The 72,089-nt window shown below is 38.9% G+C and overlaps 1 protein-coding gene and 1 pseudogene across 1 annotated transcript; both read right to left on the bottom strand.

The window, feature by feature from the left end:
- Positions 1-10,291: 10,291 nt before the first annotated feature.
- On the bottom strand, positions 10,292-13,753 carry twist2. Its single transcript, XM_089133393.1, has 2 exons — positions 13,022-13,753; positions 10,292-10,799 (listed from the first exon to the last, which is right to left on the bottom strand). Exon 1 carries the CDS (start codon positions 13,543-13,545, stop codon positions 13,051-13,053), a length of 495 nt encoding a protein of 164 aa, XP_088989519.1. The 5' UTR covers positions 13,546-13,753; the 3' UTR covers positions 10,292-10,799; positions 13,022-13,050.
- A 32,211-nt stretch (positions 13,754-45,964) lies between these two features.
- LOC120495011 (SCAN domain-containing protein 3 pseudogene) lies at positions 45,965-47,866 on the bottom strand (annotated as a pseudogene).
- Between the last annotated feature and the right edge of the window lie 24,223 nt (positions 47,867-72,089).

Below are 72,089 nucleotides of genomic sequence, written 5' to 3'. Positions count from 1 at the left end.
TTTATTATATCACATATTTTAGTAGTTATCATAAATTAGGTATCATTTGAAAGCTTATAAACTCAGAATTCATCCTGTGAAAACCATTTTATAATTGAATGTTGCGTTACCATAGAAACGGTACTTATTTTATGAGGCTCCTCCCCTTTTGGGCATCCTTATATTTCATAATTTATGATCAAAACCTTTTCTAATCTTGACAAAACACATATTGTCAGAAAGGTCTGAGTCTCAAGGTTCCAAATTTTGTGACAAAATTGATATTTGGACAGAAATGTATTAATTTGTTAAGGCAGAATGTACACAACTAAATTCAATGGAATTCAATGGCACCCGGTGGCTATTTTTGGTACTACGCCTAAACAAAATCTCATGGGAACTTCAATTTTTGTGATATCAACTTCAAATTTGGAACATAACTTGGTTAGACTTATGGCTTTGATTTTATAGTAATTTTAGAGTAAAAATATTTTGTAAAATATATATTTTATATAAAATAAAAAAATATATAGTACAGTATATTTGATTTACTGTGAATTAAAACTTCCATAACTTTTTCATACTTTCATTTTTTGAAGTGTTTTCACTTCAGCAATAATCTGCTGAGTGTTTTCTTTAAAACAAGACCAAACTTGGGAATATATTCCAAGGCATTCTTGAATTACAACCATTTAAGTGTGAATAGAGCATTTAACCCCCATTCTCAAAAAGGGGGGGGGGGTGACAGTTAAGGGGTTAATATTTAAAATATTCTTATATTTATTTAGTTTTTTAAATTCATGTAAATTTATTTTCATTCACATTTTTGTGCAAATCTTTTTTATTATTGAATTTATATATTAGTATTTTCTAATCAATTTATAAAATAATGTAATACTTTTATTCAGCAAAAGTTAAATTAATCAAAAAGTGAAGGTAAAGACTTTCAAAATGTCTTTTGAACTTTCTGTTCATCAAAGAATCCTGGAAAATTCATAACCATTTCCACAAAAATATTAAGCAGCACAACAGTGTTCAACTGTGAGCAGCAAATCAACAAATTAAATTGATTTGGATTTGCCATCAAAACAGTTATTTAAAATGTCACAATATTACTTTTGCTGTATTCTTAATCAAATAAATAGAGCCTTGGTGAAGAGATTTTTCAAAAACATTTAAAAAATCATACCTAAACTTTGTAAATACAGTAATAGGGAATAGAAGACATAATCTGTCAGTATCACACAAAATGTTGAGTAGGACATGAATGGATTTGATTGCATTGTTAAAAGCCGGCCTCTGAATCATGCACAAGGAACATGAATTAATGAGGCATATTTTGTTTATTATTTATTCATTTAAATAAGTATTGATAGATGTAGCAAAAATTATGATTATGAATATATTTTTAAATTACTGCTAAAAAAATGTGCCATGACATTACTGTTTTTTAATTCCTTTGGAGATCCATGTAAGTATCATGTTACATGAATACAGTGTGAGCTAGCCAGGTCTTGTGTTTGGAGCACTGCCCCCTCTGTCCAGGGGAGGGCAACAGCTTACAGTAGTCACGACAAGGATTAGCAGCTCATTTACAGGAGACAAGGGTCAGACGTCTGTCCAAATATACAGGGGCATGTTAGAGCGAGAGAAATCCAGCGGATTGACCAAAGCAAAGAAAAACATCACCCTGCTGCTTGCTAAGCGTCAGTCAAATAAACAACCGGCTAATTCCAGTCCAGCGCTGCAGAAGTGACTCTTTAAGGTCATGAAGTAGAAAATAAGTCAACAATCTAACACATCACAAAGCAGGCATTTGAATATTCATAAATCTGAATATTCACCCTGGGACGTGTGGCACGGCTAAGCTAATAGTGTGAAAGGAGACGCGAGAGACAATATTTACCGTCTCGCAGCTCGACAAAAGATCGTCTCCGAACAACATCGCGAGCACAAAGGTGACGGGATCCCCAGGAATGTGTTCACATATCGAGGTGAAACGTTTAGAGACTGTCAGCAGAACTAATGTTGATCAGGTCGCTGAACCCCGTGACCTTTGCCCTGTAGCTCGGGGTCGGGTAAACCCAGTGCGGTCTCCACATTTGATCCCAATCGGGGTTTCTACATGCTCTCCGTTCCCACAATAAACGCGTCTCGGAGAACACAAGCCTGACACATCAGACGAAAGACCTCTAGCTAGTTCATAACTATTTGGTGTGCGGTCACACAATTCAATGTTGTTGTTCTCTCTCTATCTCTCTTTTTCTCCCCTCCATCCCTCTGCTCATCCTCATTGTGGTGGCTCAGTCTGTCATTAGGGTGTCTTATATTAGAGAAGGTCCTCCTTCCAGAGCGTCGCTCGCCACTTCTCTGCAGTTTTTAATTGTGGCTCTGAGGTGGTGGATGAAGCCAGCTGCATCTCAGAGCCAAATTACAGATCAGCCTTACAGAGCCCGAGTGATACGACACAAGGCGGAAGACCTGCGCTTCACCCAATGGGTGTGGACATCATCCCGACCAGCGTTACTCAAGAGCTTCTCCTCAATTTAGACTGTAAATCACATATTATGAGGCAGATAGTGCAGACTGTAAATTCAGATTGGATGAGCCACTTTTTAAGGGATAGTTCGCCCAAAACAAATTTAAATTGTCATCATTTACTCACCCTCAAGTTGTTCCAAACCTGTATGAGTTTCTATCTTCTGTTGAACACGGGATCTTTTGAAGAATGTTGGTACCACACAGTTGATGAAACATTGACTTCCATATATATGGAAGTCAATTGGGCACATCGACTTTCTGGTTACCAACAATCTTTAAAAGATCTTATTTTGTGTTCAGCTGAAGAAAGAAATGCATACAGGCTTGGAACAACTAGAGAAATTTTCATTTTAAAGGTGAACTCCCTTTAAAGACACTGTATAATAGTGAGTAAGCACATTAAAAACCGTGCTATTTAATAATCAGCGTAAAACAGCGTATACGAGAAAAAAAGTTTATCCATTGAGAATTGATTGGAAAAATGAAAAAGTCAGACGAATCGGGGTGAAATGAGTTGAATTTTGAAACAGTTCAAGTAATCTATTTTGAACAAACACAAATCAACAAAAAAAGTAGGTTTAAAAAATTAAACTAGATTAATAAATGCAGTTTATTATTTACCAATGGTAATAAATTGAACCTTGTTGTACTTTTTTTTACTGTATTTAAATAATATTCAACAATGAATTGTGCACAATAAGGCCTGGAACATCCATAGCATCAGTTTTGAATTCATGGTTTACTAGCTAATAATTATCATATTTTAATAATAGGCTACATAACATACTAGGCATACTGTTCATTTCGGTTTTTGTTTTTAATTTCTGTTTGTTTGTCCATTCAATGAAAGTCAATTGGTAAAACAGTTTGGTCCAAAATTGTTTGGTTACCAACATCTTTGTGTTCTGCAGAAGAAAGGCAATCATACATGTTTGGAATCCCATTTTCTATTTTATTTTTTCTATTTAGTGAATATTGGTGTTTATTTTTTGTCATATTGACCGTTTTTCTGAAAAAAAAAAAAGAATTAATAAGCCATTTGAGGGCATCACAGTTGAGGTGATTTGGGCAGCTTTTTGACGTGTGCTGTAACACATGGCTTCTCGAGGCACATTGTTTTATTTTATCATCTGTTCAGCTATTTGATAATATTTTGTCTGAAGACGAAGATGTTGATTGCACTTGTAATGTGCCGAGTTAGTTTAATGCTCAAATACTGGACGCTTGTCCTCCGCGTCGACTGTCATCTCCAGTCTCGCGTGTGCTTTGTTTTGAGAGCTGTGTGCTGTTTGCTTGTCTTTGCCGTGTTTAGTCTAAAACCCGGTGCCCGTCCCGAGAGGCTACATACAGGGAGGAGATATCTGTGTACTGACCCGTCACTGCACTGCAGGTGCTGCTGCTGAGCTGCCCTGAGAGGAAACAAACGCCGGTGGGTTCACACTCTCCGTTTTCCTACTTGATCATTTCCAATATTGACATAAAGCACCTCACTGTTTGATTCTACTTTGCATGCGAAGACAGGACTGTCATAAATGTTTACCGTCACAGAAAAGAGAGCGGGGGAAAGGTGGCTCTCGAGGGCCGTGACATATTTTTCTCATTAAGAGCTCACACAACTTTTTAAGAGAGCACACAAACACAACCCACACCAATTTATGCCTGTTGTGTTAGTCCAAATTACACAGGTGACCTATCCCCTTCCGGCTCTATGAGATCAAAAATGGAGCTGGACGGAATCTACCCCCTCGGAGCAAGTTTAATTTCAGCCCCCCCTTAAAATCGTTCACACCGCAATTCCCCCGCGGCTGCGCTAACCGTGTAAAGGGGACTGTGTGTGTTATCCCGCTGGCTTCACATGAGGAAGTCATTAACATCTCCGTGCATCTCTGCTCTGTAATCTCCCGCAGTGTTTCTTCCACCAGCACAACAACAAAAATATAGAGAAATATATCTGCAAGCTGCGATACGGGGTCAAGAAGAGCAAAACCAGCATATCGAAATGCAAAAACATAATTTAGCACACAATTTTATAACACGAGAATCGAACTCACAATCTATGGGTCAGGTGCCTTTCACTCAACTCGTTGCACACCTTTAGGCCTACCTAAAGACACGTGTTCACTCAGATACTGAAGTTCAGTAGTTTTAGAAGTAGCACTCAATTAAGAATTTGAACAGAAATGCACTGCTTTTTTGTATTTAGATGAGATTATTCTTGCAAAGGACCAATGTTTGGAACAGAAGCAACTTTTACACCATTTCTTTCGACGGTACCTGTTGCGGTCTGGGAATGTGCCACACTTGATTTAAATGAATGAATGACAAAAATACTTCCCGAACCAACGGCGCCGAGTCTGAGTTTTTGTCTTCATAACCAGCCTAGTGCGGTGCTTGGTTAGGATACGGCGTAACGCTGGTTTGTTTCATAATTGGTTTGGTGAAATGGAGAGAATAACAGCTCCTCACCTCAGTGGCCTGGTGTGACCTTTCTTCTAATGAAGAGGAAAGTGGTCTGGTGTGCGAGTGTGCCGCAGTATGAACCCACAGACGAGACGGGATCAGGTTTCTGCTGCCGAGCGCACCTTTGTTTAACCACTGAACGTTTTTGCAAGTAGCCTGATCCAGTTAAGGTGATGAATTTCTGCTCTTTTAGCTCTTGAAAGTCCTGTATAAGGTCATTATTTTTGTTTCACAGCTTGCCTATGTTATACATCTCTCAAACACTTGGAGCAAAGCGGCCTGAATAGAGATGCTGGTGAAATCATAATACAGAATTATGTAAAAACATTGATGAACACCGAGTACGAGTGCCACATCAGTCCAGAGGTAATTTCCATAGCCTGGTCTGCATGTGTTCTCCACTCCAGCGTTTACAGCCACTTTAGTGTTTTAAGCCATTTTCTTGTCCAGTTCGATTCTTTCTCCCAGAGCAGCGGAAATCTCTCCAGCGGTTGAAAGACTGGAGGAATTTTAGGGAGGGGGGGGGGGGGGGGGGTGATGTGTTTTTGGAATAATTGTGGCTGAGAAGTGTTCTTGGTGCTTCCCAGGATGAGGGGAGAGGTGGTGTTGCTGGCAGTGGAAGACTGAAAGTCTGTTCCTTCTCATGGTTAATGGATGATAATAATAATAAGTATAATTTGTAAAGAGCTTTTTCCCTCAAAGCTCAAGGTCATTTCAAAGTGAAACTACATGCACATTCATTCAAGAAATTCAGAAATTACATTCAGAAATGAAAATGAATGAATTTTTCAAACTTTAAATAAGGGCTGGACAACCCTTCTCTGAAAGTTTAAAAGAGTGCAGTGTCTATATGTTTGAAGATTCTTTAGGTTATGTGTACTTTGGGTGGTTGCTAAGGTGTTGCTATGCAGTTGCTAGGGTATGCTATGAGTTTGGGTAACACTTTACAGTGTCCTTGTAACATATGTTACACGCACTTGCCATAGTAATAACAGTAAATGATGCATAATTACATGCAACCAAACCCTAACCCTATAGTACGTACATTTAGCTAAATATTATTACTCAGTACTTAAATATATAATTATGCTGTAACAATGTCACCTTAAAATAAACTGTTACCCTTTAATATGTCATTGTTACAGAATATTTAAGTACTGAGTAATGTTACACTACATGTACTTACTATAGAGTTATGGTAGGATTAGGGTTTGGTTGAGGGTTAGTTGCATGCAATTATGCATCATTTATGTTATTACGTGGTAAGCACATGTGACATGATGTAACAAAGACACTGTACAGTAAACTGTTACTAACATCCATTAGGGTCTTTGACATTTTCATCAGTTAGTTAGTTAGTTAGTTAGTTAGTTAGTTAGTTAGTTAGTTAGTTAGTTAGTTAGTTAGTTAGTTAGTTAGTTAGTTAGTTAGTTAGTTAGTTTTGTTTGTTTGTTAGTTAGTTAGTTAGGAAACATCCATTTGGGTCTTTGATATTTTCAGCAGTATAGTTAGTTAGTTAGGAAACATCCATTTGGGTCTTTGATATTTTCAGCAGTATAGTTAGTTAGTTAGGAAACATCCATTTGGGTCTTTGATATTTTCAGCAGTTAGTTGGTTAGTTAGTTAGTTAGTTAGTTAGTTAGTTAGTTAGTTAGTTAGTTAGTTAGTTAGTTAGTTAGTTAGTTAGTTAGTTAGTTAGTTAGTTAGTTAGTTAGTTAGGAAACACTCATTAGGGCCTTTGATATTTTCAGCAGTTAGAATAATCCATTAGAGTCTTTGACAAGTTAGTGTTAGCTAGATAGAAAACCTCCATTATGGTCTTTGGAAAGTTAGTTAGTTAGTTAGTCAGTCAGTCAGTCATCCAGGGCTTCTGAAAATGCCCCTGTATGTCCTGATCTTACCTCCCAGTACTTTCTTAGTGTCTTCTTTCTTTGAAGGTCGGGAGCGTTCCAGAACTATTCTTGTCCACCCTGAACTATTCTAATCCCTCCCCTTCATGGCTTTTAGATTGTTTATACTAAATGTAAGCATCTCCATCTGTTGTTCCCAGATGAAACGCTCTCAGTATACAGCACTCCACCTGTGCAGGAGCAACACACCTGCGCTGTAGATGTCTTGTCCCAGAACGCATGTTCGTTTCATTGTCTGAATCCACCATCCTTCAACCATGTCCTGATTTGATCTGCTGGTCGGTGATTCAGCACAGACGTTTGTATGCGATCTAAGGCCAAACATGTGCTGCATTGCCACGTCATCTACCCTTGAGCACGGATCCGGTCCTGCGGGTTCGTATATTGTACACGTGGAGCTGTTTTAGGGTAAGAAGTCCAGAATCAGCCTCTTATGAGTGTTATATCAAATTGTTACTCATCTCGATTCCACTTATTGTCACCCGGAGAGATCATTTGAGTTCCATCACAAGAATGTACTTTATTATATATTCTAGCTACAAATGGCCAACTTTTGTAAAGCTGCACATAATATTATGAAATCTTAAATATTAATCCAATAAGCCAGTCAAAGTCATGGGTAATTATAGAATTTTGGTGTCTAAACATCACTGGACCCTATTGAATTGTATTGTATGGACACTGGGGCATATCTTATTTTATGATTCACGGAAGGAAGAAAGTCATACAATGTTGGAATTCCACAAGTGTGAGTAAATTGACAGAATTTTCTTTTTTGGGTAAACTATATTAAAGTTTAATTGTAGACATTAATGATTTAACAAAAAAAAAATCTTCTGCCAAGAATGCTAATATAATTCATTAGGCTTACCGTAAACTGCTTACAGTGTAATTTACTATGTTAATATCAATTTGAGGTCACAGGTGTGTTTTGTTTAGCAGCATTTTACAACAGTTTTAGCATGGCTCATCAAGTTAGCCTAAAGTTAGAGTTAGCTGTGGTCTTTTAGTTGCTCTAGTTTAGGCCTCTACTATCAACACAGAAGGTAAAAGTAAGCCACTAGGGTGGTAGCCTACAAATCTGATTCTAGGTTTAGCAGAAGGAAATGTGTGTCCTGCCAGGGCCCACCCCCACGGTGTAATGTAACCTTGGCATTAGCTTGAACATGAAATCCTTTCTGCGGCGCATACAGCGTAAACCTTTACTTTATCCGTTTTACTGCAAATTAAAATTTTGTTGCTTTTTCCGTCTCATTTTACGGGAAACATCTGGGGCTTGCACCACTCCGTAACTGTGGCCCGAGGCATTCTGGCTCAGAAGGAGGGCGGGAATAATGAGACATTATCAAACACGCTGCTGATGGATACGCACTTTCCCTCAAACACACAACCTTTTATTTGATTTATTTTTAAATCTATGTGCCTCTCACATCGTTTTAAAACGTTTATCAATAATTACTCTTTTACGTGAATCGGCTCTTTAGAATCAGTAAAAAAAAAAAAAAGATTCAGTGATTTTTTTTACGTCATTATATAATTATTTAATCACACCTCCATGATATTACTGCATTGCATGTGCATGCCTAATAAAGCCTTATGTAGGAATACGTTGCTGTTTATTTCATTTTTTTATGGAGAAAAGTTTATTAATAAGATTGTTTATTTATTGTAATTTCATTCCTGGCAGACTTAGCCTCGTATTTTGAACCTAAATATAATTTGCGTTTCACATTAAACATTAGGCTACTTAAAATAATTTACATCACTCTACTGAATAGTTGCATGATTTAATTAAATGGCATTTATTAAAACCAACGTTTCGAATTGATGTGTAAACATTTTTCATCAGTCAAATCGATCCACTCAAGCTCTGTAGGCTCACTCATTTCTCAGATTGACTCGGATTCGAGAACTGTCCTTACTGATTCAGGCCGATTCGTTAAATTCAATTGGTGAATGATAAACGGATTTTCACCCAAAAAAATTAATTCTGTCATCATAGCCACATTATAGTGTTCCAAACCTCTATGAGATTCTTTCTTCTTTTGAACACGGAAGTCACCCATTAACATCCGGTTTGTTTGTTTTCCTATTTGGAAGTCAAAGCTATTGTCAACTTGAATAGGCTAATTCTCAGTTGTCAATTATTCAACCGAAGAAAGAAACTCATGCAGGTTTGGAACAACATGAGGGTGAGTAAATGATGGTATACAACTTTTAATTTTGGGTCAACTATCCCTTAAGTTTACATTTCATCAAAGAATCGTTTTGTGAACAAGTTTGACCTGTTCCATAAAAGATTCGATCCATAAGTTCGAGCCCGCCACGAATCGGACATCGCTAACTGAGATTTTAAAAATGTAGGCGTCCAAGATATATGTTTGTTGAGAGTGGGCGATTGAAATACGTGTAAACTTGTTTTTATTTTATTTTAGCCTAGCCTACCTACGGACTGTAAACGTGCTTCCCGTATAGCTAGGTCTACGCTAATTATTTTGGTCTGCCTACGAGTTTGAACGTCTTTCTCAGTTGCGTCGCGTCTCAACGTCAAGCTCAGCTACAAGGTTTTCAGCCGAGGTTTTCACCTCGGGTGAGGTTTCGAGTCAAGTGGCTCTTCATACTCTGGCACAATCTCTTATTGTTATTCCCTTAAAAAAGGCAGTGAAGCAATGTTAATACACTGACATTTTTAAATATAGCCACTCTTGTCTGGGAAAACAAAGTAAGTGTTGCATAACCAGCTAAAGGAAATGATTTGTTTAGTCATGTGATAAGAAAACCATAAACACCCCCACTTTGTTGGAGTCATAAAATCATTTGTGATTGTTGTTGTTGAATATGGAACAAATGCTTATCAAAAATCTATGAAACCTAAATAACTATTTTAACTCTCATTTTAAAAAATAGATGTATCTTTTAACCCATATCCAGACATATGCCTATCTGATGTAAAGGTTCTTGCCTTTATTATTTAAAGCTCCAAAGAGCAGAGTTGAATTAGTGTTGAACAGGCCAACAGAACAACTGAGCTTTTATCAAACATTAATGCCTCAGCAGTGGAGTGGTTTCTTTTAGATTTGATCAAGCTTAGCCTGGGAAAATAAGATGTAAACAATTAAATGCTTTGCGAGTGTTGGTGTAGATTTAGAGGAGAAATGAAAAGGTCTGGTAGGGGTCCGGTATTTAAATGCTGCGGTTATCTGCAGTTGTTAAAGTATTTGCCTCCAGCCGTCTGGATTCAGTGATTTCTTCTTATTAGAGCGGACGGGCTTTCTTTTATAAGCTTTGGGGTAAAACTGGCTGGACTTTCTTTTCGGTTAATGAACCTGCACAAAAGAAGGGGAAAATCTGAACGCTCTTTTTCTGCAGTGATGATTTGGACGTACATGCAAATCAATGTGTTTATGTTCAAAAATATGTTTTAATAAATAAGCAAAATGTACAATGGATGGAAATCGAAAATGTTGCATAGAAAAAAAATCAAATGTATGCATTCACCCATGCAGCATTCAAGAAAGTATTGCTCTAAATTGCATTGGTCCCTTTAAAAAAAAGCTGACAACACTCAAAGGTAGCCTATGTACAATAGTTTTTTTTTTGTTCATATATATATATAAACTCTTCTGTTTAGAGACAAACACGAAATATAGTTTCCATACAGATAACAGATGGCCTTCCTGTACTATCACCACAGCGACATTTAAGAATAACTTGTGAAAAAGAATAAATGTATTTGACGACACAGGAGACGTCATCTACGTTTTCTCTAAGTATATAAAAAGTCCCTTTTGTTGTGTCCTTCATGAGGATGTAGGTGTATCCACTGAATGTCCCTTGGCCACGTCTTTGAGGTTTAGAGGTTCATCAATAAATCCTTTGGTGTCTTCAAAATTAGTGGAAGTAAACAGTCTGTGGAAGTAGAAGAAAAAAAGATTTGTGATAAACATTTAGGTTAAAAAATGTCTCAAACTTCTATGCAGGGATTTTCAATGAAGACCTTCAAGGATTGTCTGTGGTTGAAGAAAGGAAAATGGGAAGCTATTAATGATCCCATTTTTTTAATTCTGAGTGGGAGCACATGCTTACACAGGAAAAGGCTTGGTTCAATCATGTTACACGAATCCCAGGTGGAATTACGTCACTGGAAAATAACTGTTTTAAGAGGTCATTTGGTTTGAATTTCGAAGCCGTACACCTGCCTTCCTTTGGAATTTCTCAGTAGCACATATTACTTTATTCAAATAAATTGATAAGAATCACTTAGACAAACAACTAATATTGTTACAAGTGTTGAGTTAAACATTTTTGTGTGTTGTCTTGGTTGATATGTCTAATCGAGCGCATAAAAAGAGAGATTCATCCAACTAGTTAATGCATTGTGATATCTTCTATTTGTGTTAGCCAATTAGTTATTTAAACTAGGACCGTATTCATTTATAGATGTGCAGGTTCATATAGGAAATCTTTCTTTTCACCACAGGATTTTACTTTATTTTGTTGTCAAGGAAAGAGAACGCATGCTAGCTTGTTAAATAAAAATAAAAATTCTTGAAGGTAATCTTGTTAATGAACGAACACATATTTAGCCTGAAAGAGTGTTTTTGTGCAGCATTAGCATAGTTTTTGTTGCAGCTCACCTTAAAAATAAAGGTTCCTGCAGGACGAAAAAAGCTAGGACTTCACATCCTGATGTCATGTAGCAGAATATGTTCGTTTCTTACTGTAGTTTCACACACAGGTGTTTTCATTTCTTTATTATGAAAACTTTCAAATGCTCACCGTTTTTTACCTCAGTCAGGGTCATTATGATTATTTTTTTTTAGCTTAACGTGTTTGAATGTGCGTTGTAACTTCATAACCAGTTTAAATCGCATCTGAAATGTGAGTTTTATTCACGAGAAGGAAAATGTTTCTTCTCACGGTTGTGTCGTTATTAATATGCGAATGTTGGTTTGTTGTTTGTCGTAAATGCTTTAAACTGAGAAAACTATAATTCAGCGTTTGTTTCCCATGTCATTTCTGACTATTGTAGTCTGCATACCACAGCTTTTCGGACTAGCAACAGTTTTCACCATGATGTCTCTACTTTGATTTAACTAGAAATATTTGGCTTTAGCAGAGCGAGGAATCAGCCGATTCTCATTGTATTGTGCTGCACGTTCATTTTCTTAGTATAGCCTAAATGCGCGAGCTTCTATTGTGTTTTTAAAGGGCTTTACGATTTTATCTTTACCTATAATTTAGCCTAATAATTCGAACACATGTGTTTCCATATTAATTTCCTCAAAATGGGACATCCTCGTGACGCCTTGCATTTTGTCCACTGTATAGCCTAGTGAACATTTCTGTAATAATCTGTGAGATGCCATTGGTTTATGTCCTGATGTTTCTTAAACGAGAACTTTCTGGCCTTTTCGGTGACACGACACCAGATTTCGGGGGGTGTGGCCATAATAATAACTTTATAATAATAATAATTTGAATATCCTCGTGATTTTGTCGCCTAGTGAAAATTTCTGTTAAAATAATCTAATGGAGACATTTTAACGATGAAAAAATAGGGCATAGTATATAGCAGAAAGTATTTGTAATAGCCTAGGTATCTTATTAAAATAATGTAAAATAATCAATAAAAAAGCTTTTTTTGTGTGTGTGTGGGTGTGCTTGGCCTCAGTTGAGGCAAAAAAGTTACTGCCTTATCTTTAAGTAGGCTACAATCAACTTGGATTTTTAAGTATAAGTATTAAACTGACTCAAAAATGAGTTGAATCTTGTAAAACATAAAAAAGTTGAAAATTAACTTTTTCTTATGAGTTAAAGCAATGAAAAAACATGCTGTCATAACTTTTACAGTGTTATAGCAGGTTACATCAATAATAATAATATGATAAAACTATGAATTATTGCACGTGTAAGCATGTATATAGAATAACGTTTTAAAAAATTATAATACTTTATCTATCCAAACAAATCTAAAAGGCAGTGTCACGAGGATATAGTGTTGCAATCCTGCAACGAACTGTCAGTGTCAGTTGTCCAGAACAGCTGGGGTTTCTCTAAAAGCAGGTTACTGCCGTCACACACGTCCACTTATCTGGACACTATAGTAATGTTTTGGCATCTCTACCCACCCGTTTGGCATTGTATGGACGAGCCTCTGCTAGTGGGACGCAGACATCGACCACGCGCCCTCCATCCTCCACACAGAAAACGCGTAACTGAGTCTCTCGTGCGCGACGTAACTGCAGCTCGACATCTTGTTGTCCATCTCGTCGCTCTGCAACACTTGATAGAGGAAATCAATGTACCTGGAGGCGAGCTTGAGCGTCTGTATCTTGCTGAGTTTATCCGAGGGGAGCGTGGGGATGATTTTGCGCAAAGACGCGAACGCTTCGTTCAGCGACTGAGTCCGTTGCCTCTCCCTGACGTTCGCCAGAACGCGCTGGTTCTGCAGCTCCTCGAACGACTGAGTGCTGCTCGGGCTCGGCTTTTTGTTCCGTTTATTCACGGAGCTCGGGCTGCAGCTGCTGTCCTCGCTCGACTTTTTACTGTGTCTCCTCTTCTTCCCGAACCTTTTCTGTTGTCTGTCCAACTCCTCCTCGCTGGTCACCAGGCTGTCCACTGGGGAGACGGGAGAGCTTGAACTCTCTTCCATTTCTTTTTTAAAGAAACGTGAAGGTCGAGGACAAAACGCGCTCTCCACCTTTGAATCCGTGGTTAGACCGTTATATCCGTGCGTTTTTTTCCGGGGGGGTTCGTGTGTCCTCCTAAAGTTCCGAGACTGCGCCTCTACGTCCAGAAGTAGAGCTTGGCTGAGTTTTCCTCCCGCAGGAAGTTTTTTCCTAATTTTTTGGGAAACTTTATCCTAGTCTCTGATGCTAAATACTAGTGTGAATGGAGGGGGAGGAAGCGCTGCTCTCTGATTGGTGGACTAATAAACTAGGAGGACCAGTCTTAAGTTACACTGACTGCACCTCTCCACTGGCTGCCACTCAAATTATACCACACTTTTAGTTCGATGCTCTCTCAGTTTTAGACATTATTTCACTCTCACACTTTAAAAACGACATTTTAATGGAAAAGGAATGTAAAGTATGATGTAATTATATGATTAAAATTATCTCACAATTTAAATATTACAATGTGTAATAAGGTAAAATATTGTTGAAATAGTTTTAGACTTAGTGAGTTATAGTGAGTAGTGAATAGTGAGTTAGACTTTCAGACTTGGGGTGAGTCAGACTAACAGACTTAAAAAAAAAAACTATATATATATACACTCTAAAAAATGCTGGGTTGTTTTAACCCAACTTTGGGTCAAATATGGACTAACCCAGCCGTTGGGTTAAATTTTTACATTACATTTTTAACCCAACATTTCGGGTTTGTCCATATTTGACCCAAAATTGGGTTAAAACAACCCAGCATTTTTTAGAGTGTATATATATATATATACACTAAAATATTCTGGGTTGTTTCAACTCAAATTTGGGTCAAATATGGACAAAACCAAATGTTGGGTTAAAATGCAATTTAAAAAAATTACTGTTAAAAGTGAAAGTTGAAGTTGGGTGAAAATTTGAAATTACATGTTTAACCCAACATATGGTTTTTTCCATATTTGACCCAAATTTGAGTTGAAACAACCCAATAGTTTTTAGAGTGTAACTATAACTGTCATATAATTTAACCATTAATAGTTAACTATATATGTATATATCAACATATATATATATATATATATATATATATATATATATATCAGTATAGATGTTGAGAATTCACAAAAATGTCCAAGGTTACAACAGTTTTCATTTTTGATTGTTTTTTAGCAATTCCTGCTACGGTTGATTTTATGACTGAAAGCTGCGCATTATTTTTGTCATCGCCTTATTCGCCTAGGTCATATGAATTTCATGGTTATAAAAATGCCACAAAAAGCCTCTCACCTCTTTCAGATGTGGCGCACAGTAGATGAATTTGCAGACTTCTCTTCACGCCATTCTTTCAAGTCAGATGAAAGACCTTTCCCTATTGTTTTCCAGAATAAGTCCAAGGTTTCACAATACCCTAAACACATGTAGGAGTCAGCCTGTTGTGAAGAACTTTTGGCAAAACCTCACAGGCTTTTTTCTCTTACACGGGCCTGGACTGTCTCTTCGAATAAGACAATAATAATGCATGTCAGATTTCTTTTACCAGTGTCCAGTGTTCAAAAGAGCCTTTGGGATGTTTTGTATAAGGCAGCAGTTTGGTCACATTTGCAAGGTTTTCAATTGTAAATTATGCCTTATTTCAGAAAGAAGATTTGTTTCCCTTTGATTTATGTATGTAATCCACATGTGAACGGATGACTGACACATGGGACGAAGCCAGCGAGAATAGCCCTGAGGACGCTCAGATGATCTCCATGTCCGTTCTGATTAAAACATGGACGTTCTGAAAGAGTTCTCGCTGAGGGATGTTTATGGTTTTAGAGCTTCAAGATAATGCAACATGAATCAAAGAGCTTGAAACAATTATAGTTATACATGCTACAGCATCTCTAATATAACCAAACTAGAAAACTGTCGAAGGAATCAGCCTGCTTTTGCACTTTCAGATCAATGTAAAAACCGCCACAATCAATCAGAATCTCAAATCCCAAATTGAATTTTCAGCGTCATCTCCTCTGAAGAAAAGGTTCTATCAGCGGCGCTACGTATTTTGAATCCCTAAAAGGTTACCTAAACCCCTAAAATGTATTTATAAATGCATGTGAATGATCACAAAATTCAAGACATGAGGGTTAGAAAATGTATATATTTATGTCATTTTCTGTAGTTAATCAATATCAAACGAAGAGTGCAATTTCAGTTTTTCTCCTCCAAAAATCAGCATGATTAAAATGGGATATTAAGTAGAACAGTTTAATAAACAATAATTGAATTACAACTACAAGATGTTGCAGAATAATGTAATATATAAATGAATAATAAAGAACCTTTGTGCCAAAAGGGTTCTTTCTTGTCATTATAGAACCTTTTTTAGCATAAAAGGTTCTTTGGAGTTGAGTAAAGAACCCTATGCTTCGTATATAGAACCCCAATGAACCATTTTTTCTAGGCTGAATTAATTTAAAGGAATAGGTAATCCAAAAATGAAAAATAATTTACTTACCATTTCGACCAAAACCGTATGCCTTTTATTCTTCCGTACAACACAAAAGATGAGTTTGCACACTCTAAAAATGCTGGATTGTTTTAACAAAAACCCAAATGTTGGTTTAAAAATGTAATTAAAAAATGTAACCCAATGGCTGGGTTTGTCCATATTTGTTATCGGTTGGGGTTAAAACAACCCAGCAATTTTTAGAGTGTATATAATGACAGTAAATGATAACTGTCAAGCTCCAAAAAATACATAAAACCATGAATGATATTTAGGTGAAATGAATAAACTACAGTAATTTCAAAAGATATATCTAAAACGGCCAAAAACCCACCGTTTGCGTTTCACACAGGTTTGGAACGACATGAAGGTGAGTAAATATGACCTCACTTTTATTTTTGGGTGAACTATCCCTTTAAGTGCCTGCCTTTGATAAAGACTTTTGGGATTTTCCAACAGGGTGATGGATCAGGCGATTGGGAAGACTGAATATCTTCTGTCCTGTAACTCATAGTGTAAGGATAAGAGAGACATTGACATGTGCCCAACTTTGAAGCCTGTTTCCCTGTAGCCTGACCCGCTCCATCAACACCGCTGGTTCAGATCGACTCCATATGGCCCAGCGGCACAGCGAAGCAGCCTCTCCGGATCACAAGCTCTCGTGACTTACAGGTATATACACTCAATAATACCATATAGATTTCTAGGAAGGCCCCAGCAGGGGCAGATCTGGTACCATCTGACCCAGCCGGCAGGTTCTGGAGATGACCCACATCAGATCAAAGATATGCCGTGCCATATTTCACTCTGCTAAGATGACGTGTTTATATCTCTTTGACACTTCCAAATCAGCTCCACATGGCCTGGAACTGTTTAATAAGCTGAAATCCTTTCTGCAGCAGACTGTCACATCAACCTGCAGATGTTTGCAGGCCGATTTTAGATTCAGAAACAAATAGAAAAGCCACGCGGGAGACAATCTGGTGGTCTGGCGGCTTTTACGCTTTTAGTGAGTGAATAAAAGATGCGATTAGATGTGTTCTGGGAACACTGTAAAAAATTTCTTGTCAAATTAACAGTAACTTACTGGCAACAATTATCCAGTACTTGCTGTATTTCATTTAACAGTAAAATTACCGTAACACTAACTACAGTACTGTTAAGCATACTGCAAATTAAATAACATTATTTTACTGTAATTTCTTACCATATTAAAGTACAGAATTACACTGTTAATTTTTAATAATACTGTATAGTATGAAATGTTATTGTATTTATTTTATAGTGCTACTGTGTAACCTGTAGAAAATCCGTAGAAATATTATTTTAACTGTTAATGGGAAATAGAAAAAAGAACAATTGAAGCTTTAACTGCACAAGGTTTATTGTGTATTTTCAAACACATTAGTACATTTACATAATATACATTTAAATACATTAATACAATTAAATACATTAATAATAAAAATGTAATATAATACAATAAAAATCATGCATGACAATCATGAACAATTATGCATAAATACATGCAAAAATTATCATGAACAGGTAAAATAGAAAAGATTAAAGGGGTGCTATCTGATCAATCTATTAGAAAGATAGTTCATAACAACTCATCCACCCACTCCCTGCTGGGGTAAAACAGCTTAAACTAGTCTAAGATTGTCTATTGGTTTGAGATAGACTGTCTAACAGGTCAGTTGCTGATTTTAAAGGGTTTTTGGCTGCTTTCTATCTAAGGGACCAGATTTGCAGGGCTGGGAGACACATATAAACTTATAAACTATAAAAGCTTTGACGAGTAAACCACCAATCCAGATGAGTATAACAAAATGACAAGTTATCCAGTGTCCTTTAAAAAAAAAAAATAATAAACACAAAACAACCTCATCATGCACATGTGCCATGAAAAACTTGCATTACGGTATCAATAATTATTTATATGCAGACTTATGTTCTAACTTTTGCAATAGGAAGTTTTCTATCCAAGCTTTTATGCAATTAAACCTTAAACTGTACAGTAACGTTTATTTTCACACAACAATTCTAAACAACTTGCAGATAGACAAAATTCACAGATGGATAATAATCTGTTTAAAATGTTCTCAGTGGGTCAGTACTGGACCAAGGTATAGTAGTAGTAGTTAGATAAATAGAATAATTAAATTAGATTAGATTTACAATTCATCGGTCGTCAATATGGATAGGGGTCTTCTTAACATGCACAGCTCACACCTGTGGAAAAGGAGAACAGACAAGACAGTTAAAATATAGTACGTTTTTGTTGTTGTTTTGGCTAAACAGCAAAAACAGACAAAATGATGTCTAAAGTGTAATTCACTTAATACTAAAATCTTGTTTGTTGGACTGTTGTTTAAAATCAATTCATTTACGATCACGTGAAAACGTAGGCTAAATCTTGCTTGTGTGATACTAAGTTACATGACTTAAAAAAAGATTGACAAGGCATCGTTCCCTTCAAATGAGTACATGTCAGTTTACACATAGTAAAAAAAAAAAAAAAAAAAATGATATTATAGCCGACCATACTGTAGTATATGCAGTGAATGGTTCCTACCGGAACACCCCCAGGCAGTTTGTGTAGTTGGTATGACCCGGGTTTTTTTGTTGTTGTTGATTCTAAGTTCGCTAGTAAAGTGTTCAACACCAGGCTAACTCCCTCGTGTATGTGTCGTTAATGATAACCAAAGATTAACAAAGACCACAACAAATACTGTAAATGTCACACATAGCTTTGTATTTTGGACAAAAATACACCTTGGGCGCTTTCCGCGGTCCAACTTTATCACTGAGGTAACGTTATAATGGCAGAACGCCAGGTCAGGATTTACACGAAAATAAGCGTGAAAAAAATCAATAAGAGGAATCGGCACTTTAATTTTATAACAATAAATCCGAATCCTAACCTTGGATGTCCGATTTCAGGATACATTTATCGATTAGCAATTCCTAACCCCTGTAAGTCATAAAACAATGAACGTGCAGGCGCTTCCACCGACTTAACGTGGTAAATAACAAAATGATTAGACCATTTTGACCGTATAAGAGGTTACATATGAAATATATGTCAATAAAATCACATTTAATCAAGTAAGGCTATCAACATAAAAGAAATCCGCGTCTGACGTTAGCTATAGTAGAACATTCCGCGGCCACTTCTTTCTAACGTTAATCTGTTAACGTAAGTAACTCATATGGTTTGCATAAAAATATGAATTACTAACCAGATGTATGGCGAAAACGTTGCCGACCGACAGCGACGCGATGCACGGCCTGCGTGTTCTTACAGAGGGAAGGGAACTGAAGACTCGAGTTCTTCATAAAATGGCAGCTTGTTGTGGTTATTTTTCGCGGTCATTTCGTACTAATGTATTTGAATTTACAGTAATATCCCAAATGGCTACATTGAAGAGTAGCCTATCATATACATATTATATTAAAATGTCTAGAATATATTAAATTGAATATAGAAATCGTGGTCAGCTATTCTAAATAACTTTAAAGTTATTAGCTAGAATCCGTTTGCATACACATTATAAGAATTATTACTTACCAGATGAAGAAGTTGCAGGTCGGCAGAAAAGACAGCAGCACCACTGACACGACAGAGAAACTCTTCCAAAGTCAAATATGCTCTCATGCACACCCCACTGACATAAATTATGTCATAAATTATGACTGTTAATGGTCAACCAGTGCTAAATTTTTATTTTAAATGTAAGAATAACATTAGTAGGCTAGCAATTTTACCCGTGGAACTGTGTGTGGTGTTTTTCGCGGTCAATTGCACTGCTGTATTTAGATTAACAGTAACGGATAATTTCCCAGAATGCATTGCAATTCTACAGTAACATACTGTCAGCTGTGTGCACAGTACATAACTGTTGAAAAAACAATTTAATACTGTGAAAACAACTAAATCTACTGTAACTTACTGTACATAGATTATACAGTAAGAAACTGTTGAGAAAAACAGTATAATCCTGTGAAAACAACAGAAATCATTTACAGTGAAGAATTGAGGATTTGTAAGACATTCTTAGAGATGTGATGAATATTAGAGTCCTGATGAAGGTGATTTTAACCAAACCAGCACAGATGAACCCAATCTAAGACTTCATTTTCTTCCCTGTTCTGGAAAGGGCACACATATATCAATGCATATATATCCGTCTCAGCCAGTCAATGCGTCCAAAATGTGTGCAATGCCAAGATGAAACACACACACACACACCAGCTGTTTTTCATTGATACCAGCGCAACGTCTTTTACTGAAAGTGCAGTCAGTCTTAATATGACTGCTGCTGCTACTGGAAATGACACAACACTTGTAAAAATGTAACCTCCAAAATGGGCTTTTCTATGACGAATCCCTTTATCTTTTCAGCAAGTGTCTGAGGATCAACAGATGCCTTGCTCCTCACTCTGTGCTCACTCTGGGGTGTGAAGATGGCATGCCTTGGTGAACCAACAATGCAAACATGTTCCTGCAAACGTTGATGTTTGCATGGAGGATCTCTTCGTTTGCACTTGCAGAGTCATGAACTTCATGCAAACATTCTTAAGTTAGGTTAGTAAATTTTAATATTCTTAATTTAAAAAATACAATGGACTCAATATGTATTTGCACAAGAAGCCTACACTACAAGTCAAATGTTTTTTGTTTTTTTAAAGTAGTTCACTTTAAAAAAAAAAAAAACTTTTGCTGATAAATTTACTCACCGCCTTGTCATTCAAGATGTCCAAGTCATTTTTTCTTCAGTCGAAAATAAATTAAGGTTTTTGATGAAAACATTCCAGCATTTTTCTCCATATAATGGACTTCAATGGGCACCAAACGGTTCAAGGTCCAAAAGACAATTTCAGTGCAGCTTCAAAGGGCTTTAAACGACACCAGACGATGAATAAGGGTCTTATCAAGCGAAACGAGTGGTCATTTCAAAAATAATAAATAACAAAGTTTAAGTTTTATAAGCACAACTTTTTGCTTTGCTCTGTTCTGATGCGCATTCGTGACTCTTGTTTGAACTCGTTCATCAAAATGAAGGAATCTATTTTCAAGTCATTTCGTACATTTTGTTTGTTGAATGAACCAAATTACTTGAAAAAAGATTTGTTCATTTTGATGAACGAGTTCAAACAGGAGAGTGAAAGTCAATGAAGTTCATTATATGGAGAAAATCCTGGAATGTTTTCATCAAAAACCTTAATTTCTTTTTGACTGAAGAAAGAAAGACATGGACATCTTGGATGACATGGGGGTGAGTAAATTATCAGCAAAAGGGTTTTTTTTAAGTGAACTACTCCTTTAAGTCTCTTGCTCACTAGAACAAAGCATTTATTTTGTGGAAAATACAGTAAAAGCGGTACAATTGAGAACAATTTAAAAGTACTATTTTCTATATTCATATATTTTAAAATGTAATTTATTCCTGTGATGCAAAGCTGAATTTTCAGCATCATTACTCCAGTGTTCGATGTCACATGATCTTTTATAATTCATACTGATTTGGTGCTTAAGAAATTCTTTCAATGTTGAAAACAGCATAATATTTTTATATAAAGCAATACTGTTCAAAGGTTTGGGGTGGCAATAAAGACATTTTTAATGTTATAAAACACAAATAAATACTCTTCTTTTAACTTAATATACACTGTAAAAAAATATTTTCATGATTTATAATCACAAAATGTTTTTTTGTCAAATCAGCTTAGTATTTCAGATAACATAATATTTTGAGTTTCTGGTGATTAAATCAATCTCCTTCATTGTATTAACTAAAGTTTTCCATTTCAATGAACTTACAATTTTAAGGCAACCAGTTTACTTCATTTTTTAAGTTAAACCAACAACATCTTTTTACAGTGTACTGGAAAAAAAAATGTATCACATTTTCCACAAAAATATTAATCAGCAAACATTTTTTAAATATAGATAACAAAAACCATTATTAATAATTGACCACCAATAATAACTGAGTCACACATTAAATGTATGTGACTTAAGTAAATGAATAATTGATTTTATTGTTCACAAAACACTTTAAAATCTCACTGTTTCAGAGGTGGCACAATTTGGCGAGGTCGTTAAAATAAGTAACTAATATTGTAAGATATTCACAACATGATCCCCAGCTGTAGGTTTAAACTGTCCTTGTTAAATGTAAATGCTTTCCTATAGTGGAATGAGCATTGCACCCCTGCTGCGTTAACTCGCACTCGAATACAGTTTGGCGTCTCATTCATCCACATGCCTGTGTTCTCTAGCAGCCCGGGTTACAACGTGTTTCTAAAATTACATTAGAGGCCCTTCATACATGTTTCATTAGGGAGTATGTTGCAGCTTGAAGCATTTTGGTTTGTTTAACGTGATGCAGATAGTTTAAGCAGATCGTTTTTAGTTTTCTTGCATGGCCTGGGTCCGGCCGGGGTGTTTGCTGGTGACTAAAAGCAAATGGACGACTGTGCAACGGACTGGACCCTGACAGGCAAGCGCTGTTACATTTCAGTTGTCGTACTAAACATTCGCAGGTCCGTTTTTGGGAGATGCGTGTAAATGTCATGTTATTCATAACAAAAAGCAGATTCTTTAAGTAAACACCACTGTGTAGTTTTTGCTACATCTTTGATCTATTTTAGGAATTGATCCGTATCACAGTTTGTTTGAACAGAAGACGTTTCTTAGTCATCAAAAATTACATGCAGTCTTTGAAGCATATAATAGATTATAAGCACATTGTGATTCACTCCATTCAAAACCATTGTCATGACTTCACCCTTCCAGTGAACAAGACGTCTTGTATGGTGACTGAGTTGGTGCAGCTCACACCCACACACACACACACACACACACACACACACACACGCTCTTGCACAAACACTGCAGGGTTATGAGAGGTGCAGTTGTGATGTTGGTGCTAAGGTTAGATTCAGGTTCACAGGGCCCTTGGGCACAGGTGGCCCGTCTAAGAGCTCTGAACTTGGGCAAACATGGCCTGTTTGCCCTACTGATTGGCCTAGACTGGCCTAGAGGAAAGTCTGAGTCAGGATTGATGTAAACGCAATAAGTACATTTACAGTAAACTGTCAATTTAAAGTAGTTTTAGGAAGCACAAAAACCTACACTGGTGAATGGGTGTCATTTCTAGTTTGAGTAATTGATTTTAAAGCACAGATTGCAAATTAATGATTAGAAAATTTGGCCTTGGGACACTTCTTCAAGTCTTTTTATTAATACACTATGTACACTATAATAAAATAAAAAATAAATAAATAAATATATATATATATATTTCTCCAATCTTCTCAAAACTCTGGATTCTGATAGAGGGCCATGAGACTTAGACTTGAGTGCAAAAATGGAGGCTCTTGACCCTTCCAGAGCCGAGATGTTGAGACCCCACGTAGCATTTATGCCATTATAAATATCTCAATATCTCAGCTCTGGAAGGGTCTAGAGCCTCCATTTTTGCACTCAGGTCAAAGTCTCGTGGCCCTCTATCATAATCCAGAGTTTTGAGAAGATTGGAGAAACTTAATTTTTCGCCCAAAAATGAAAAAAAAATTAAGTTTCTCCAATCTTCTCAAAACTCTGGGTTCTGATAAAGGGCCACGAGACTTTGACCTGAGTGCAAAAATGGAGGCTCTAGACCCTTCCAGAGCTGAGATATCGAAACTGGAAAATTCGACCCGAAAAAAAAAAACGACAGTGGTACCCCTTTCGTTTTTTTCGTTTTCGGGCGAAAAATTAAGTTTCTCCAATCTTCTCAAAACTCTGGATTATGATAGAGGGCCACGAGACTTTGACCTAAGTGCAAAAATGGAGGCTCTAGACCCTCCCAGAGCTGAGATTTCGAAATTCAAAATTTCGACCCGAAAAAAAAACGACAGTGTTACCCCTTTCGTTTTTTTTTTTTTTTTCATTTTTGGGCGAAAAATGAAGTTTCTCCAATCTTCTCAAAACTCTGGATTATGATAGAGGGCCACGAGACTTTGACCTGAGTGCAAAAATGGAGGCTCTAGACCCTTCCAGAGCTGAGATATCGAAATTCAAAATTTCGACCCGAAAAAAAAAACGACAGTGTTACCCCTTTCGTTTTTTTTCGTTTTCGGGCGAAAAATTAAGTTTCTCCAATCTTCTCAAAACTCTGGGTTCTGATAAAGGGCCACGAGACTTTGACCTGAGTGCAAAAATGGAGGCTCTAGACCCTTCCAGAGCTGAGGTATCGAAACTGGAAAATTCGACCCGAAAAAAAAAAACGACAGTGGTACCCCTTTCGTTTTTTTCGTTTTCGGGTGAAAAATTAAGTTTCTCCAATCTTCTCAAAACTCTGCATTCTGATAAAGGGCCATGAGACTTTGACCTGAGTGCAAAAATGGAGGCTCTAGACCCTCCCAGAGCTGAGATATCGAAATTTAAAATTTCGACCCGAAAAAAAAACGACAGTGTTACCCCTTTCATTTTTTTTCTGTCCACTGTCGGTTTTTTTTTTCGGGTCGAAATTTTGAATTTCGATATCTCAGCTCTGGAAGGATCTAGAGCCTCCATTTTTGCACTCAGGTCAAAGTCTCGTGGCCCTTTATCAGAACCCAGAGTTTTGAGAAGATTGGAGAAACTTCATTTTTCGCCCAAAAATGAAAAAAAACGAAAGGGGTAACACTGTCATTTTTTTTTTCGGGTTGAAATTTTGATTTTCGATATCTCAGCTCTGGAAGGGTCTAGAGCCTCCATTTTTGCACTCAGGTCAAAGTCTTGCACCCCTCTATCGGAATCCAGAGTTTTGAGAAGATTGGAGAAACTTCATTTTTCGCCCAAAAATGAAAAAAAAACGAAAGGGGTAACACTGTCGTTTTTTTTTTCGGGTCGAAATTTTGATTTTCGATATCTCAGCTCTGGAAAGGTATAGAGCCTCCATTTTTGCACTCAGGTCAAAGTCTCGTGGCCCTTTATCAGAATCCAGAGTTTTGAGAAGATTGGAGAAACTTAATTTTTCACCAGAAAACGAAAAAAACGAAAGGGGTATCACTGTCTTTTTTTTTTTCGGGTCGAATTTTCCAGTTTCGATATCTCAGCTCTGGAAGGGTCTAGAGCCTCCATTTTTGCACTCAGGTCAAAGTCTTGCGCCCCTCTATCAGAATCCAGAGTTTTGAGAAGATTGGAGAAACTTAATTTTTCTTCCAAAAATGAAAAAAAAAAAAAAACGAAAGGGGTAACACTGTCGTTTTTTTTTTGGGTCGAAATTTTGCATTTCGATATCTCAGCTCTGGAAGGGTCTAGAGCCTCCATTTTTGCACTCAGGTCAAAGTCTTGCGCCCCTCTATCATAATCCAGAGTTTTGAGAAGATTGGAGAAACTTCATTTTTCGCCCAAAAATGGAAAAAAACGAAAGGGGTAACACTGTCGTTTTTTTTTCTGGTCGAAATTTTGAATTTCGATATCTCAGCTCTGGAAGGGTCTAGAGCCTCCATTTTTGCACTCAGGTCAAATTCTCGTGGCCCTCTATCATAATCCAGAGTTTTGAGAAGATTGGAGAAACTTAATTTTTCGCCCAAAAATGAAAAAAAAACGAAAGGGGTAACACTGTCGTTATTTTTCGGGTCGAAATTTTGAATTTCGATATCTCAGCTCTGGAAAGGTCTAGAGCCTCCATTTTTGCACTCAGGTCAAAGTCTTGCGCCCCTCTATCAGAATCCAGAGTTTTGAGAAGATTGGAGAAACTTCATTTTTCGCCCAAAAATGGAAAAAAACGAAAGGGGTAACACTGTCGTTTTTTTTTCGGGTCGAAATTTTGATTTTCGATATCTCAGCTCTGGAAGGGTCTAGAGCCTCCATTTTTGCACTCAGGTCAAAGTCTTGCGCCCCTCTATCAGAATCCAGAGTTTTGAGAAGATTGGAGAAACTTCATTTTTCGCCCGAAAACGAAGAAAAACGAAAGGGGTAACACTGTCGTTTTTTTTTTCGGGTCGAAATTTTGAATTTCGATATCTCAGCTCTGGGAGGGTCTAGAGCCTCCATTTTTGCACTCAGGTCAAAGTATCGTGGCCCTCTATCATAATCCAGGGTTTTGAGAAGATTGGAGAAACTTAATTTTTCGCCCAAAAATGAAAAAAAAAACGAAAGGGGTAACACTGTCGTTTTTTTTTTCGGGTCGAAATTTTGAATTTCGATATCTCAGCTCTGGAAGGGTCTAGAGCCTCCATTTTTGCACTCAGGTCAAAGTCTTGCGCCCCTCTATCAGAATCCAGAGTTTTGAGAAGATTGGAGAAACTTCATTTTTCGCCCAAAAATGAAAAAAAACGAAAGGGGTAACACTGTCGTTTTTTTTTCGGGTCGAAATTTTGATTTTCGATATCTCAGCTCTGGGAGGGTCTAGAGCCTCCATTTTCGCACTCAGGTCAAAATATCGTGGCCCTCTATCATAATCCAGGGTTTTGAGAAGATTGGAGAAACTTAATTTTTCGCCCAAAAATGAAAAAAAAAACGAAAGGGGTAACACTGTCGTTTTTTTTTTCGGGTCAAAATTTTGAATTTCGATATCTCAGCTCTGGAAGGGTCTAGAGCCTCCATTTTTGCACTCAGGTCAAAGTCTTGCGCCCCTCTATCAGAATCCAGAGTTTTGAGAAGATTGGAGAAACTTCATTTTTCGCCCAAAAATGAAAAAAAACGAAAGGGGTAACACTGTCGTTTTTTTTTTCGGGTCGAAATTTTGAATTTCGATATCTCAGCTCTGGGAGGGTCTAGAGCCTCCATTTTTGCACTCAGGTCAAAGTATCGTGGCCCTCTATCATAATCCAGGGTTTTGAGAAGATTGGAGAAACTTAATTTTTCGCCCAAAAATGAAAAAAAACGAAAGGGGTAACACTGTCGTTTTTTTTTTCGGGTCGAAATTTTGAATTTCGATATCTCAGCTCTGGAAGGGTCTAGAGCCTCCATTTTTGCACTCAGGTCAAAGTCTTGCGCCCCTCTATCAGAATCCAGAGTTTTGAGAAGATTGGAGAAACTTCATTTTTCGCCCAAAAATGAAAAAAAAAACGAAAGGGGTAACACTGTCGTTTTTTTTCGGGTCGAAATTTTGAATTTCGATATCTCAGCTCTGGGAGGGTCTAAAGCCTCCATTTTTGCTCTCAGGTCAAAGTCTCGTGGCCCTCTATCATAATACAGAGTTTTGAGAAGATTGGAGAAACTTCATTTTTCGCCCAAAAAATGTAAAAAAAACGAAAGGGGTAACACTGTCGTTTTTTTTTTCGGGTCGAAATTTTGAATTTCGATATTTCAGCTCTGGAAGGGTCTAGAGCCTCCATTTTTGCACTCAGGTCAAAGTCGTGCGCCCCTCTATCAGAATCCAGAGTTTTGAGAAGATTGGAGAAACTTCATTTTTCGCCCAAAACTGAAAAAAACGAAAGGGGTAACACTGTCGTTTTTTTTCGGGTAGAAATTTTGAATTTCGATATCTCAGCTCTGGGAGGGTCTAGAGCCTCCATTTTTGCACTCAGGTCAAAGTCTCGTGGCCCTCTATCATAATCCAGAGTTTTGAGAAGATTGGAGAAACTTAATTTTTCGCCCAAAAATGAAAAAAAACGAAAGGGGTAACACTGTCGTTTTTTTTTCGGGTAGAAATTTTGAATTTCGATATCTCAGCTCTGGGAGGGTCTAGAGCCTCCATTTTTGCACTCAGGTCAAAGTCTCGTGGCCCTCTATCATAATCCAGAGTTTTGAGAAGATTGGAGAAACTTAATTTTTCGCCCAAAAATGAAAAAAAACGAAAGGGGTAACACTGTCGTTTTTTTTTCGGGTCGAAATTTTTAATTTCGATATCTCAGCTCTGGAAGGGTCTAGAGCCTCCATTTTTGCACTCAGGTCAAAGTTTCGTGGCCCTCTATCATAATCCAGAGTTTTGAGAAGATTGGAGAAACTTAATTTTTCGCCCAAAAATGAAAAAAAACTAAAGGGGTAAAACTGTCGTTTTTTTCGGGTCGAAATTTTGATTTTCGATATCTCAGCTCTGGAAGGGTCTAGAGCCTCCATTTTTGCACTCAGGTCAAAGTCTTGCGCCCCTCTATCAGAATCCAGAGTTTTGAGAAGATTGGAGAAACTTCATTTTTCGCCCAAAAATGGAAAAAAACGAAAGGGGTAACACTGTCGTTTTTTTTTCGGGTCGAAATTTTGAATTTCGATATCTCAGCTCTGGAAGGGTCTAGAGCCTCCATTTTTGCACTCAGGTCAAAGTCTTGTGCCCCTCTATCAGAATCCAGAGTTTTGAGAAGATTGGAGAAACTTCATTTTTCGCCCGAAAACGAAAAAAAACGAAAGGGGTAACACTGTCGTTTTTTTTTTCGGGTCGAAATTTTGAATTTCGATATCTCAGCTCTGGGAGGGTCTAGAGCCTCCATTTTTGCACTCAGGTCAAAGTCTCGTGGCCCTCTATCATAATCCAGAGTTTTCAGAAGATTGGAGAAACTTCATTTTTCGCCCAAAAATGAAAAAAAACTAAAGGGGTAACACTGTCGTTTTTTTTTCGGGTCGAAATTTTGATTTTCGATATCTCAGCTCTGGAAAGGTCTAGAGCCTCCATTTTTGCACTCAGGTCAAAGTCTTGCGCCCCTCTATCAGAATCCAGAGTTTTGAGAAGATTGGAGAAACTTCATTTTTCGCCCGAAAACGAAAAAAAACGAAAGGGGTAACACTGTCGTTTTTTTTTTCGGGTCGAAATTTTGAATTTCGATATCTCAGCTCTGGGAGGGTCTAGAGCCTCCATTTTTGCACTCAGGTCAAAGTCTCGTGGCCCTCTATCATAATCCAGAGTTTTCAGAAGATTGGAGAAACTTAATTTTTCGCCCAAAAATGAAAAAAAACGAAAGGGGTAACACTGTCGTTTTTTTTTCGGGTCGAAATTTTGATTTTCGATATCTCAGCTCTGGAAGGGTCTAGAGCCTCCATTTTTGCACTCAGGTCAAAGTCTCGTGGCCCTCTATCATAATCCAGAGTTTTGAGAAGATTGGAGAAACTTCATTTTTCGCCCAAAAATGAAAAAAAAAAAAAGAAAGGGGTAACTGTCGTTTTTTTTCGGGTCGAAATTTTGATTTTCGATATCTCAGCTCTGGAAGGGTCTAGAGCCTCCATTTTTGCACTCAGGTGAAAGTCTTGCGCCCCTCTATCAGAATCAAGAGTTTTGAGAAGATTGGAGAAACTTCATTTTTCGCCCAAAAATGGAAAAAAACGAAAGGGGTAACATTGTCGTTTTTTTTTCGGGTCGAAATTTTGAATTTCGATATCTCAGCTCTGGGAGGGTCTAGAGCCTCCATTTTTGCACTCAGGTCAAAGTCTCGTGGCCCTCTATCATAATCCAGAGTTTTGAGAAGATTGGAGAAACTTCATTTTTCGCCCAAAAATGAAAAAAAAAAAAAAACGAAAGGGGTAACACTGTCGTTTTTTTTTTCGGGTCGAAATTTTGAATTTCGATATCTCAGCTCTGGAAGGGTCTAGAGCCTCCATTTTTGCACTCAGGTCAAAGTCTCGTGGCCCTCTATCATAATCCAGAGTTTTGAGAAGATTGGAGAAACTTCATTTTTCGCCCAAAAATGAAAAAAAAAACGAAAGGGGTAACACTGTCGTTTTTTTTCGGGTCGAAATTTTGAATTTCGATATCTCAGCTCTGGAAGGGTCTAGAGCCTCCATTTTTGCACTCAGGTCAAAGTCTTGCGCCCCTCTATCAGAATCCAGAGTTTTGAGAAGATTGGAGAAACTTAATTTTTCGCCCAAAACTGAAAAAAACGAAAGGGGTAACACTGTCGTTTTTTTTTTCGGCCCTCTGGATTCTGATAGAGGGGCGCAAGACTTTGACCTGAGTGCAAAAATGGAGGCTCTAGACCCTTCCAGAGCTGAGATATCGAAATTCAAAATTTCGACCCGAAAAAAAACGACAGTGTTACCCCTTTCGTTTTTTTTTTCATTTTTGGGCGAAAAATGAAGTTTCTCCAATCTTCTCAAAACTCTGGATTATGATAGAGGGCCACGAGACTTTGACCTGAGTGCAAAAATGGAGGCTCTAGACCCTCCCAGAGCTGAGATATCGAAATTCAAAATTTCGACCCGAAAAAAAAACGACAGTGTTACCCCTATCGTTTTTTTTCATTTTTGGGCGAAAAATGAAGTTTCTCCAATCTTCTCAAAACTCTGGATTCTGATAGAGGGGCGCAAGACTTTGACCTGAGTGCAAAAATGGAGGCTCTAGACCCTTCCAGAGCTGAGATATCGAAAATCAAAATTTCGACCCGAAAAAAAAAACAACAGTGTTACCCCTTTCGTTTTTTTTTTAATTTTTGGGGCGAAAAATGAAGTTTCTCCAATCTTCTCAAAACTCTGGATTCTGATAGAGGGGCGCAAGACTTTGACCTGAGTGCAAAAATGGAGGCTCTAGACCCTTCCAGAGGTGAGATATCGAAAATCTAAATTTCGACCCGAAAAAAAAAATGACAGTGTTACCCCTTTCGTTTTTTTCAGTTTTGGGCGAAAAATTAAGTTTCTCCAATCTTCTCAAAACTCTGGATTCTGATAGAGGGGTGCAAGACTTTGACCTGAGTGCAAAAATGGAGGCTCTAGACCCTTCCAGAGCTGAGATATCGAAATTCAAAATTTCGACCCGAAAAAAAAACGACAGTGTTACCCCTTTCGTCTTTTTTTCATTTTTGGGCGAAAAATGAAGTTTCTCCAATCTTCTCAAAACTCTGGATTATGATAGAGGGCCACGAGACTTTGACATGAGTGCAAAAATGGAGGCTCTAGACCCTCCCAGAGCTGAGATATCGAAATTCAAAATTTCGACCCGAAAAAAAAACGACAGTGTTACCCCTTTCGTTTTTTTTCATTTTTGGGAGAAAAATGAAGTTTCTCCAATCTTCTCAAAACTCTGGATTCTGATAGAGGGGCGCAAGACTTTGACCTGAGTGCAAAAATGGAGGCTCTAGACCCTTCCAGAGCTGAGATATCGAAAATCAAAATTTCGACCCGAAAAAAAAACGACAGTGTTACCCCTTTCGTTTTTTTTAATTTTTGGGCGAAAAATGAAGTTTCTCCAATCTTCTCAAAACTCTGGATTATGATAGAGGGCCACGAGACTTTGACCTGAGTGCAAAAATGGAGGCTCTAGACCCTTCCAGAGCTGAGATATCGAAATTCAAAATTTCGACCCGAAAAAAAAACGACAGTGTTACCCCTTTCGTTTTTTTTCATTTTTGGGCGAAAAATGAAGTTTCTCCAATCTTCTCAAAACTCTGGATTATGATAGAGGGCCACGAGACTTTGACCTGAGTGCAAAAATGGAGGCTCTAGACCCTTCCAGAGCTGAGATATTGAAATTCAAAATTTCGACCCGAAAAAAAAAACGACAGTGTTACCCCTTTCGTTTTTTTTCATTTTTGGGCGAAAAATGAAGTTTCTCCAATCTTCTCAAAACTCTGGATTATGATAGAGGGCCACGAGACTTTGACCTGAGTGCAAAAATGGAGGCTCTAGACCTTTCCTGAGCTGAGATATCGAAATTCAAAATTTCGACCCGAAAAAAAAACGACAGTGTTACCCCTTTCGTTTTTTTTCATTTTTGGGCGAAAAATTAAGTTTCTCCAATCTTCTCAAAACTCTGGATTATGATAGAGGACCACAAGACTTTGACCTGAGTGCAAAAATGGAGGCTCTAGACCCTTCCAGAGCTGAGATATCGAAATTCAAAATTTCGACCCGAAAAAAAAACGACAGTGTTACCCCTTTCGTTTTTTTTCATTTTTGGGCGAAAAATGAAGTTTCTCCAATCTTCTCAAAACTCTGGATTCTGATAGAGGGGCGCAAGACTTTGACCTGAGTGCAAAAATGGAGGCTCTAGACCCTTCCAGAGCTGAGATATCGAAAATCAAAATTTCGACCCGAAAAAAAAACGACAGTGTTACCCCTTTCGTTTTTTTTCATTTTTGGGCGAAAAATGAAGTTTCTCCAATCTTCTCAAAACTCTGGATTCTGATAGAGGGGCGCAAGACTTTGACCTGAGTGCAAAAATGGAGGCTCTAGACCCTTCCAGAGCTGAGATATCGAAAATCAAAATTTCGACCCGAAAAAAAAAACGACAGTGTTACCCCTTTCGTTTTTTTTCATTTTTGGGCGAAAAATTAAGTTTCTCCAATCTTCTCAAAACTCTGGATTATGATAGAGGGCCACGAGACTTTGACCTGAGTGCAAAAATGGAGGCTCTAGACCCTTCCAGAGCTGAGATATCGAAATTCAAAATTTCTACCAGAAAAAAAACGACAGTGTTACCCCTTTCGTTTTTTTTTTTCATTTTTGGGCGAAAAATGAAGTTTCTCCAATCTTCTCAAAACTCTGGATTATGATAGAGTGCCACGAGACTTTGACCTGAGTGCAAAAATGGACGCTCTAGACCCTTCCAGAGCTGAGATATCGAAATTCAAAATTTCGACCAGAAAAAAAAACGACAGTGTTACCCCTTTCGTTTTTTTTCATTTTTGGGCGAAAAATGAAGTTTCTCCAATCTTCTCAAAACTCTGGATTATGATAGAGGGCCACGAGACTTTGACCTGAGTGCAAAAATGGAGGCTCTAGACCCTCCCAGAGCTGAGATATCGAAATTCAAAATTTCGACCCGAAAAAAAAAACGACAGTGTTACCCCTTTCGTTTTTTTTCATTTTTGGGCGAAAAATGAAGTTTCTCCAATCTTCTCAAAACTCTGGATTCTGATAGAGGGGCGCAAGACTTTGACCTGAGTGCAAAAATGGAGGCACTAGACCCTTCCAGAGCTGAGATATCGAAATTCAAAATTTCGACCCAAAAAAAAAAACGACAGTGTTACCCCTTTCGTTTTTTTTCATTTTTGGGCAAAAATGAAGTTTCTCCAATCTTCTCAAAACTCTGGATTATGATAGAGGGCCACGAGACTTTGACCTGAGTGCAAAAATGGAGGCTCTAGACCCTTCCAGAGCTGAGATATCGAAATTCAAAATTTCGACCCGAAAAAAAAAACGACAGTGTTACCCCTTTCGTTTTTTTTTCATTTTTGGGCGAAAAATGAAGTTTCTCCAATCTTCTCAAAACTCTGGATTATGATAGAGGGCCACGAGACTTTGACCTGAGTGCAAAAATGGAGGCTCTAGACCCTTCCAGAGCTGAGATATCGAAATTCAAAATTTCGACCCGAAAAAAAAACGACAGTGTTACCCCTTTCGTTTTTTTTTTTTCATTTTTGGGCGAAAAATGAAGTTTCTCCAATCTTCTCAAAACTCTGGATTATGATAGAGGGCCACGAGACTTTGACCTGAGTGCAAAAATGGAGGCTCTAGACCCTTCCAGAGCTGAGATATCGAAATTCAAAATTTCGACCCGAAAAAAAAAACGACAGTGTTACCCCTTTCGTTTTTTTTTTCATTTTTGGGCGAAAAATGAAGTTTCTCCAATCTTCTCAAAACTCTGGATTATGATAGAGGGCCACGAGACTTTGACCTGAGTGCAAAAATGGAGGCTCTAGACCCTTCCAGAGCTGAGATATCGAAATTCAAAATTTCGACCCGAAAAAAAAAACGACAGTGTTACCCCTTTCGTTTTTTTTTCATTTTTGGGCGAAAAATGAAGTTTCTCCAATCTTCCCAAAACTCTGGATTATGATAGAGGGCCACAAGACTTTGACCTGAGTGCAAAAATGGAGGCTCTAGACCCTCCCAGAGCTGAGATATCGAAAATCAAAATTTCGACCCGAAAAAAAAAACGACAGTGTTACCCCTTTCGTTTTTTTTCATTTTTGGGCGAAAAATGAAGTTTCTCCAATCTTCTCAAAACTCTGGATTCTGATAGAGGGGCGCAAGACTTTGACCTGAGTGCAAAAATGGAGGCTCTAGACCCTTCCAGAGCTGAGATATCGAAAATCAAAATTTCGACCCGAAAAAAAAAACGACAGTGTTACCCCTTTCGTTTTTTTTCATTTTTGGGCGAAAAATGAAGTTTCTCCAATCTTCTCAAAACTCTGGATTATGATAGAGGGCCACGAGACTTTGACCTGAGTGCAAAAATGGAGGCTCTAGACCCTTCCAGAGCTGAGATATCGAAATTCAAAATTTCGACCCGAAAAAAAACCGACAGTGTTACCCCTTTCGTTTTTTTTTTCATTTTTGGGCGAAAAATGAAGTTTCTCCAATCTTCCCAAAACTCTGGATTATGATAGAGGGCCACAAGACTTTGACCTGAGTGCAAAAATGGAGGCTCTAGACCCTCCCAGAGCTGAGATATCGAAAATCAAAATTTCGACCCGAAAAAAAAACGACAGTGTTACCCCTTTCGTTTTTTTTCATTTTTGGGCGAAAAATGAAGTTTCTCCAATCTTCTCAAAACTCTGGATTCTGATAGAGGGGCGCAAGACTTTGACCTGAGTGCAAAAATGGAGGCTCTAGACCCTTCCAGAGCTGAGATATCGAAAATCAAAATTTCGACCCGAAAAAAAAACGACAGTGTTACCCCTTTCGTTTTTTTTCATTTTTGGGCGAAAAATGAAGTTTCTCCAATCTTCTCAAAACTCTGGATTATGATAGAGGGCCACGAGACTTTGACCTGAGTGCAAAAATGGAGGCTCTAGACCCTTCCAGAGCTGAGATATCGAAATTCAAAATTTCGACCCGAAAAAAAAAACGACAGTGTTACCCCTTTCGTTTTTTTTCATTTTTGGGCGAAAAATGAAGTTTCTCCAATCTTCCCAAAACTCTGGATTATGATAGAGGGCCACAAGACTTTGACCTGAGTGCAAAAATGGAGGCTCTAGACCCTCCCAGAGCTGAGATATCGAAAATCAAAATTTCGACCCGAAAAAAAAACGACAGTGTTACCCCTTTCGTTTTTTTTCATTTTTGGGCGAAAAATGAAGTTTCTCCAATCTTCTCAAAACTCTGGATTATGATAGAGGACCACAAGACTTTGACCTGAGTGCAAAAATGGAGGCTCTAGACCCTTCCAGAGCTGAGATATCGAAATTCAAAATTTCGACCCGAAAAAAAAACGACAGTGTTACCCCTTTCGTTTTTTTTTCATTTTTGGGCGAAAAATGAAGTTTCTCCAATCTTCTCAAAACTCTGGATTCTGATAGAGGGGCGCAAGACTTTGACCTGAGTGCAAAAATGGAGGCTCTAGACCCTTCCAGAGCTGAGATATCGAAAATCAAAATTTCGACCCGAAAAAAAAACGACAGTGTTACCCCTTTCGTTTTTTTTCATTTTTGGGCGAAAAATGAAGTTTCTCCAATCTTCTCAAAACTCTGGATTCTGATAGAGGGGCGCAAGACTTTGACCTGAGTGCAAAAATGGAGGCTCTAGACCCTTCCAGAGCTGAGAAATCGAAAATCAAAATTTCGACCCGAAAAAAAAAACGACAGTGTTACCCCTTTCGTTTTTTTTCATTTTTGGGCGAAAAATTAAGTTTCTCCAATCTTCTCAAAACTCTGGATTATGATAGAGGGCCACGAGACTTTGACCTGAGTGCAAAAATGGAGGCTCTAGACCCTTCCAGAGCTGAGATATCGAAATTCAAAATTTCTACCAGAAAAAAAACGACAGTGTTACCCCTTTCGTTTTTTTTTTCATTTTTGGGCGAAAAATGAAGTTTCTCCAATCTTCTCAAAACTCTGGATTATGATAGAGGGCCACGAGACTTTGACCTGAGTGCAAAAATGGACGCTCTAGACCCTTCCAGAGCTGAGATATCGAAATTCAAAATTTCGACCAGAAAAAAAAACGACAGTGTTACCCCTTTCGTTTTTTTTTCATTTTTGGGCGAAAAATGAAGTTTCTCCAATCTTCTCAAAACTCTGGATTATGATAGAGGGCCACGAGACTTTGACCTGAGTGCAAAAATGGAGGCTCTAGACCCTCCCAGAGCTGAGATATCGAAATTCAAAATTTCGACCCGAAAAAAAAAACGACAGTGTTACCCCTTTCGTTTTTTTTCATTTTTGGGCGAAAAATGAAGTTTCTCCAATCTTCTCAAAACTCTGGATTCTGATAGAGGGGCGCAAGACTTTGACCTGAGTGCAAAAATGGAGGCTCTAGACCCTTCCAGAGCTGAGATATCGAAAATCAAAATTTCGACCCGAAAAAAAAAATGACAGTGTTACCCCTTTCGTTTTTTTTTTCATTTTTGGGCGAAAAATGAAGTTTCTCCAATCTTCTCAAAACTCTGGATTCTGATAGAGGGGCGCAAGACTTTGACCTGAGTGCAAAAATGGAGGCACTAGACCCTTCCAGAGCTGAGATATCGAAATTCAAAATTTCGACCCAAAAAAAAAAAACGACAGTGTTACCCCTTTCGTTTTTTTTCATTTTTGGGCAAAAATGAAGTTTCTCCAATCTTCTCAAAACTCTGGATTATGATAGAGGGCCACGAGACTTTGACCTGAGTGCAAAAATGGAGGCTCTAGACCCTTCCAGAGCTGAGATATCGAAATTCAAAATTTCGACCCGAAAAAAAAAACGACAGTGTTACCCCTTTCGTTTTTTTTTCATTTTTGGGCGAAAAATGAAGTTTCTCCAATCTTCTCAAAACTCTGGATTATGATAGAGGGCCACGAGACTTTGACCTGAGTGCAAAAATGGAGGCTCTAGACCCTTCCAGAGCTGAGATATCGAAATTCAAAATTTCGACCCGAAAAAAAAACGACAGTGTTACCCCTTTCGTTTTTTTTTTTTCATTTTTGGGCGAAAAATGAAGTTTCTCCAATCTTCTCAAAACTCTGGATTATGATAGAGGGCCACGAGACTTTGACCTGAGTGCAAAAATGGAGGCTCTAGACCCTTCCAGAGCTGAGATATCGAAATTCAAAATTTCGACCCGAAAAAAAAAACGACAGTGTTACCCCTTTCGTTTTTTTTTTTCATTTTTGGGCGAAAAATGAAGTTTCTCCAATCTTCTCAAAACTCTGGATTATGATAGAGGGCCACGAGACTTTGACCTGAGTGCAAAAATGGAGGCTCTAGACCCTTCCAGAGCTGAGATATCGAAATTCAAAATTTCGACCCGAAAAAAAAAACGACAGTGTTACCCCTTTCGTTTTTTTTTCATTTTTGGGCGAAAAATGAAGTTTCTCCAATCTTCCCAAAACTCTGGATTATGATAGAGGGCCACGAGACTTTGACCTGAGTGCAAAAATGGAGGCTCTAGACCCTCCCAGAGCTGAGATATCGAAATTCAAAATTTCGACCCGAAAAAAAAACGACAGTGTTACCCCTTTCGTTTTTTTTCATTTTTGGGCGAAAAATGAAGTTTCTCCAATCTTCTCAAAACTCTGGATTATGATAGAGGGGCGCAAGACTTTGACCTGAGTGCAAAAATGGAGGCTCTAGACCCTCCCAGAGCTGAGATATCGAAAATCAAAATTTCGACCCGAAAAAAAAACGACAGTGTTACCCCTTTCGTTTTTTTTCATTTTTGGGCGAAAAATGAAGTTTCTCCAATCTTCTCAAAACTCTGGATTCTGATAGAGGGGCGCAAGACTTTGACCTGAGTGCAAAAATGGAGGCTCTAGACCCTTCCAGAGCTGAGATATCGAAAATCAAAATTTCGACCCGAAAAAAAAACGACAGTGTTACCCCTTTCGTTTTTTTTTTCATTTTTGGGCGAAAAATGAAGTTTCTCCAATCTTCCCAAAACTCTGGATTATGATAGAGGGCCACGAGACTTTGACCTGAGTGCAAAAATGGAGGCTCTAGACCCTCCCAGAGCTGAGATATCGAAAATCAAAATTTCGACCCGAAAAAAAAAACGACAGTGTTACCCCTTTCGTTTTTTTTCATTTTTGGGCGAAAAATGAAGTTTCTCCAATCTTCTCAAAACTCTGGATTCTGATAGAGGGGCGCAAGACTTTGACCTGAGTGCAAAAATGGAGGCTCTAGACCCTTCCAGAGCTGAGATATCGAAAATCAAAATTTCGACCCGAAAAAAAAACGACAGTGTTACCCCTTTCGTTTTTTTTCATTTTTGGGCGAAAAATGAAGTTTCTCCAATCTTCTCAAAACTCTGGATTATGATAGAGGGCCACGAGACTTTGACCTGAGTGCAAAAATGGAGGCTCTAGACCCTTCCAGAGCTGAGATATCGAAATTCAAAATTTCGACCCGAAAAAAAAAACGACAGTGTTACCCCTTTCGTTTTTTTTCATTTTTGGGCGAAAAATGAAGTTTCTCCAATCTTCCCAAAACTCTGGATTATGATAGAGGGCCACAAGACTTTGACCTGAGTGCAAAAATGGAGGCTCTAGACCCTCCCAGAGCTGAGATATCGAAAATCAAAATTTCGACCCGAAAAAAAAACGACAGTGTTACCCCTTTCGTTTTTTTTCATTTTTGGGCGAAAAATGAAGTTTCTCCAATCTTCTCAAAACTCTGGATTATGATACAGGGCCACGAGACTTTGACCTGAGTGCAAAAATGGAGGCTCTAGACCCTTCCAGAGCTGAGATATCGAAATTCAAAATTTCGACCCGAAAAAAAAACGAGAGTGTTACCCCTTTCGTTTTTTTTCATTTTTGGGCGAAAAATGAAGTTTCTCCAATCTTCTCAAAACTCTGGATTATGATAGAGGGCCACAAGACTTTGACCTGAGTGCAAAAATTGAGGCTCTAGACCCTCCCAGAGCTGAGATATCGAAAATCAAAATTTCGACCCGAAAAAAAAAACGACAGTGTTACCCCTTTCGTTTTTTTTCATTTTTGGGCGAAAAATGAAGTTTCTCCAATCTTCTCAAAACTCTGGATTATGATAGAGGGCCACGAGACTTTGACCTGAGTGCAAAAATGGAGGCTCTAGACCCTTCCAGAGCTGAGATATCGAAATTCAAAATTTCGACCCGAAAAAAAAACGACAGTGTTACCCCTTTCGTTTTTTTTCATTTTTGGGCGAAAAATGAAGTTTCTCCAATCTTCTCAAAACTCTGGATTATGATAGAGGGCCACGAGACTTTGACCTGAGTGCAAAAATGGAGGCTCTAGACCCTTCCAGAGCTGAGATATCGAAATTCAAAATTTCGACCCGAAAAAAAAACGACAGTGTTACCCCTTTCGTTTTTTTTCATTTTTGGGCGAAAAATGAAGTTTCTCCAATCTTCTCAAAACTCTGGATTATGATAGAGGGCCACGAGACTTTGACCTGAGTGCAAAAATGGAGGCTCTAGACCCTTCCAGAGCTGAGATATCGAAATTCAAAATTTCGACCCGAAAAAAAAACGACAGTGTTACCCCTTTCGTTTTTTTTCATTTTTGGGCGAAAAATTAAGTTTCTCCAATCTTCCCAAAACTCTGGATTATGATAGAAGGCCACAAGACTTTGACCTGAGTGCAAAAATGGAGGCTCTAGACCCTCCCAGAGCTGAGATATCGAAAATCAAAATTTCGACCCGAAAAAAAAACGACAGTGTTACCCCTTTCGTTTTTTTTCATTTTTGGGCGAAAAATGAAGTTTCTCCAATCTTCTCAAAACTCTGGATTATGATAGAGGGCCACGAGACTTTGACCTGAGTGCAAAAATGGAGGCTCTAGACCCTCCCAGAGCTGAGATATCGAAAATCAAAATTTCGACCCGAAAAAAAAACGACAGTGTTACCCCTTTCGTTTTTTTTTCATTTTTGGGCGAAAAATGAAGTTTCTCCAATCTTCTCAAAACTCTGGATTATGATAGAGGGCCACGAGACTTTGACCTGAGTGCAAAAATGGAGGCTCTAGACCCTTCCAGAGCTGAGATATCGAAATTCAAAATTTCGACCCGAAAAAAAAACGACAGTGTTACCCCTTTCGTTTTTTTTCATTTTTGGGCGAAAAATTAAGTTTCTCCAATCTTCTCAAAACTCTGGATTATGATAGAGGGCCACGAGACTTTGACCTGAGTGCAAAAATGGAGGCTCTAGACCCTTCCAGAGCTGAGATATCGAAATTCAAAATTTCGACCCGAAAAAAAAACGACAGTGTTACCCCTTTCGTTTTTTTTTCATTTTTGGGCGAAAAATGAAGTTTCTCCAATCTTCTCAAAACTCTGGATTATGATAGAGGGCCACGAGACTTTGATCTGAGTGCAAAAATGGAGGCTCTAGACCCTTCCAGAGCTGAGATATCGAAATTCAAAATTTCGACCCGAAAAAAAAACGACAGTGTTACCCCTTTCGTGTTTTTTCATTTTTTGGCGAAAAATGAAGTTTCTCCAATCTTCCCAAAACTCTGGATTATGATAGAGGGCCACAAGACTTTGACCTGAGTGCAAAAATGGAGGCTCTAGACCCTCCCAGAGCTGAGATATCGAAAATCAAAATTTCGACCCGAAAAAAAAACGACAGTGTTACCCCTTTCGTTTTTTTTTTCATTTTTGGGCGAAAAATGAAGTTTCTCCAATCTTCTCAAAACTCTGGATTATGATAGAGGGCCACGAGACTTTGACCTGAGTGCAAAAATGGAGGCTCTAGACCCTTCCAGAGCTGAGATATCGAAATTCAAAATTTCGACCCGAAAAAAAAACGACAGTGTTACCCCTTTCGTTTTTTTTCATTTTTGGGCGAAAAATGAAGTTTCTCCAATCTTCTCAAAACTCTGGATTATGATAGAGGGCCACAAGACTTTGACCTGAGTGCAAAAATGGAGGCTCTAGACCCTCCCAGAGCTGAGATATCGAAAATCAAAATTTCGACCCGAAAAAAAAACGACAGTGTTACCCCTTTCGTTTTTTTTTTCATTTTTGGGCGAAAAATGAAGTTTCTCCAATCTTCTCAAAACTCTGGATTATGATAGAGGGCCACAAGACTTTGACCTGAGTGCAAAAATGGAGGCTCTAGACCCTCCCAGAGCTGAGATATCGAAAATCAAAATTTCGACCCGAAAAAAAAACGACAGTGTTACCCCTTTCGTTTTTTTTCATTTTTGGGCGAAAAATGAAGTTTCTCCAATCTTCTCAAAACTCTGGATTATGATAGAGGGCCACGAGACTTTGACCTGAGTGCAAAAATGGAGGCTCTAGACCCTTCCAGAGCTGAGATATCGAAATTCAAAATTTCGACCCGAAAAAAAAACGACAGTGTTACCCCTTTCGTTTTTTTTCATTTTTGGGCGAAAAATGAAGTTTCTCCAATCTTCTCAAAACTCTGGATTATGATAGAGGGCCACGAGACTTTGACCTGAGTGCAAAAATGGAGGCTCTAGACCCTTCCAGAGCTGAGATATCGAAATTCAAAATTTCGACCCGAAAAAAAAACGACAGTGTTACCCCTTTCGTTTTTTTTTTCATTTTTGGGCGAAAAATGAAGTTTCTCCAATCTTCTCAAAACTCTGGATTATGATAGAGGGCCACAAGACTTTGACCTGAGTGCAAAAATGGAGGCTCTAGACCCTCCCAGAGCTGAGATATCGAAAATCAAAATTTCGACCCGAAAAAAAAAACGACAGTGTTACCCCTTTCGTTTTTTTTCATTTTTGGGCGAAAAATGAAGTTTCTCCAATCTTCTCAAAACTCTGGATTCTGATAGAGGGGCGCAAGACTTTGACCTGAGTGCAAAAATGGAGGCTCTAGACCCTTCCAGAGCTGAGATATCGAAAATCAAAATTTCGACCCGAAAAAAAAAACGACAGTGTTACCCCTTTCGTTTTTTTTCATTTTTGGGCGAAAAATTAAGTTTCTCCAATCTTCTCAAAACTCTGGATTCTGATAGAGGGGCGCAAGACTTTGACCTGAGTGCAAAAATGGAGGCTCTAGACCTTTCCAGAGCTGAGATATCGAAATTCAAAATTTCGACCCGAAAAAAAAAACGACAGTGTTACCCCTTTCGTTTTTTTTTCATTTTTGGGCGAAAAATTAAGTTTCTCCAATCTTCTCAAAACTCTGGATTCTGATAGAGGGGCGCAAGACTTTGACCTGAGTGCAAAAATGGAGGCTCTAGACCCTTCCAGAGCTGAGATATCGAAAATCAAAATTTCGACCCGAAAAAAAAACGACAGTGTTACCCCTTTCGTTTTTTTTCATTTTTGGGCGAAAAATGAAGTTTCTCCAATCTTCTCAAAACTCTGGATTCTGATAGAGGGGCGCAAGACTTTGACCTGAGTGCAAAAATGGAGGCTCTAGACCCTTCCAGAGCTGAGATATCGAAAATCAAAATTTCGACCCGAAAAAAAAAACGACAGTGTTACCCCTTTCGTTTTTTTTCATTTTTGGGCGAAAAATTAAGTTTCTCCAATCTTCTCAAAACTCTGGATTATGATAGAGGGCCACGAGACTTTGACCTGAGTGCAAAAATGGAGGCTCTAGACCCTTCCAGAGCTGAGATATCGAAATTCAAAATTTCTACCAGAAAAAAAACGACAGTGTTACCCCTTTCGTTTTTTTTTTCATTTTTGGGCGAAAAATGAAGTTTCTCCAATCTTCTCAAAACTCTGGATTATGATAGAGGGCCACGAGACTTTGACCTGAGTGCAAAAATGGACGCTCTAGACCCTTCCAGAGCTGAGATATCGAAATTCAAAATTTCGACCAGAAAAAAAAACGACAGTGTTACCCCTTTCGTTTTTTTTCATTTTTGGGCGAAAAATGAAGTTTCTCCAATCTTCTCAAAACTCTGGATTATGATAGAGGGCCACGAGACTTTGACCTGAGTGCAAAAATGGAGGCTCTAGACCCTCCCAGAGCTGAGATATCGAAATTCAAAATTTCGACCCGAAAAAAAAAACGACAGTGTTACCCCTTTCGTTTTTTTTCATTTTTGGGCGAAAAATGAAGTTTCTCCAATCTTCTCAAAACTCTGGATTCTGATAGAGGGGCGCAAGACTTTGACCTGAGTGCAAAAATGGAGGCTCTAGACCCTTCCAGAGCTGAGATATCGAAAATCAAAATTTCGACCCGAAAAAAAAAATGACAGTGTTACCCCTTTCGTTTTTTTTTTCATTTTTGGGCGAAAAATGAAGTTTCTCCAATCTTCTCAAAACTCTGGATTCTGATAGAGGGGCGCAAGACTTTGACCTGAGTGCAAAAATGGAGGCACTAGACCCTTCCAGAGCTGAGATATCGAAATTCAAAATTTCGACCCAAAAAAAAAAAACGACAGTGTTACCCCTTTCGTTTTTTTTCATTTTTGGGCAAAAATGAAGTTTCTCCAATCTTCTCAAAACTCTGGATTATGATAGAGGGCCACGAGACTTTGACCTGAGTGCAAAAATGGAGGCTCTAGACCCTTCCAGAGCTGAGATATCGAAATTCAAAATTTCGACCCGAAAAAAAAAACGACAGTGTTACCCCTTTCGTTTTTTTTTCATTTTTGGGCGAAAAATGAAGTTTCTCCAATCTTCTCAAAACTCTGGATTATGATAGAGGGCCACGAGACTTTGACCTGAGTGCAAAAATGGAGGCTCTAGACCCTTCCAGAGCTGAGATATCGAAATTCAAAATTTCGACCCGAAAAAAAAACGACAGTGTTACCCCTTTCGTTTTTTTTTTTTCATTTTTGGGCGAAAAATGAAGTTTCTCCAATCTTCTCAAAACTCTGGATTATGATAGAGGGCCACGAGACTTTGACCTGAGTGCAAAAATGGAGGCTCTAGACCCTTCCAGAGCTGAGATATCGAAATTCAAAATTTCGACCCGAAAAAAAAAACGACAGTGTTACCCCTTTCGTTTTTTTTTTCATTTTTGGGCGAAAAATGAAGTTTCTCCAATCTTCTCAAAACTCTGGATTATGATAGAGGGCCACGAGACTTTGACCTGAGTGCAAAAATGGAGGCTCTAGACCCTTCCAGAGCTGAGATATCGAAATTCAAAATTTCGACCCGAAAAAAAAAACGACAGTGTTACCCCTTTCGTTTTTTTTTCATTTTTGGGCGAAAAATGAAGTTTCTCCAATCTTCCCAAAACTCTGGATTATGATAGAGGGCCACAAGACTTTGACCTGAGTGCAAAAATGGAGGCTCTAGACCCTCCCAGAGCTGAGATATCGAAAATCAAAATTTCGACCCGAAAAAAAAACGACAGTGTTACCCCTTTCGTTTTTTTTCATTTTTGGGCGAAAAATGAAGTTTCTCCAATCTTCTCAAAACTCTGGATTCTGATAGAGGGGCGCAAGACTTTGACCTGAGTGCAAAAATGGAGGCTCTAGACCCTTCCAGAGCTGAGATATCGAAAATCTAAATTTCGACCCGAAAAAAAAACGACAGTGTTACCCCTTTCGTTTTTTTTCATTTTTGGGCGAAAAATGAAGTTTCTCCAATCTTCTCAAAACTCTGGATTATGATAGAGGGCCACGAGACTTTGACCTGAGTGCAAAAATGGAGGCTCTAGACCCTTCCAGAGCTGAGATATCGAAATTCAAAATTTCGACCCGAAAAAAAAACGACAGTGTTACCCCTTTCGTTTTTTTTTTTCATTTTTGGGCGAAAAATGAAGTTTCTCCAATCTTCCCAAAACTCTGGATTATGATAGAGGGCCACAAGACTTTGACCTGAGTGCAAAAATGGAGGCTCTAGACCCTCCCAGAGCTGAGATATCGAAAATCAAAATTTCGACCCGAAAAAAAAACGACAGTGTTACCCCTTTCGTTTTTTTTCATTTTTGGGCGAAAAATGAAGTTTCTCCAATCTTCTCAAAACTCTGGATTCTGATAGAGGGGCGCAAGACTTTGACCTGAGTGCAAAAATGGAGGCTCTAGACCCTTCCAGAGCTGAGATATCGAAAATCAAAATTTCGACCCGAAAAAAAAACGACAGTGTTACCCCTTTCGTTTTTTTTCATTTTTGGGCGAAAAATGAAGTTTCTCCAATCTTCTCAAAACTCTGGATTATGATAGAGGGCCACGAGACTTTGACCTGAGTGCAAAAATGGAGGCTCTAGACCCTTCCAGAGCTGAGATATCGAAATTCAAAATTTCGACCCGAAAAAAAAAACGACAGTGTTACCCCTTTCGTTTTTTTTCATTTTTGGGCGAAAAATGAAGTTTCTCCAATCTTCCCAAAACTCTGGATTATGATAGAGGGCCACAAGACTTTGACCTGAGTGCAAAAATGGAGGCTCTAGACCCTCCCAGAGCTGAGATATCGAAAATCAAAATTTCGACCCGAAAAAAAAACGACAGTGTTACCCCTTTCGTTTTTTTTCATTTTTGGGCGAAAAATGAAGTTTCTCCAATCTTCTCAAAACTCTGGATTATGATACAGGGCCACGAGACTTTGACCTGAGTGCAAAAATGGAGGCTCTAGACCCTTCCAGAGCTGAGATATCGAAATTCAAAATTTCGACCCGAAAAAAAAACGAGAGTGTTACCCCTTTCGTTTTTTTTCATTTTTGGGCGAAAAATGAAGTTTCTCCAATCTTCTCAAAACTCTGGATTATGATAGAGGGCCACAAGACTTTGACCTGAGTGCAAAAATTGAGGCTCTAGACCAGGGGTTCCCAAACTTTTCAGACCGCGACCCCCAATATTAGACTGCTGACGACCCACGACCCAACCCCCCCCCCCCCCCCCCCCCCACGGACAGCTTGTGAGGATTTGCGATTTGGTTACATAGCTACTGACAGAGCTAAAAAAAAAAAAGGAACACAATCTCTAAGCCAGGCAGGCTATTTTATTGACAAATTATGGACAAAAACAAATACATCCATAACTGTCTGAAATTACAGACAGAATACGAACAAGCTGCCTAAATAACACGCATTCAACAATAACTTTGTATTCAGAAAAAAAAAAAAAAGCCTAATGTGATGGATGGGCGCTGTGCACGGAGAAAAGCAGGTCCACTGACTATAGGTTCAATTATGGACAAAAACAAATATATCCATAACTGAAATGCTTACAGACAGAATACGAACAAGCTTCATATATATAACACGCATAGCAATAACTTTGTATTCAGAAAAAAGCCTAATGTGATGGATGGGCGCTATGCGCGGAGCAAAGCAGGTCCACTCTAGGTTCAATTTTGGAGATCGCCACCCGTAGATCATCTTCCACGTTAAGCCGTGACCTGTGTTTATTCTTAATGTAAGTCAGCGTGGAGAATGACTTTTCGCATAAATACGTTGAGCCAAATTGCATGAGTACATCCAACGCGGCTTTCGACAACTGTGGATATTCCAGCGCGACAGAAACCCAGAACTCGTCCAGCGTCTTGCTGTCAAATGCCGTCCTCAGGGTTCGATCGGTTGAAAGTTCTATCAGCGCATCTTCCATATCAGACGCCAGATGATTTGCTGTGGTTACATTAAATGGTGACCTTATCCAGTCATATTGGTCGGGAGCGTCTCCTTCAGGGAAATACTTATGAAAGTGATCCAAAAGGGACTGAAGGTGAGCCATAATAGACACCTTGATGCTGTTAACACTGAGTGCATTTTCCTCCGTGAATTCTTCCAGCTCAGAAAACATGTCTATGCATCCCATTTCCACTCTCTCTTTCCAACGCAACAGCTTTCTCGTAAATGCCTGCACTTTATCATTAAGGTACAAGATGTTTGTGTTTTCACCTTGCAGGGACACATTTAGTCCGTTGAGTTTTTCAAAAATACATGACAAATATGCCAGTCTTGTCACCCAGTCAGCATCAGACAGATGCTCAGCAAGTGGAGATCTTTGGTCTGTGAGGAAAATGCGCACCTCATCCCGCAGCTCGAACAGGCGTCTCAGCACATTTCCTCGCGACAGCCACCTGACTTCTGTGTGTAGGAGCAGGCCTTTGTGCTCTGATCCCATTTCACTACAGAGAGTGGAAAACAGTCGTGTGTTGAGTGGACGTGATTTTATGTAATTAACAATCTTCACAGCAGTGTCAAGAACATGTTTAAACTCCGCATTCAGGGTTTTGCATGCGAGGGCTTCTCTATGTATGATGCAGTGCGTGAAGTTGATGTGAGGTGCAACTTGGAGGACTCGTGCCTTTAGTCCTTTATTTTTTCCCAGCATTGCCCCAGCTCCGTCTGTGCACACTGATATGCACTCGCCCCAAGATAGGCCTTCATCTTTAAGTTTGCTGTCCAGCTTATTGAAAATGTCCTCGCCTGTGCATGTTCCCTCCAGTTGCGTACAAAATAACATTTCCTCATTTAGTTTCCCCTCAAAAATATATCTGACAAATACAAGGAGTTGAGCGGTGCTTGACACGTCTGTGGATTCATCCAGTTGTAAGGCGTACCTCCCACTCTTCTTCACTCTTTCAATCAGTTGACACTTGATATCCTGAGCCATGTCTGTAATGCGGCGGGATACAGTCCCATCAGAGAGCGGCACTTGTTCCAGCTCAGCGGCCAGTTTATCTCCATGCATGACGCGACTCATAACTATTGCTGCTGGTTTGATTAAAGTTTCTCCGATGGTGTGTGGCTTTTTGTTCTGTGCAATTAAATATGCAACTTCATATGAAGCCTTCTGAGCTTTAGCGGGGATAGCTGTTTGTTTAGAAATGACTTTTTTTTGTCCCTGTAACTGTTTCTCCTTTCTGCGGAAAAAGTCAGTGGGTTTATCTGTGAGGCTGGGGTGTTTGGTGTTCAGGTGTCTTTGCATTTTCACGGGCTTCAGACTCTCATGTGCGAGGACTTCGGAGCACACAACGCATTGAGGGTGTTGTACCTGATTTATAACAATGCACGTGAAACCATAGTTTATGTATTCCTCTCTGTATTTTCTGGCTTTCGAGGAGGGATGGTCCTTTTGCGGGGCACGGGTTTGGCGGGCTGCCCTTCCAGAAGTGGAGGGTTGTCCTGGCGGCTCATCCTCTTCTCTGCCCTCTGTATTTTCTGCTGATCCCACTCTCTCATCAGCAGCAGGCATCTCTGCTCCCTTCTCGTTCTCTTTTGATGATAATAACCACCGTTTCATTTTTTTATCAAGTTTAGATCTCAAAATAGACCGATCGCTGTTTAGCAAAACACCAAATGATGTGCATCTAGCTAGCTAGCCAGCGCATGTTGTTGTGCTGTAAATTGTGATTGACACGTCACACATAATCAGAGCAAACAAAGTTTTATTTCCAGTTTATTTAAATAATCCTAAATTTATACTCGCATCATTACAACCTTTTTTAACACACACACACACACACACATATATATATATAAAAATTACGTTTCTGTAAATCATCTCGCGACCCCCCGCTCCCCACTCCGCGACCCCCCGAGGGGTCGCGACCCCCACTTTGGGAACTACTGCTCTAGACCCTCCCAGAGCTGAGATATCGAAAATCAAAATTTCGACCCGAAAAAAAAAACGACAGTGTTACCCCTTTCGTTTTTTTTCATTTTTGGGCGAAAAATGAAGTTTCTCCAATCTTCTCAAAACTCTGGATTATGATAGAGGGCCACAAGACTTTGACCTGAGTGCAAAAATGGAGGCTCTAGACCCTTCCAGAGCTGAGATATCGAAATTCAAAATTTCGACCCGAAAAAAAAACGACAGTGTTACCCCTTTCGTTTTTTTTCATTTTTGGGCGAAAAATGAAGTTTCTCCAATCTTCTCAAAACTCTGGATTATGATAGAGGGCCACGAGACTTTGACCTGAGTGCAAAAATGGAGGCTCTAGACCCTTCCAGAGCTGAGATATCGAAATTCAAAATTTCGACCCGAAAAAAAAACGACAGTGTTACCCCTTTCGTTTTTTTTCATTTTTGGGCGAAAAATGAAGTTTCTCCAATCTTCTCAAAACTCTGGATTATGATAGAGGGCCACGAGACTTTGACCTGAGTGCAAAAATGGAGGCTCTAGACCCTTCCAGAGCTGAGATATCGAAATTCAAAATTTCGACCCGAAAAAAAAACGACAGTGTTACCCCTTTCGTTTTTTTTCATTTTTGGGCGAAAAATTAAGTTTCTCCAATCTTCCCAAAACTCTGGATTATGATAGAAGGCCACAAGACTTTGACCTGAGTGCAAAAATGGAGGCTCTAGACCCTCCCAGAGCTGAGATATCGAAAATCAAAATTTCGACCCGAAAAAAAAACGACAGTGTTACCCCTTTCGTTTTTTTTCATTTTTGGGCGAAAAATGAAGTTTCTCCAATCTTCTCAAAACTCTGGATTATGATAGAGGGCCACGAGACTTTGACCTGAGTGCAAAAATGGAGGCTCTAGACCCTCCCAGAGCTGAGATATCGAAAATCAAAATTTCGACCCGAAAAAAAAACGACAGTGTTACCCCTTTCGTTTTTTTTTCATTTTTGGGCGAAAAATGAAGTTTCTCCAATCTTCTCAAAACTCTGGATTATGATAGAGGGCCACGAGACTTTGACCTGAGTGCAAAAATGGAGGCTCTAGACCCTTCCAGAGCTGAGATATCGAAATTCAAAATTTCGACCCGAAAAAAAAACGACAGTGTTACCCCTTTCGTTTTTTTTCATTTTTGGGCGAAAAATGAAGTTTCTCCAATCTTCTCAAAACTCTGGATTATGATAGAGGGCCACGAGACTTTGACCTGAGTGCAAAAATGGAGGCTCTAGACCCTTCCAGAGCTGAGATATCGAAATTCAAAATTTCGACCCGAAAAAAAAACGACAGTGTTACCCCTTTCGTTTTTTTTTTCATTTTTGGGCGAAAAATGAAGTTTCTCCAATCTTCTCAAAACTCTGGATTATGATAGAGGGCCACAAGACTTTGACCTGAGTGCAAAAATGGAGGCTCTAGACCCTCCCAGAGCTGAGATATCGAAAATCAAAATTTCGACCCGAAAAAAAAAACGACAGTGTTACCCCTTTCGTTTTTTTTCATTTTTGGGCGAAAAATGAAGTTTCTCCAATCTTCTCAAAACTCTGGATTCTGATAGAGGGGCGCAAGACTTTGACCTGAGTGCAAAAATGGAGGCTCTAGACCCTTCCAGAGCTGAGATATCGAAAATCAAAATTTCGACCCGAAAAAAAAAACGACAGTGTTACCCCTTTCGTTTTTTTTCATTTTTGGGCGAAAAATTAAGTTTCTCCAATCTTCTCAAAACTCTGGATTCTGATAGAGGGGCGCAAGACTTTGACCTGAGTGCAAAAATGGAGGCTCTAGACCTTTCCAGAGCTGAGATATCGAAATTCAAAATTTCGACCCGAAAAAAAAAACGACAGTGTTACCCCTTTCGTTTTTTTTTCATTTTTGGGCGAAAAATTAAGTTTCTCCAATCTTCTCAAAACTCTGGATTCTGATAGAGGGGCGCAAGACTTTGACCTGAGTGCAAAAATGGAGGCTCTAGACCCTTCCAGAGCTGAGATATCGAAATTCAAAATTTCGACCCGAAAAAAAAACGACAGTGTTACCCCTTTCGTTTTTTTTATTTTTGGGCGAAAAATGAAGTTTCTCCAATCTTCTCAAAACTCTGGATTCTGATAGAGGGGCGCAAGACTTTGACCTGAGTGCAAAAATGGAGGCTCTAGACCCTTCCAGAGCTGAGATATCGAAAATCAAAATTTCGACCCGAAAAAAAAACGACAGTGTTACCCCTTTCGTTTTTTTTCATTTTTGGGCGAAAAATTAAGTTTCTCCAATCTTCTCAAAACTCTGGATTATGATAGAGGGCCACGAGACTTTGACCTGAGTGCAAAAATGGAGGCTCTAGACCCTTCCAGAGCTGAGATATCGAAATTCAAAATTTCGACCAGAAAAAAAACGACAGTGTTACCCCTTTCGTTTTTTTTCATTTTTGGGCGAAAAATTAAGTTTCTCCAATCTTCTCAAAACTCTGGATTATGATAGAGGGCCACGAGACTTTGACCTGAGTGCAAAAATGGACGCTCTAGACCCTTCCAGAGCTGAGATATCGAAATTCAAAATTTCGACCAGAAAAAAAAACGACAGTGTTACCCCTTTCGTTTTTTTTCATTTTTGGGCGAAAAATGAAGTTTCTCCAATCTTCTCAAAACTCTGGATTATGATAGAGGGCCACGAGACTTTGACCTGAGTGCAAAAATGGAGGCTCTAGACCCTCCCAGAGCTGAGATATCGAAATTCAAAATTTCGACCCGAAAAAAAAACGACAGTGTTATCCCTTTCGTTTTTTTTTCATTTTTGGGCGAAAAATGAAGTTTCTCCAATCTTCTCAAAACTCTGGATTCTGATAGAGGGGCGCAAGACTTTGACCTGAGTGCAAAAATGGAGGCACTAGACCCTTCCAGAGCTGAGATATCGAAATTCAAAATTTCGACCCAAAAAAAAAAACGACAGTGTTACCCCTTTCGTTTTTTTTCATTTTTGGGCAAAAATGAAGTTTCTCCAATCTTCTCAAAACTCTGGATTATGATAGAGGGCCACGAGACTTTGACCTGAGTGCAAAAATGGAGGCTCTAGACCCTTCCAGAGCTGAGATATCGAAATTCAAAATTTCTACCCGAAAAAAAAAACGACAGTGTTACCCCTTTCGTTTTTTTTTTTCATTTTTGGGCGAAAAATGAAGTTTCTCCAATCTTCTCAAAACTCTGGATTATGATAGAGGGCCACGAGACTTTGACCTGAGTGCAAAAATGGAGGCTCTAGACCCTTCCAGAGCTAAGATATCGAAATTCAAAATTTCGACCCAAAAAAAAAACGACAGTGTTACCCCTTTCGTTTTTTTTTCATTTTTGGGCAAAAATGAAGTTTCTCCAATCTTCTCAAAACTCTGGATTATGATAGAGGGCCACGAGACTTTGACCTGAGTGCAAAAATGGAGGCTCTAGACCCTTCAAGAGCTGAGATATCGAAAATCAAAATTTCGACCCAAAAAAAAAACGACAGTGTTACCCCTTTCGTTTTTTTTCATTTTTGTGCGAAAAATGAAGTTTCTCCAATCTTCTCAAAACTCTGGATTATGATAGAGGGCCACGAGACTTTGACCTGAGTGCAAAAATGGAGGCTCTAGACCCTTCCAGAGCTGAGATATCGAAATTCAAAATTTCGACCCGAAAAAAAAACGACAGTGTTACCCCTTTCGTTTTTTTTTTCATTTTTGGGCGAAAAATGAAGTTTCTCCAATCTTCTCAAAACTCTGGATTATGATAGAGGGCCACAAGACTTTGACCTGAGTGCAAAAATGGAGGCTCTAGACCCTCCCAGAGCTGAGATATCGAAAATCAAAATTTCGACCCGAAAAAAAAACGACAGTGTTACCCCTTTCGTTTTTTTTCATTTTTGGGCGAAAAATGAAGTTTCTCCAATCTTCTCAAAACTCTGGATTCTGATAGAGGGGCGCAAGACTTTGACCTGAGTGCAAAAATGGAGGCTCTAGACCCTTCCAGAGCTGAGATATCGAAAATCAAAATTTCGACCCGAAAAAAAAAACGACAGTGTTACCCCTTTCGTTTTTTTTTTCATTTTTGGGCGAAAAATTAAGTTTCTCCAATCTTCTCAAAACTCTGGATTCTGATAGAGGGGCGCAAGACTTTGACCTGAGTGCAAAAATGGAGGCTCTAGACCCTTCCAGAGCTGAGATATCGAAATTCAAAATTTCTACCCGAAAAAAAAACGACAGTGTTACCCCTTTCGTTTTTTTTTTTTCATTTTTGGGCGAAAAATGAAGTTTCTCCAATCTTCTCAAAACTCTGGATTATGATAGAGGGCCACGAGACTTTGACCTGAGTGCAAAAATGGAGGCTCTAGACCTTTCCAGAGCTAAGATATCGAAATTCAAAATTTCGACCCAAAAAAAAAACGACAGTGTTACCCCTTTCGTTTTTTTTTCATTTTTGGGCAAAAATGAAGTTTCTCCAATCTTCTCAAAACTCTGGATTATTATAGAGGGCCACGAGACTTTGACCTGAGTGCAAAAATGGAGGCTCTAGACCTTTCCAGAGCTGAGATATCGAAATTCAAAATTTCGACCCGAAAAAAAAAACGACAGTGTTACCCCTTTCGTTTTTTTTCATTTTTGGGCGAAAAATTAAGTTTCTCCAATCTTCTCAAAACTCTGGATTATGATAGAGGGCCACAAGACTTTGACCTGAGTGCAAAAATGGAGGCTCTAGACCCTTCCAGAGCTGAGATATCGAAAATCAAAATTTCGACCCAAAAAAAAAACGACAGTGTTACCCCTTTCGTTTTTTTTTCATTTTTGTGCGAAAAATGAAGTTTCTCCAATCTTCTCAAAACTCTGGATTATGATAGAGGGCCACGAGACTTTGACCTGAGTGCAAAAATGGAGGCTCTAGACCCTTCCAGAGCTGAGATATCGAAATTCAAAATTTCGACCCGAAAAAAAAACGACAGTGTTACCCCTTTCGTTTTTTTTTTCATTTTTGGGCGAAAAATGAAGTTTCTCCAATCTTCTCAAAACTCTGGATTATGATAGAGGGCCACAAGACTTTGACCTGAGTGCAAAAATGGAGGCTCTAGACCCTCCCAGAGCTGAGATATCGAAAATCAAAATTTCGACCCGAAAAAAAAACGACAGTGTTACCCCTTTCGTTTTTTTTCATTTTTGGGCGAAAAATGAAGTTTCTCCAATCTTCTCAAAACTCTGGATTCTGATAGAGGGGCGCAAGACTTTGACCTGAGTGCAAAAATGGAGGCTCTAGACCCTTCCAGAGCTGAGATATCGAAAATCAAAATTTCGACCCGAAAAAAAAAACGACAGTGTTACCCCTTTCGTTTTTTTTCATTTTTGGGCGAAAAATTAAGTTTCTCCAATCTTCTCAAAACTCTGGATTCTGATAGAGGGGCGCAAGACTTTGACCTGAGTGCAAAAATGGAGGCTCTAGACCCTTCCAGAGCTGAGATATCGAAATTCAAAATTTCGACCCGAAAAAAAAACGACAGTGTTACCCCTTTCGTTTTTTTTCATTTTTGGGCAAAAATGAAGTTTCTCCAATCTTCTCAAAACTCTGGATTATGATAGAGGGCCACAAGACTTTGACCTGAGTGCAAAAATGGAGGCTCTAGACCCTTCCAGAGCTGAGATATCAAAATTCAAAATTTCGACCCGAAAAAAAAACGACAGTGTTACCCCTTTCGTTTTTTTTTTTTCATTTTTGGGCGAAAAATTAAGTTTCTCCAATCCTCTCAAAACTCTGGATTATGATAGAGGGCCACGAGACTTTGACCTGAGTGCAAAAATGGAGGCTCTAGACCCTTCCAGAGCTGAGATATCGAAATTCAAAATTTCGACCCGAAAAAAAAACGACAGTGTTACCCCTTTCGTTTTTTTTTTCATTTTTGGGCGAAAAATGAAGTTTCTCCAATCTTCTCAAAACTCTGGATTATGATAGAGGGCCACGAGACTTTGACCTGAGTGCAAAAATGGAGGCTCTAGACCTTTCCAGAGCTGAGATATCGAAATTCAAAATTTTGACCCGAAAAAAAAACGACAGTGTTACCCCTTTCGTTTTTTTTCATTTTTGGGCGAAAAATTAAGTTTCTCCAATCTTCTCAAAACTCTGGATTATGATAGAGGGCCACAAGACTTTGACCTGAGTGCAAAAATGGAGGCTCTAGACCCTTCCAGAGCTGAGATATCGAAAATCAAAATTTCGACCCAAAAAAAAAACGACAGTGTTACCCCTTTCGTTTTTTTTCATTTTTGGGCGAAAAATGAAGTTTCTCCAATCTTCTCAAAACTCTGGATTATGATAGAGGGCCACGAGACTTTGACCTGAGTGCAAAAATGGAGGCTCTAGACCCTTCCAGAGCTGAGATATCGAAATTCAAAATTTCGACCCGAAAAAAAAAACGACAGTGTTACCCCTTTCGTTTTTTTTAATTTTTGGGCGAAAAATGAAGTTTCTCCAATCTTCCCAAAACTCTGGATTATGATAGAGGGCCACGAGACTTTGACCTGAGTGCAAAAATGGAGGCTCTAGACCCTTCCAGAGCGGAGATATCGAAAATCAAAATTTCGACCCGAAAAAAAAACGACAGTGTTACCCCTTTCGTTTTTTTTCATTTTTGGGCGAAAAATGAAGTTTCTCCAATCTTCTCAAAACTCTGGATTATGATAGAGGGCCACGAGACTTTGACCTGAGTGCAAAAATGGAGGCTCTAGACCCTTCCAGAGCTGAGATATCGAAATTCAAAATTTCGACCAGAAAAAAAACGACAGTGTTACCCCTTTCGTTTTTTTTCATTTTTGGGCGAAAAATTAAGTTTCTCCAATCTTCTCAAAACTCTGGATTATGATAGAGGGCCACGAGACTTTGACCTGAGTGCAAAAATGGACGCTCTAGACCCTTCCAGAGCTGAGATATCGAAATTCAAAATTTCGACCAGAAAAAAAAACGACAGTGTTACCCCTTTCGTTTTTTTTCATTTTTGGGCGAAAAATGAAGTTTCTCCAATCTTCTCAAAACTCTGGATTATGATAGAGGGCCACGAGACTTTGACCTGAGTGCAAAAATGGAGGCTCTAGACCCTCCCAGAGCTGAGATATAGAAAATCAAAATTTCGACCCGAAAAAAAAACGACAGTGTTATCCCTTTCGTTTTTTTTTTCATTTTTGGGCGAAAAATGAAGTTTCTCCAATCTTCTCAAAACTCTGGATTCTGATAGAGGGGCGCAAGACTTTGACCTGAGTGCAAAAATGGAGGCACTAGACCCTTCCAGAGCTGAGATATCGAAATTCAAAATTTCGACCCAAAAAAAAAAACGACAGTGTTACCCCTTTCGTTTTTTTTCATTTTTGGGCAAAAATGAAGTTTCTCCAATCTTCTCAAAACTCTGGATTATGATAGAGGGCCACGAGACTTTGACCTGAGTGCAAAAATGGAGGCTCTAGACCCTTCCAGAGCTGAGATATCGAAATTCAAAATTTCGACCCAAAAAAAAAACGACAGTGTTACCCCTTTCGTTTTTTTTTTCATTTTTGGGCGAAAAATGAAGTTTCTCCAATCTTCTCAAAACTCTGGATTATGATAGAGGGCCACGAGACTTTGACCTGAGTGCAAAAATGGAGGCTCTAGACCCTTCCAGAGCTAAGATATCGAAATTCAAAATTTCGACCCAAAAAAAAACGACAGTGTTACCCCTTTCGTTTTTTTTCATTTTTGGGCAAAAATGAAGTTTCTCCAATCTTCTCAAAACTCTGGATTATGATAGAGGGCCACGAGACTTTGACCTGAGTGCAAAAATGGAGGCTCTAGACCCTTCCAGAGCTGAGATATCGAAATTCAAAATTTCGACCCGAAAAAAAAACGACAGTGTTACCCCTTTCGTTTTTTTTTCATTTTTGGGCGAAAAATGAAGTTTTTCCAATCTTCTCAAAACTCTGGATTATGATAGAGGGCCACGAGACTTTGACCTGAGTGCAAAAATGGAGGCTCTAGACCCTTCCAGAGCTGAGATATCGAAATTCAAAATTTCGACCCGAAAAAAAAACGACAGTGTTACCCCTTTCGTTTTTTTTTCATTTTTGGGCGAAAAATGAAGTTTCTCCAATCTTCTCAAAACTCTGGATTATGATAGAGGGCCACGAGACTTTGACCTGAGTGCAAAAATGGAGGCTCTAGACCCTCCCAGAGCTGAGATATCGAAAATCAAAATTTCGACCCGAAAAAAAAACGACAGTGTTACCCCTTTCGTTTTTTTTTCATTTTTGGGCGAAAAATGAAGTTTCTCCAATCTTCTCAAAACTCTGGATTATGATAGAGGGCCACGAGACTTTGACCTGAGTGCAAAAATGGAGGCTCTAGACCCTTCCAGAGCTGAGATATCGAAATTCAAAATTTCGACCCGAAAAAAAAACGACAGTGTTACCCCTTTCGTTTTTTTTCATTTTTGGGCGAAAAATGAAGTTTCTCCAATCTTCTCAAAACTCTGGATTATGATAGAGGGCCACGAGACTTTGACCTGAGTGCAAAAATGGAGGCTCTAGACCCTTCCAGAGCTGAGATATCGAAATTCAAAATTTCGACCCGAAAAAAAAACGACAGTGTTACCCCTTTCGTTTTTTTTTTCATTTTTGGGCGAAAAATGAAGTTTCTCCAATCTTCTCAAAACTCTGGATTATGATAGAGGGCCACAAGACTTTGACCTGAGTGCAAAAATGGAGGCTCTAGACCCTCCCAGAGCTGAGATATCGAAAATCAAAATTTCGACCCGAAAAAAAAAACGACAGTGTTACCCCTTTCGTTTTTTTTCATTTTTGGGCGAAAAATGAAGTTTCTCCAATCTTCTCAAAACTCTGGATTCTGATAGAGGGGCGCAAGACTTTGACCTGAGTGCAAAAATGGAGGCTCTAGACCCTTCCAGAGCTGAGATATCGAAAATCAAAATTTCGACCCGAAAAAAAAAACGACAGTGTTACCCCTTTCGTTTTTTTTCATTTTTGGGCGAAAAATTAAGTTTCTCCAATCTTCTCAAAACTCTGGATTCTGATAGAGGGGCGCAAGACTTTGACCTGAGTGCAAAAATGGAGGCTCTAGACCTTTCCAGAGCTGAGATATCGAAATTCAAAATTTCGACCCGAAAAAAAAAACGACAGTGTTACCCCTTTCGTTTTTTTTTCATTTTTGGGCGAAAAATTAAGTTTCTCCAATCTTCTCAAAACTCTGGATTCTGATAGAGGGGCGCAAGACTTTGACCTGAGTGCAAAAATGGAGGCTCTAGACCCTTCCAGAGCTGAGATATCGAAATTCAAAATTTCGACCCGAAAAAAAAACGACAGTGTTACCCCTTTCGTTTTTTTTATTTTTGGGCGAAAAATGAAGTTTCTCCAATCTTCTCAAAACTCTGGATTCTGATAGAGGGGCGCAAGACTTTGACCTGAGTGCAAAAATGGAGGCTCTAGACCCTTCCAGAGCTGAGATATCGAAAATCAAAATTTCGACCCGAAAAAAAAACGACAGTGTTACCCCTTTCGTTTTTTTTCATTTTTGGGCGAAAAATTAAGTTTCTCCAATCTTCTCAAAACTCTGGATTATGATAGAGGGCCACGAGACTTTGACCTGAGTGCAAAAATGGAGGCTCTAGACCCTTCCAGAGCTGAGATATCGAAATTCAAAATTTCGACCAGAAAAAAAACGACAGTGTTACCCCTTTCGTTTTTTTTCATTTTTGGGCGAAAAATTAAGTTTCTCCAATCTTCTCAAAACTCTGGATTATGATAGAGGGCCACGAGACTTTGACCTGAGTGCAAAAATGGACGCTCTAGACCCTTCCAGAGCTGAGATATCGAAATTCAAAATTTCGACCAGAAAAAAAAACGACAGTGTTACCCCTTTCGTTTTTTTTCATTTTTGGGCGAAAAATGAAGTTTCTCCAATCTTCTCAAAACTCTGGATTATGATAGAGGGCCACGAGACTTTGACCTGAGTGCAAAAATGGAGGCTCTAGACCCTCCCAGAGCTGAGATATCGAAATTCAAAATTTCGACCCGAAAAAAAAACGACAGTGTTATCCCTTTCGTTTTTTTTTCATTTTTGGGCGAAAAATGAAGTTTCTCCAATCTTCTCAAAACTCTGGATTCTGATAGAGGGGCGCAAGACTTTGACCTGAGTGCAAAAATGGAGGCACTAGACCCTTCCAGAGCTGAGATATCGAAATTCAAAATTTCGACCCAAAAAAAAAAACGACAGTGTTACCCCTTTCGTTTTTTTTCATTTTTGGGCAAAAATGAAGTTTCTCCAATCTTCTCAAAACTCTGGATTATGATAGAGGGCCACGAGACTTTGACCTGAGTGCAAAAATGGAGGCTCTAGACCCTTCCAGAGCTGAGATATCGAAATTCAAAATTTCTACCCGAAAAAAAAAACGACAGTGTTACCCCTTTCGTTTTTTTTTTTCATTTTTGGGCGAAAAATGAAGTTTCTCCAATCTTCTCAAAACTCTGGATTATGATAGAGGGCCACGAGACTTTGACCTGAGTGCAAAAATGGAGGCTCTAGACCCTTCCAGAGCTAAGATATCGAAATTCAAAATTTCGACCCAAAAAAAAAACGACAGTGTTACCCCTTTCGTTTTTTTTTCATTTTTGGGCAAAAATGAAGTTTCTCCAATCTTCTCAAAACTCTGGATTATGATAGAGGGCCACGAGACTTTGACCTGAGTGCAAAAATGGAGGCTCTAGACCCTTCAAGAGCTGAGATATCGAAAATCAAAATTTCGACCCAAAAAAAAAACGACAGTGTTACCCCTTTCGTTTTTTTTCATTTTTGTGCGAAAAATGAAGTTTCTCCAATCTTCTCAAAACTCTGGATTATGATAGAGGGCCACGAGACTTTGACCTGAGTGCAAAAATGGAGGCTCTAGACCCTTCCAGAGCTGAGATATCGAAATTCAAAATTTCGACCCGAAAAAAAAACGACAGTGTTACCCCTTTCGTTTTTTTTTTCATTTTTGGGCGAAAAATGAAGTTTCTCCAATCTTCTCAAAACTCTGGATTATGATAGAGGGCCACAAGACTTTGACCTGAGTGCAAAAATGGAGGCTCTAGACCCTCCCAGAGCTGAGATATCGAAAATCAAAATTTCGACCCGAAAAAAAAACGACAGTGTTACCCCTTTCGTTTTTTTTCATTTTTGGGCGAAAAATGAAGTTTCTCCAATCTTCTCAAAACTCTGGATTCTGATAGAGGGGCGCAAGACTTTGACCTGAGTGCAAAAATGGAGGCTCTAGACCCTTCCAGAGCTGAGATATCGAAAATCAAAATTTCGACCCGAAAAAAAAAACGACAGTGTTACCCCTTTCGTTTTTTTTTTCATTTTTGGGCGAAAAATTAAGTTTCTCCAATCTTCTCAAAACTCTGGATTCTGATAGAGGGGCGCAAGACTTTGACCTGAGTGCAAAAATGGAGGCTCTAGACCCTTCCAGAGCTGAGATATCGAAATTCAAAATTTCTACCCGAAAAAAAAACGACAGTGTTACCCCTTTCGTTTTTTTTTTTTCATTTTTGGGCGAAAAATGAAGTTTCTCCAATCTTCTCAAAACTCTGGATTATGATAGAGGGCCACGAGACTTTGACCTGAGTGCAAAAATGGAGGCTCTAGACCTTTCCAGAGCTAAGATATCGAAATTCAAAATTTCGACCCAAAAAAAAAACGACAGTGTTACCCCTTTCGTTTTTTTTTCATTTTTGGGCAAAAATGAAGTTTCTCCAATCTTCTCAAAACTCTGGATTATTATAGAGGGCCACGAGACTTTGACCTGAGTGCAAAAATGGAGGCTCTAGACCTTTCCAGAGCTGAGATATCGAAATTCAAAATTTCGACCCGAAAAAAAAAACGACAGTGTTACCCCTTTCGTTTTTTTTCATTTTTGGGCGAAAAATTAAGTTTCTCCAATCTTCTCAAAACTCTGGATTATGATAGAGGGCCACAAGACTTTGACCTGAGTGCAAAAATGGAGGCTCTAGACCCTTCCAGAGCTGAGATATCGAAAATCAAAATTTCGACCCAAAAAAAAAACGACAGTGTTACCCCTTTCGTTTTTTTTCATTTTTGTGCGAAAAATGAAGTTTCTCCAATCTTCTCAAAACTCTGGATTATGATAGAGGGCCACGAGACTTTGACCTGAGTGCAAAAATGGAGGCTCTAGACCCTTCCAGAGCTGAGATATCGAAATTCAAAATTTCGACCCGAAAAAAAAACGACAGTGTTACCCCTTTCGTTTTTTTTTTCATTTTTGGGCGAAAAATGAAGTTTCTCCAATCTTCTCAAAACTCTGGATTATGATAGAGGGCCACAAGACTTTGACCTGAGTGCAAAAATGGAGGCTCTAGACCCTCCCAGAGCTGAGATATCGAAAATCAAAATTTCGACCCGAAAAAAAAACGACAGTGTTACCCCTTTCGTTTTTTTTCATTTTTGGGCGAAAAATGAAGTTTCTCCAATCTTCTCAAAACTCTGGATTCTGATAGAGGGGCGCAAGACTTTGACCTGAGTGCAAAAATGGAGGCTCTAGACCCTTCCAGAGCTGAGATATCGAAAATCAAAATTTCGACCCGAAAAAAAAAACGACAGTGTTACCCCTTTCGTTTTTTTTCATTTTTGGGCGAAAAATTAAGTTTCTCCAATCTTCTCAAAACTCTGGATTCTGATAGAGGGGCGCAAGACTTTGACCTGAGTGCAAAAATGGAGGCTCTAGACCCTTCCAGAGCTGAGATATCGAAATTCAAAATTTCGACCCGAAAAAAAAACGACAGTGTTACCCCTTTCGTTTTTTTTCATTTTTGGGCAAAAATGAAGTTTCTCCAATCTTCTCAAAACTCTGGATTATGATAGAGGGCCACAAGACTTTGACCTGAGTGCAAAAATGGAGGCTCTAGACCCTTCCAGAGCTGAGATATCAAAATTCAAAATTTCGACCCGAAAAAAAAACGACAGTGTTACCCCTTTCGTTTTTTTTTTTTCATTTTTGGGCGAAAAATTAAGTTTCTCCAATCCTCTCAAAACTCTGGATTATGATAGAGGGCCACGAGACTTTGACCTGAGTGCAAAAATGGAGGCTCTAGACCCTTCCAGAGCTGAGATATCGAAATTCAAAATTTCGACCCGAAAAAAAAACGACAGTGTTACCCCTTTCGTTTTTTTTTTCATTTTTGGGCGAAAAATGAAGTTTCTCCAATCTTCTCAAAACTCTGGATTATGATAGAGGGCCACGAGACTTTGACCTGAGTGCAAAAATGGAGGCTCTAGACCTTTCCAGAGCTGAGATATCGAAATTCAAAATTTTGACCCGAAAAAAAAACGACAGTGTTACCCCTTTCGTTTTTTTTCATTTTTGGGCGAAAAATTAAGTTTCTCCAATCTTCTCAAAACTCTGGATTATGATAGAGGGCCACAAGACTTTGACCTGAGTGCAAAAATGGAGGCTCTAGACCCTTCCAGAGCTGAGATATCGAAAATCAAAATTTCGACCCAAAAAAAAAACGACAGTGTTACCCCTTTCGTTTTTTTTCATTTTTGGGCGAAAAATGAAGTTTCTCCAATCTTCTCAAAACTCTGGATTATGATAGAGGGCCACGAGACTTTGACCTGAGTGCAAAAATGGAGGCTCTAGACCCTTCCAGAGCTGAGATATCGAAATTCAAAATTTCGACCCGAAAAAAAAAACGACAGTGTTACCCCTTTCGTTTTTTTTAATTTTTGGGCGAAAAATGAAGTTTCTCCAATCTTCCCAAAACTCTGGATTATGATAGAGGGCCACGAGACTTTGACCTGAGTGCAAAAATGGAGGCTCTAGACCCTTCCAGAGCGGAGATATCGAAAATCAAAATTTCGACCCGAAAAAAAAACGACAGTGTTACCCCTTTCGTTTTTTTTCATTTTTGGGCGAAAAATGAAGTTTCTCCAATCTTCTCAAAACTCTGGATTATGATAGAGGGCCACGAGACTTTGACCTGAGTGCAAAAATGGAGGCTCTAGACCCTTCCAGAGCTGAGATATCGAAATTCAAAATTTCGACCAGAAAAAAAACGACAGTGTTACCCCTTTCGTTTTTTTTCATTTTTGGGCGAAAAATTAAGTTTCTCCAATCTTCTCAAAACTCTGGATTATGATAGAGGGCCACGAGACTTTGACCTGAGTGCAAAAATGGACGCTCTAGACCCTTCCAGAGCTGAGATATCGAAATTCAAAATTTCGACCAGAAAAAAAAACGACAGTGTTACCCCTTTCGTTTTTTTTCATTTTTGGGCGAAAAATGAAGTTTCTCCAATCTTCTCAAAACTCTGGATTATGATAGAGGGCCACGAGACTTTGACCTGAGTGCAAAAATGGAGGCTCTAGACCCTCCCAGAGCTGAGATATAGAAAATCAAAATTTCGACCCGAAAAAAAAACGACAGTGTTATCCCTTTCGTTTTTTTTTTCATTTTTGGGCGAAAAATGAAGTTTCTCCAATCTTCTCAAAACTCTGGATTCTGATAGAGGGGCGCAAGACTTTGACCTGAGTGCAAAAATGGAGGCACTAGACCCTTCCAGAGCTGAGATATCGAAATTCAAAATTTCGACCCAAAAAAAAAAACGACAGTGTTACCCCTTTCGTTTTTTTTCATTTTTGGGCAAAAATGAAGTTTCTCCAATCTTCTCAAAACTCTGGATTATGATAGAGGGCCACGAGACTTTGACCTGAGTGCAAAAATGGAGGCTCTAGACCCTTCCAGAGCTGAGATATCGAAATTCAAAATTTCGACCCAAAAAAAAAACGACAGTGTTACCCCTTTCGTTTTTTTTTTCATTTTTGGGCGAAAAATGAAGTTTCTCCAATCTTCTCAAAACTCTGGATTATGATAGAGGGCCACGAGACTTTGACCTGAGTGCAAAAATGGAGGCTCTAGACCCTTCCAGAGCTAAGATATCGAAATTCAAAATTTCGACCCAAAAAAAAACGACAGTGTTACCCCTTTCGTTTTTTTTCATTTTTGGGCAAAAATGAAGTTTCTCCAATCTTCTCAAAACTCTGGATTATGATAGAGGGCCACGAGACTTTGACCTGAGTGCAAAAATGGAGGCTCTAGACCCTTCCAGAGCTGAGATATCGAAATTCAAAATTTCGACCCGAAAAAAAAACGACAGTGTTACCCCTTTCGTTTTTTTTTCATTTTTGGGCGAAAAATGAAGTTTTTCCAATCTTCTCAAAACTCTGGATTATGATAGAGGGCCACGAGACTTTGACCTGAGTGCAAAAATGGAGGCTCTAGACCCTTCCAGAGCTGAGATATCGAAATTCAAAATTTCGACCCGAAAAAAAAACGACAGTGTTACCCCTTTCGTTTTTTTTTCATTTTTGGGCGAAAAATGAAGTTTCTCCAATCTTCTCAAAACTCTGGATTATGATAGAGGGCCACGAGACTTTGACCTGAGTGCAAAAATGGAGGCTCTAGACCTTTCCAGAGCTGAGATATCGAAATTCAAAATTTCGACCCGAAAAAAAAACGACAGTGTTACCCCTTTCGTTTTTTTTCATTTTTGGGCGAAAAATTAAGTTTCTCCAATCTTCTCAAAACTCTGGATTATGATAGAGGGCCACAAGACTTTGACCTGAGTGCAAAAATGGAGGCTCTAGACCCTTCCAGAGCTGAGATATCGAAATTCAAAATTTCGACCCAAAAAAAAAACGACAGTGTTACCCCTTTCGTTTTTTTTCATTTTTGGGCGAAAAATGAAGTTTCTCCAATCTTCTCAAAACTCTGGATTATGATAGAGGGCCACGAGACTTTGACCTGAGTGCAAAAATGGAGGCTCTAGACCCTTCCAGAGCTGAGATATCGAAATTCAAAATTTCGACCCGAAAAAAAAACGACAGTGTTACCCCTTTCGTTTTTTTTAATTTTTGGGCGAAAAATGAAGTTTCTCCAATCTTCCCAAAACTCTGGATTATGATAGAGGGCCACGAGACTTTGACCTGAGTGCAAAAATGGAGGCTCTAGACCCTTCCAGAGCTGAGATATCGAAAATCAAAATTTCGACCTGAAAAAAAAACGACAGTGTTACCCCTTTCGTTTTTTTTCATTTTTGGGCGAAAAATGAAGTTTCTCCAATCTTCTCAAAACTCTGGATTATGATAGAGGGCCACGAGACTTTGACCTGAGTGCAAAAATGGAGGCTCTAGACCCTTCCAGAGCTGAGATATCGAAATTCAAAATTTCGACCCGAAAAAAAAACGACAGTGTTACCCCTTTCGTTTTTTTTTTCATTTTTGGGCGAAAAATGAAGTTTCTCCAATCTTCTCAAAACTCTGGATTATGATAGAGGGCCACAAGACTTTGACCTGAGTGCAAAAATGGAGGCTCTAGACCCTCCCAGAGCTGAGATATCGAAAATCAAAATTTCGACCCGAAAAAAAAACGACAGTGTTACCCCTTTCGTTTTTTTTCATTTTTGGGCGAAAAATGAAGTTTCTCCAATCTTCTCAAAACTCTGGATTATGATAGAGGGCCACGAGACTTTGACCTGAGTGCAAAAATGGAGGCTCTAGACCCTTCCAGAGCTGAGATATCGAAATTCAAAATTTCGACCCGAAAAAAAAACGACAGTGTTACCCCTTTCGTTTTTTTTTCATTTTTGGGCGAAAAATGAAGTTTCTCCAATCTTCTCAAAACTCTGGATTATGATAGAGGGCCACAAGACTTTGACCTGAGTGCAAAAATGGAGGCTCTAGACCCTCCCAGAGCTGAGATATCGAAAATCAAAATTTCGACCCGAAAAAAAAAAGGCAGTGTTACCCTTTTCGTTTTTTTTCATTTTTGGGCGAAAAATTAAGTTTCTCCAATCTTCTCAAAACTCTGGATTCTGATAGAGGGGCGCAAGACTTTGACCTGAGTGCAAAAATGGAGGCTCTAGACCCTCCCAGAGCTGAGATATCGAAAATCAAAATTTCGACCCGAAAAAAAAACGACAGTGTTACCCCTTTCGTTTTTTTTCATTTTTGGGCGAAAAATGAAGTTTCTCCAATCTTCTCAAAACTCTGGATTCTGATAGAGGGGCGCAAGACTTTGACCTGAGTGCAAAAATGGAGGCTCTAGACCCTTCCAGAGCTGAGATATCGAAATTCAAAATTTCGACCCGAAAAAAAAACGACAGTGTTACCCCTTTCGTTTTTTTTTTCATTTTTGGGCGAAAAATGAAGTTTCTCCAATCTTCTCAAAACTCTGGATTATGATAGAGGGCCACGAGACTTTGACCTGAGTGCAAAAATGGAGGCTCTAGACCCTTCCAGAGCTGAGATATCGAAATTCAAAATTTCGACCCGAAAAAAAACGACAGTGTTACCCCTTTCGTTTTTTTTTTCATTTTTGGGCGAAAAATGAAGTTTCTCCAATCTTCTCAAAACTCTGGATTATGATAGAGGGCCACGAGACTTTGACCTGAGTGCAAAAATGGAGGCTCTAGACCCTTCCAGAGCTGAGATATCGAAATTCAAAATTTCGACCCGAAAAAAAAACGACAGTGTTACCCCTTTCGTTTTTTTTTTCATTTTTGGGCAAAAATGAAGTTTCTCCAATCTTCTCAAAACTCTGGATTATGATAGAGGGCCACAAGACTTTGACCTGAGTGCAAAAATGGAGGCTCTAGACCCTTCCAGAGCTGAGATATCAAAATTCAAAATTTCGACCCGAAAAAAAAACGACAGTGTTACCCCTTTCGTTTTTTTTTTTCATTTTCTGGCGAAAAATTAAGTTTCTCCAATCCTCTCAAAACTCTGGATTATGATAGAGGGCCACGAGACTTTGACCTGAGTGCAAAAATGGAGGCTCTAGACCCTTCCAGAGCTGAGATATCGAAATTCAAAATTTCGACCCGAAAAAAAAACGACAGTGTTACCCCTTTCGTTTTTTTTTTCATTTTTGGGCGAAAAATGAAGTTTCTCCAATCTTCTCAAAACTCTGGATTATGATAGAGGGCCACGAGACTTTGACCTGAGTGCAAAAATGGAGGCTCTAGACCTTTCCAGAGCTGAGATATCGAAATTCAAAATTTTGACCCGAAAAAAAAACGACAGTGTTACCCCTTTCGTTTTTTTTCATTTTTGGGCGAAAAATTAAGTTTCTCCAATCTTCTCAAAACTCTGGATTATGATAGAGGGCCACAAGACTTTGACCTGAGTGCAAAAATGGAGGCTCTAGACCCTTCCAGAGCTGAGATATCGAAAATCAAAATTTCGACCCAAAAAAAAAACGACAGTGTTACCCCTTTCGTTTTTTTTCATTTTTGGGCGAAAAATGAAGTTTCTCCAATCTTCTCAAAACTCTGGATTATGATAGAGGGCCACGAGACTTTGACCTGAGTGCAAAAATGGAGGCTCTAGACCCTTCCAGAGCTGAGATATCGAAATTCAAAATTTCGACCCGAAAAAAAAACGACAGTGTTACCCCTTTCGTTTTTTTTAATTTTTGGGCGAAAAATGAAGTTTCTCCAATCTTCCCAAAACTCTGGATTATGATAGAGGGCCACGAGACTTTGACCTGAGTGCAAAAATGGAGGCTCTAGACCCTTCCAGAGCGGAGATATCGAAAATCAAAATTTCGACCCGAAAAAAAAACGACAGTGTTACCCCTTTCGTTTTTTTTCATTTTTGGGCGAAAAATGAAGTTTCTCCAATCTTCTCAAAACTCTGGATTATGATAGAGGGCCACAAGACTTTGACCTGAGTGCAAAAATGGAGGCTCTAGACCCTCCCAGAGCTGAGATATCGAAAATCAAAATTTCGACCCGAAAAAAAAACGACAGTGTTACCCCTTTCGTTTTTTTCATTTTTGGGCGAAAAATGAAGTTTCTCCAATCTTCTCAAAACTCTGGATTATGATAGAGGGCCACAAGACTTTGACCTGAGTGCAAAAATGGAGGCTCTAGACCCTCCCAGAGCTGAGATATCGAAAATCAAAATTTCGACCCGAAAAAAAAACGACAGTGTTACCCCTTTCGTTTTTTTCATTTTTGGGCGAAAAATGAAGTTTCTCCAATCTTCTCAAAACTCTGGATTATGATAGAGGGCCACGAGACTTTGACCTGAGTGCAAAAATGGAGGCTCTAGACCCTTCCAGAGCTGAGATATCGAAATTCAAAATTTCGACCCGAAAAAAAAACGACAGTGTTACCCCTTTCGTTTTTTTTCATTTTTGGGCGAAAAATGAAGTTTCTCCAATCTTCTCAAAACTCTGGATTATGATAGAGGGCCACGAGACTTTGACCTGAGTGCAAAAAATGGAGGCTCTAGACCCTTCCAGAGCTGAGATATCGAAATTCAAAATTTCGACCAGAAAAAAAACGACAGTGTTACCCCTTTCGTTTTTTTTCATTTTTGGGCGAAAAATTAAGTTTCTCCAATCTTCTCAAAACTCTGGATTATGATAGAGGGCCACGAGACTTTGACCTGAGTGCAAAAATGGACGCTCTAGACCCTTCCAGAGCTGAGATATCGAAATTCAAAATTTCGACCAGAAAAAAAAACGACAGTGTTACCCCTTTCGTTTTTTTTCATTTTTGGGCGAAAAATGAAGTTTCTCCAATCTTCTCAAAACTCTGGATTATGATAGAGGGCCACGAGACTTTGACCTGAGTGCAAAAATGGAGGCTCTAGACCCTCCCAGAGCTGAGATATAGAAAATCAAAATTTCGACCCGAAAAAAAAACGACAGTGTTATCCCTTTCGTTTTTTTTTTCATTTTTGGGCGAAAAATGAAGTTTCTCCAATCTTCTCAAAACTCTGGATTCTGATAGAGGGGCGCAAGACTTTGACCTGAGTGCAAAAATGGAGGCACTAGACCCTTCCAGAGCTGAGATATCGAAATTCAAAATTTCGACCCAAAAAAAAAAAACGACAGTGTTACCCCTTTCGTTTTTTTTCATTTTTGGGCGAAAAATGAAGTTTCTCCAATCTTCTCAAAACTCTGGATTATGATAGAGGGCCACGAGACTTTGACCTGAGTGCAAAAATGGAGGCTCTAGACCCTTCCAGAGCTGAGATATCGAAATTCAAAATTTCGACCCAAAAAAAAAACGACAGTGTTACCCCTTTCGTTTTTTTTTTCATTTTTGGGCGAAAAATGAAGTTTCTCCAATCTTCTCAAAACTCTGGATTATGATAGAGGGCCACGAGACTTTGACCTGAGTGCAAAAATGGAGGCTCTAGACCCTTCCAGAGCTAAGATATCGAAATTCAAAATTTCGACCCAAAAAAAAACGACAGTGTTACCCCTTTCGTTTTTTTTCATTTTTGGGCAAAAATGAAGTTTCTCCAATCTTCTCAAAACTCTGGATTATGATAGAGGGCCACGAGACTTTGACCTGAGTGCAAAAATGGAGGCTCTAGACCCTTCCAGAGCTGAGATATCGAAATTCAAAATTTCGACCCGAAAAAAAAACGACAGTGTTACCCCTTTCGTTTTTTTTTCATTTTTGGGCGAAAAATGAAGTTTTTCCAATCTTCTCAAAACTCTGGATTATGATAGAGGGCCACGAGACTTTGACCTGAGTGCAAAAATGGAGGCTCTAGACCCTTCCAGAGCTGAGATATCGAAATTCAAAATTTCGACCCGAAAAAAAAACGACAGTGTTACCCCTTTCGTTTTTTTTTCATTTTTGGGCGAAAAATGAAGTTTCTCCAATCTTCTCAAAACTCTGGATTATGATAGAGGGCCACGAGACTTTGACCTGAGTGCAAAAATGGAGGCTCTAGACCTTTCCAGAGCTGAGATATCGAAATTCAAAATTTCGACCCGAAAAAAAAACGACAGTGTTACCCCTTTCGTTTTTTTTCATTTTTGGGCGAAAAATTAAGTTTCTCCAATCTTCTCAAAACTCTGGATTATGATAGAGGGCCACAAGACTTTGACCTGAGTGCAAAAATGGAGGCTCTAGACCCTTCCAGAGCTGAGATATCGAAATTCAAAATTTCGACCCAAAAAAAAAACGACAGTGTTACCCCTTTCGTTTTTTTTCATTTTTGGGCGAAAAATGAAGTTTCTCCAATCTTCTCAAAACTCTGGATTATGATAGAGGGCCACGAGACTTTGACCTGAGTGCAAAAATGGAGGCTCTAGACCCTTCCAGAGCTGAGATATCGAAATTCAAAATTTCGACCCGAAAAAAAAACGACAGTGTTACCCCTTTCGTTTTTTTTAATTTTTGGGCGAAAAATGAAGTTTCTCCAATCTTCCCAAAACTCTGGATTATGATAGAGGGCCACGAGACTTTGACCTGAGTGCAAAAATGGAGGCTCTAGACCCTTCCAGAGCTGAGATATCGAAAATCAAAATTTCGACCTGAAAAAAAAACGACAGTGTTACCCCTTTCGTTTTTTTTCATTTTTGGGCGAAAAATGAAGTTTCTCCAATCTTCTCAAAACTCTGGATTATGATAGAGGGCCACGAGACTTTGACCTGAGTGCAAAAATGGAGGCTCTAGACCCTTCCAGAGCTGAGATATCGAAATTCAAAATTTCGACCCGAAAAAAAAACGACAGTGTTACCCCTTTCGTTTTTTTTTTCATTTTTGGGCGAAAAATGAAGTTTCTCCAATCTTCTCAAAACTCTGGATTATGATAGAGGGCCACAAGACTTTGACCTGAGTGCAAAAATGGAGGCTCTAGACCCTCCCAGAGCTGAGATATCGAAAATCAAAATTTCGACCCGAAAAAAAAACGACAGTGTTACCCCTTTCGTTTTTTTTCATTTTTGGGCGAAAAATGAAGTTTCTCCAATCTTCTCAAAACTCTGGATTATGATAGAGGGCCACGAGACTTTGACCTGAGTGCAAAAATGGAGGCTCTAGACCCTTCCAGAGCTGAGATATCGAAATTCAAAATTTCGACCCGAAAAAAAAACGACAGTGTTACCCCTTTCGTTTTTTTTTCATTTTTGGGCGAAAAATGAAGTTTCTCCAATCTTCTCAAAACTCTGGATTATGATAGAGGGCCACGAGACTTTGACCTGAGTGCAAAAATGGAGGCTCTAGACCTTTCCAGAGCTGAGATATCGAAATTCAAAATTTTGACCCGAAAAAAAAACGACAGTGTTACCCCTTTCGTTTTTTTTCATTTTTGGGCGAAAAATTAAGTTTCTCCAATCTTCTCAAAACTCTGGATTATGATAGAGGGCCACAAGACTTTGACCTGAGTGCAAAAATGGAGGCTCTAGACCCTTCCAGAGCTGAGATATCGAAAATCAAAATTTCGACCCAAAAAAAAAACGACAGTGTTACCCCTTTCGTTTTTTTTCATTTTTGGGCGAAAAATGAAGTTTCTCCAATCTTCTCAAAACTCTGGATTATGATAGAGGGCCACGAGACTTTGACCTGAGTGCAAAAATGGAGGCTCTAGACCCTTCCAGAGCTGAGATATCGAAATTCAAAATTTCGACCCGAAAAAAAAACGACAGTGTTACCCCTTTCGTTTTTTTTAATTTTTGGGCGAAAAATGAAGTTTCTCCAATCTTCCCAAAACTCTGGATTATGATAGAGGGCCACGAGACTTTGACCTGAGTGCAAAAATGGAGGCTCTAGACCCTTCCAGAGCGGAGATATCGAAAATCAAAATTTCGACCCGAAAAAAAAACGACAGTGTTACCCCTTTCGTTTTTTTTCATTTTTGGGCGAAAAATGAAGTTTCTCCAATCTTCTCAAAACTCTGGATTATGATAGAGGGCCACAAGACTTTGACCTGAGTGCAAAAATGGAGGCTCTAGACCCTCCCAGAGCTGAGATATCGAAAATCAAAATTTCGACCCGAAAAAAAAACGACAGTGTTACCCCTTTCGTTTTTTTCATTTTTGGGCGAAAAATGAAGTTTCTCCAATCTTCTCAAAACTCTGGATTATGATAGAGGGCCACAAGACTTTGACCTGAGTGCAAAAATGGAGGCTCTAGACCCTCCCAGAGCTGAGATATCGAAAATCAAAATTTCGACCCGAAAAAAAAACGACAGTGTTACCCCTTTCGTTTTTTTCATTTTTGGGCGAAAAATGAAGTTTCTCCAATCTTCTCAAAACTCTGGATTATGATAGAGGGCCACGAGACTTTGACCTGAGTGCAAAAATGGAGGCTCTAGACCCTTCCAGAGCTGAGATATCGAAATTCAAAATTTCGACCCGAAAAAAAAACGACAGTGTTACCCCTTTCGTTTTTTTTCATTTTTGGGCGAAAAATGAAGTTTCTCCAATCTTCTCAAAACTCTGGATTATGATAGAGGGCCACGAGACTTTGACCTGAGTGCAAAAAATGGAGGCTCTAGACCCTTCCAGAGCTGAGATATCGAAATTCAAAATTTCGACCAGAAAAAAAACGACAGTGTTACCCCTTTCGTTTTTTTTCATTTTTGGGCGAAAAATTAAGTTTCTCCAATCTTCTCAAAACTCTGGATTATGATAGAGGGCCACGAGACTTTGACCTGAGTGCAAAAATGGACGCTCTAGACCCTTCCAGAGCTGAGATATCGAAATTCAAAATTTCGACCAGAAAAAAAAACGACAGTGTTACCCCTTTCGTTTTTTTTCATTTTTGGGCGAAAAATGAAGTTTCTCCAATCTTCTCAAAACTCTGGATTATGATAGAGGGCCACGAGACTTTGACCTGAGTGCAAAAATGGAGGCTCTAGACCCTCCCAGAGCTGAGATATAGAAAATCAAAATTTCGACCCGAAAAAAAAACGACAGTGTTATCCCTTTCGTTTTTTTTTTCATTTTTGGGCGAAA

This window comes from Pimephales promelas, chromosome 7 (genome assembly GCF_988280905.1).
Source record: "Pimephales promelas chromosome 7, fPimPro1.hap1.1, whole genome shotgun sequence".
NCBI lineage: Eukaryota > Metazoa > Chordata > Actinopteri > Cypriniformes > Leuciscidae > Pimephales > Pimephales promelas.
Note: the sequence above shows the minus strand (reverse complement) of the source record. Positions and strands in the feature narration are given on the sequence as shown.

Bases quoted from the DNA above. Each gene is read 5' to 3' on its own strand.
- twist2 (XM_089133393.1), bottom strand. From the start codon at position 13,545: ATGGAAGAGAGTTCAAGCTCTCCCGTCTCCCCAGTGGACAGCCTGGTG.